We start from the raw sequence: 68112 nt of genomic DNA on the forward strand, positions 1-68112 counted from the left end.
GCCGAACCTGAAGGACATCATCGAGATGGAGGAGGCACTTGCGGCGTACCAGAAAGAAACTAACTCCTCCTGGCAGAAGGACGGTCCGCCCGATCTGGCCCAGCAGATGTCACAACAGAAGCTAAAGGAGATGTTCCCGCACGTGCCCGGGGAGGATTTGGTGCAGATCCTTGCGGCGCACAACAACCGGTTCGACGAGACAGTGCAGGTCGTGAACGCCTCCATTCCAGAGACCGTGCGTCGGCAGATGCTTGAGAAGGAAGAGCTGCTAAAGCAACGAGCCGAAAATGAAAAGCAAAAGTTGCTCGACCTCTTCAGCTCCCCCTCGTTTACGACCCCTTCACCTACCTCATCTAGCGAGGAAGCTATCAACTTCCACCTCGTGAAGGCCGAAGAATGCCGCAATTTGGCGCAACATCATTTGGACCTGAAGAATGAATGCCACGAAAAGGCGCGCCAGGCAATACAACGAAGCGTTCCGGGATTGGCCGACTACTACTCGCAGATCGCGCGGCTTCACCGAACGAAGATCGACATGTACAACAGTCGGGCATCGAACTGCATCATGGAGGTGCACAAGCTGAAGCTGAATAATGCAGAAGTGCTTGATCTGCATTATCTCCACTCGCAGGAAGCGCTTCGTTGTTTGGAAATGTTCCTTGCCGAACATGCCTCAAAGCTGCGCAGTTCCCAGCTGCGCTTTATGACTCTTTACATCATCACGGGCCGCGGTTTGCATTCGACCGACGGAAAACCAATCATCAAGCAACGGGTTAAGACAATGTTACGAATCAAGAACATAAGGTAATATGCTGAAAGAACGCTACGCTTATGAGCGGGTATTATAATCGTCTACATTTGTACTGTCCTTCCCCAGATACACTGAGCTGAATCCAGGATTTTTGAAGATAAAACTTTACAACCGGGACGATCTAGAGCAGCTGATGCTCATGTCCTAACCAAGCGCATTATAGATGCCGCCGACGGAATGCAAAAGTGAATCAAGTGTACTTAAATTCTTCTCATACCATCTGGCCATCTCGAATGATCTATCTTCTTCTGACGATGATCCTCTATTACAGAATACCTTATGCATACGTTGTGTAAGAAAGAGAAGCCCGATGTACCTGATTTTAAGTCTTATTTTTTTACGCGAATCAAAGCCATTTAGCTTATAAAGGACATCATAGCATAGCAACCAATAGGTACCGAATTGACGTAGTCATTCGGTACTTTTCGCATGTCTTGATGGGACGAGTTCCAATTTGAACGCACATTTTCAGTTTATCATTACGAAGTTGTTAGAAAAATAAATCTGTATTATTACAACATATTAGCTTAATATGAGTTTGAATTTACCACGAGTGTTTCACGCCACGCAGGAGCAGCATTTACCGAAGAGAACACAAATGAACTCAAGGAAGTAATGATATGTTGCTGCAAAGTTTGCTATTTTATTTGTGCTCTGTCTACTGGCGCAACATAACGGAATCACATTTTCTACCATTACTTTAATCAACATGATTAAATTAACGGGCTAAATTCTTAACTAAAGAAAAGTAACGCGAAAGGCACGACGTTCCTACCCTAGCCTAGTATTCGCGAATCGAAGAAAACTGCTCTGGTTTGAAATAAAATCGTTACCACAATGTGGTACGGGCATCGTAACTGCGAATAGTTTTAGTCAAAGAATTTCAACTATCTACCTTATTGCAATTTGTATACCACATTTGAAAAACATTGTACACTAGCTACACTTAAAAGCTATGAACAAATCCGGAATGGTCAGGGCATATTTTCTTTCTGCTCCGCTTTATCGCCTAACAACGCTCGATTACGTATGGAGCGCCGAAGTAGATTGCCCTTCGATTGGAACTCTTTCTTTGGTGGTGTATCCAGAAACACGCCCTCGTATATGGTTTCCAAGTTCAAACGGCAACGACTAACGTTCACATCCGGCGGGGTCAACCCGATGCGGGCATGTATTTCGTCCAGCGTAACATACCCCTCGGCAGGGTGACCGTCTGCTACGTCCTTCTCTTTAGCGATTGGCGGTGTGCTGTACACAGGCGTACTGCATCCGATGTAATCCTTGCCGGATCTTGGCGTCGAGCTGGCCGATTCGAAGGATTCCTGCTCGATCGGTGAGAGTGATCGCGCGGAAGGCGATAGCGAGTAGGCCGAGAATGGTGGCATTTCATCCACTAGACTTCCGTCCGGTCCTGTGAATGGGACATCTCCATTGTCTGATCCGTTGAATGGCGATATGTACCCATCTTCATCCGAAGACGATTCTAGGTCCGCCGCGTGTTGTTTGCAAGCAACGGTCTTTGGTGGCGTTGTGAACGTGTTACTCATGATCGCTTTTAAATCGGTAAGCATTGAGGTAACGAAGTTGTTGCTAATTATCCTAACTAGCTTTCTAACGCGCACAGGTAAGATTATAGCCTCGTTTAACCACTTCAAAGCACACGGTACAGGACAGACGGGTAAAAATTCGTACAGGTAAACGACGCGAAAAGGGCAGTTCACATTTTTGGCAGCCTTTGAATTTGTTGACGTTTCGCCACCTGCCTTCTCGCTCAGTGATTGTATGCGGTCCTTTTCCTGCAAAACAGCCCTCTGACAGTCTGACACTCTGACAGTTCTTTGCACAGCCGACACCCATAGCCTACGGACTCGGGACGATATACCCCTGCTAGTAGGCCTGAAAGAGATGTATCATAGCAAACATTGCTGCCAGAGCAAGCTGCTGCGCACCTCGCGGAGTGGGTTCGACTATGTGATTACCGTCGCCTGAGCTTCGTCGCTTGCCCGTGCGTACCGTTGCGTTGTTGAAAACATGAAAGCATAACCATCAACCATCATTGTCATCAGCATCGACGGGTCCCACGAAAGCCAGTGTATACTTTTCGCTGTACCTGCTGACCATCGTTTCGTGCGGGCAATCCCCTGTGCCACGCCATACTCCCCGGCCATTCCTCGACGGTAAGTTACTGCGTAGGTCCTCGATATCGTTAGGCCAAACAATCTAGGCTGCTGCCTGCTCGTCCTCTTGCTGCTGGCACTGGTCGAAAGTTTCCATCGACCGAGCAAACCCAGGCAGACAGCTATCCATGGATATCTTGGAAGATGCTGCAGCTGTGAAAAGAAACTAAAACAAAAACAAAAAGTAATACTTCATCTTCTCCGTCTTCGGCTGGAAATGAGATTTGTGAGCGGGTGGAATATTTTCATCATCGGATCAGAAAAAAAAACATTCGTCATTATTGATTTGCGTGGCAGAATCGATTTTGCTACGATTACATCGTGATAATATTCTGTTTCGTGTTTCTTTTTTCATGCTGTTCCTGCTTGCAATCAGCTGTCCAGCTGGTTCCGATTGCCTTAGTCCTGTTACCCAACGCACCAGACGTCTCTGGAGAAACGAAACACAGCTGCATTAGTAAAGACTGATCGATGCAGAGTTGCTGCGTGTTGACGAAGGAGATTTGTGAAACGGACTGACTGATCCCTTTTCCTTTTGGGCCAAGAAGAAGTTGATATGTAAATAGTGATTCACATCTCAGTCATTAGGAGTGGAACGATTGCCAAGAATTTGCTCCTCCGAGTTCTTCCGGAAGGTTCTACCATCGCCAGCGCGTCCCTTTCTGATATCGTCAAAGTCCGGGGTCCACAATTGACACAACACAAATGCCCAGAGGTAAACGTCGTCACGCCATCGACATGAGGCCCAGCGAAGAAGACCAACAGTCGACAAAACGACAGCGGAACAGTTATCAGAGGTATGGCATTTGGGTAATATTGCTTGACTTCCCTTTCAATCGCTAGCCACTCGAGTCGTGGGAAATAAGTTAGACCTCAGGTCTCCTGCGTGCTCGTCTCACATCGGTTCCAACCGATGGGGGAATGTTTCTGCGTCCAGCATCGAATCAACAGCGCTTTTATGCAAATGGATTCTTCGATCAATCTTGTTCTGCTACTTTCGCGGAGGATTTTCAAGTTTAATGTCTTGCTTGGATCCCTGCGAGACGTACCATCGCTTGGTCTCGCTTGCGCACCGTAAGCATCGCACCGGTGACAGAATAACTGTGGCTGCAAATCAACGTACGTACGTAGGATGCCAGTTTACGGTATGGCGCGTCTTTTAAAAAAAGAACAACATGATATTTTTAGCTCGGGCACGGTCCACCGTGAACAAATGCTTTCCTTCTTAATTTTCACTTTCCATTTGTCAGCGAAACACCGTCAACGAAGCAGCACATCACCGAAACGGTCGCTAACAAATTGATCCTACCGTATCTGTGCGCCCGCGCGTGTGCGTGTGTGTGTTGTGCATACAGCGGCTAGTGAAATAGAGGGCAAGCAACGATAAAAGTGATAAGCTTTTGAAAATTTCCTCGCTCACCCTAATGTGTAACGCGTATAAGGAAGCTAATGCTTAGTGCGTTTCGCGATTGATCTGTCAGCGTAACGAGATTAACGATGGGTGACGGAATGTACAACGGCTGATACTGGGCGTGAGATAAATGCTGCGACCGTAGTCACCAAAGACGCTTGTTTTGTTTCTCTCTTTTGCAGTTCACGGCGGTACAGCAAATCCGATGACATTTTCAGCCAGAAACGATGCCTCGCCTGGTTCCGGGAATATACCACACCGGACGATCCGGATACTTTAGGTGAGTAGACAAGAAGCAACCGAAGTAGGAAGTGCTTTTGCTCCTAGCGGAATGTTTGGCACCGACATGTTAAGTAATCGGCGCCTTCATTGTTTTTATCCGCTGGTCCGTACGGTAAACAATGGAGCTAATTTTAGACCTAACGGAACCAATAGTTACATATTTTCGGTGGCTTCAGGTGGTCTTGAAGGAGCATTTGCTGGTTATTTAATTTGTTTTTCGCCGTTCGTGTCCTACAGGTCCCGAAGGAATGGAAAAATTCTGCGAGGACATTGGAGTGGAACCAGAAAACGTGGCGATGCTTGTGCTGGCGTATAAGATGGGCGCCAAACAAATGGGCTTCTTCACGCAGTGCGAGTGGTTGAAGGGTTTAACAGACTTGCAGTGCGACACTGCCGCAAAGGTGCAGTGTAAACTGGAATTTCTCAGAAGTATGCTCAATGACTCGAACTCATTCAAAATTATCTATAGATATGCGTACGACTTTGCAAGGGTAAGCAGCGATGCTGGAGGGATGATTGTTATACAGAGTGGATGTTAACGGCTTTCTATTTTAATCACCAGGACAAAGACCAACGTAGCATGGATATTGAAACAGCGAAAGCCATGCTACAGCTGCTGCTCGGCAAGCACTGGCCACTATACGCACAATTTGCCCAATTCCTAGAGCAGTCCAAGTACAAAGTGATCAACAAGGATCAGTGGTGCAATATTCTAGAGTTTTCCCGCACCATCTCTAATGACCTAACGAACTACGACGTCGATGGAGCTTGTGAGTCTAATCGGTTGGGTGCATTTTTTTCAGTATTACTAATTGCATTCCTCTGTTGCTCCTTCCAGGGCCTGTCATGCTCGATGAGTTTGTGGAATGGTTAAGACAGTTACGAGCTCAGCCAACGATTAGCTGAGGCTTATTGCACTAGATGTAGGGTACAAACGGGAGATCAAAAACGAACCCTACCTATACCCACAACCGGTTGGTCATCCATCCCTCCCATTTCCACCAATTATGTATATCTCTCTTCAAGAACTCGGACAAAAACGCATTGAATCTCCGCCATAGGCCAACAGATGCAATGCCACAGAATGCAACGCACTAAGGCATACATGTAGGAGATGTAATGATGCACGTAAATTTGGTCAACACTTCCCAATTGCTTCCGGCAGCCAATCCGAAGCCGAATAAGTAATTTGCAGTAGTTTATAACATTATTTTTGATTAGAATTGTATTTTTTTAAACAGGTTGTATTGATCACAGCGCAATATCATAGAATTACAAAAAAGAATCCATTTGTGAATGAATTTATAATTTTCTATCCTCATTATCGTACTATTTTGTTTGCAAAAGTGTTGCTTCAATCCAAACCAAAAACACAGAAGAAAGTGCTCCCATTTTTTACAAAGCTTACTACCAATACAATTTTGCGCTATGTGAAGAATTCATGATAAGTTCAATGAAATGGTAAGCAGCCCGCACTGAGCTAGAACAATGAATGGTGAAATGGTGTACCCCAATGAAGTACACCTGCAAGTGCAAGTAAATAACAATAAACGGAATCGTTAATGATAGATAACGGAACCAGAGTTGGTTCTAGTTGAAAAACAGTAACATTGTGCTGTAATGTTTTCCATGATCTTGCGAAATCTGCTACAGACAGATAGAAAGGAGAAGACGACAGGAGCGAATGCGTTGAGCAAATTTATATTTATAGCAGCTATCCTCATTTGACTGGGTGTGAAGGTGGTCACACAAAAATGGACTGGGGTGTGGATGTAGGGCATCAGGATGAGAGCCTGCTACTAACGAACTGATATTCCGATAACGTAAAGGGACGGACCACGGCTTGGTGAGAACCGAAAGTTGAGCTGTCGACGAAACTTCAAATCTCTTGTAGATAACAATAAATAATTCAACAAGGGGGAACTGATTTACGGAGCAAAACACATTAAAATAGCACATTAGCAAAATCGGTCTGCCTAGGAACCGCATTTTGACATTCGGTATGCAACAAGAAAGACGAAAATACAGTAAAAACAATTCTATTGGCAAAACTCAATGCTATCGCTATCGAAAGCCAGCCACTATACTCACCAAAATAAAACTCGATAAATTGAATGACTAATAACATAGAAATGAAATCGAAAGCAAAGCCCCAAGGAAAACAGAGAAGCTCGAAGAAAAAACGCATAATAAAAATTAAAACATACTCTATCTTGAATATAAAAAAGTGTTAAATCATAAATTATGCCACCGCATTCGTTAAATATGCTTGCTAAATGATTTTATTTGCAGTATCGATCGGCTTTCATTTTACTACGTCGATCCAGCAGAGCCTCGTGGAGGGTTCCTTCGTCCTTGGCTTTCTTAAGCACCACCTTGTCCTCCTGATTGACACGGAGTTTCTTGTCTTGGAATTTTTGAAACTTTTTCCTAGAAAAAAAAATGGAGATGTACTTTTGTTGTTCCTGCTACAGCTGTGAGGATTCGGTGTCAATATACTTACACATAATTTATTTCCACCTGGTCGAGATCGCCCGATTCCTCAACCGGCAGCTCTTTACTTGAAATGTCCTCTCGACCGGCGCAGCTTCTAATCACACAGATTTCATCGCTGCCCACTTTTTTCTTGATGGCTACAAGCGCATCGTCCTCTGGATCCACCGAGACGAAACATCCGTTAGCGGCAAGCAGTGCCATCTTACCATGCTCAAACACGGGCTCGAATTGTTCCAGAGCTGAGACTGCGTCCGAACGGCCCGTTATCATTCCATCTTTTTCCACCTTGAGATACTTGCCGTAACCTGACTTGAATGCCACCTTCTGTTCATTGATTAGCACCGCGCTGAAGATCTCTTCCGGATCCGGAGGGTCACCCTCATTGTGAGGTGCTCCTAAGGCAAAAAGGCCGTTATCGAGTGCCTTCACGTAAGCCTGTTTGTCGAATTGAAGTGCAATAGAACCAGTTATGTCGCTAGTTTTGCCGACCATCCACCAACCACCGTGCTTCACCGCGTCCGTATCGACAACGAGAGCCTTTTTCGCTGCCTTATCCTTTTTGTCTTTTTTGTGTTTTCGCTTGGTGCCCCTGAAAAAAAAACATCAATATGCCAATCAAATATGTGTATTTTTGGGGAACACGCATCAATCGACTTACTTTGAACTTTCACCTTTCAAAACAAGCTTGCTGGTTTTTACCTTGCTGTATTCAGACATTTTACAGGATAATTCGTCGCGTATTTCGCGTATGCTAAGTAGATTGTATTCTGTTTAAATAAACAAAACAGTTGGTCCGACAGCGCTTGGTGTGTTTATTTACATCCGATCGATTGCGTTTATATCTAATGAGTAAGGTGTGCAATGATTATGACAGGCTATCTTATCACGTTGCTACCTTCAGTTACATTAAGTTAACCCTTATGTAATACTTGTCGATGGATGATGTCTATTACAAGTTACTAGTGCATAAAATTCTAGTCTATTACATGATACTAGTATACTTAGTATTACGAGAAGTGTATATTATTCTAAGAAAGTATTTAACATTTATATTCAATGAGTTGCTTGTATGGAATTTTGATCAATTTTAGCGCTCCTTTTGTTGCAAGCAAATTTTAGAGCATTTGCGGACGAAATATAAACTGTTCCGCTTTTCGTCTGTATCGTGAAGAGCTTTACCATGTTGCAATCAAGCATGAAGGATTGATGAGTTAAAGAATGTTAAAGAAACCAATGAAGCATTACTCGAACATTGCGCTGCCATGGCGCGACATACGCTTTCAAAAACGTTTGTACTGATTTTTCCTAGCTATTTTCGCTTTTCACTCGTTCTCAGAACAACAAAAATCTCGTAGACTTATGTCAAAGGCATCCTTTTTCCGTCTGCTAGCAGTTTCCGCGCTCCATAGGAGGTCCTCGTTTTCCACTGTTCGCTTCAGGGTGCTGCACCTAGAACAAAAAGGCGTGCTTTCACGTGCAAAGTACACCATACCCCCTCGCAGTTGCATGTTGTTTTGTCTAAGCCACCGTACCAAGCGCTCAGCCTATCTTCCGGAACGGGAAAACTGAAGGCAAAACCTAGGGGGAAAAAACGCAGCCCTTGCTACCGCGCTAATAACGGACAATGAACATCCTTCTGTTTGAAAGCAAAGCTGCGAGCAAAAACTCTCGGTCAGACTTTTAAGCTTCGTCTCGTCTCGCCCTTTCATCCCTGTTCCTGGTTTTCCCGCACCACCCACGCCCGCCTGTATTTCCCGGCTAGCCCGCGCGGCAGGCTCGGTGAAGCAGAATAACAAAACATCCGTAACGGGGCTCCCCGGTTCGGCGAGAGGACGCAGAAAAACGACTCGACTCCATTAATTTTATCCAGTTGGCCGCACAGTTTGAAGTGTGCCTGTTTCTGAGCCCAAACCAACCACGAGCGCCTGTCGCCCTGGTGCCTCGCTGAAACCAGGACACTTTGACTCCGGACTCCCTTCGACACCTTCCGCGGTCGGTTCGAAGGGGTTCCACACCGCGGGAACAACGACAAAGGCATTATGTGCTCTCCTCGCGCATTGTTTCCATCCTGACGTTAGATCTTCGAAGTTTCTCGCTCGGTGGCCAAAAAACCATTCATTACCGCCCGTTCCCGGCTCGTTACCAAGGATACTGGATTGCGGACAAGCAAGTAGATAAGACTCCTCGAAGATGTACTCCGTGGTTCGTGCACTTGAGAAGGATTTTATGACTGCTCGATTGCGGCAACCGACACCGCCGAGTGCCACCGGCAAGTGCTCTACGTTCTCCTCGAGACTTTGGCCGCACTTGTTGCTGGATGTCCTGCGAGCGATGGAGACAGGAGAGCAAAACAAAAAACGGACGATCCACGACAAGGGCAGCGCAATAAACGCGAGCACTTTCACGGACCGGCAGATTCGATACATTGGCGTGCGCGAAAGCAACCGAAGCGCGACGAAAGGCCCACCAAATGGAGCCTCGATAGACCGACGGGATTAATTTAACTTCAGTGCCAACAAGCACTTCAAAGCCCCAATGGTCGCGAGGAAAGCTTCTCGTCGTCCTTTTCAAACTGGAAAACTCACCCGCGGTTGCCTTTTTGGAGTTGATGAAAACGGGTGGGTTTTTGTGCCTTTGTGCCCTTTTCGGACCCATCCCCCTTCGTGTCCCTTCCGGTGACCACGCTGCCACGGAATCCTTTGCGCAAAACAATGCCGCACTGTCGGGTTGCATCGCGCCCTCATCGGGCCATTTGTCGCGCTTTTATTGCCACCCCTGGCTCGACGCGCGAACGATCCTGCACGCTTCCTTGCGGTGTTTTCAAAGCGACCCATTGAAGCGCAAAACGCGCTCTGGCCACACGCGTGCTTGCGTTCGCCAGCCCGTGTTGGCGTGCTTCCGCGCGAACCGAGGGGATTTTGTCGAGGTTCGGGCACATGCGCACGATAAACCCACGCGCACGCGAGCACGCCGCTGTTTTCCCGTTTTTTTCCCAACCCCACCGGACGTACGGCGCGGAGACGCTTTTCCCCCTCATTCATAAAAACACGAGGCGCTGGTGCCGAGTCCTGACGCACACATACTCACACGTACACACACGAAGCGTCTCGGAACCGAGGGGGCGAAGTGAGCGCGCGTGGACATCCGGTGCAACATTCCCACCCCATCGAGATCCTTGCCGGCTTGATTCGCGTGCGCTCGCTTTCTCTCTCTCTCTCTCTCACTCGCTCTTTCTCTCTCTCTCTCTTTCACACTTGCTGTCTCGGTCGCTGCCGGTGCCTGAAGGGACGCTACCAGCACGTACCGGAGCGACCACAGCCGCCAGTCTGCGCTTGGATTGCGTGGGATTGCGTTCGAAGGTTTTTGGTGCCGGGCAGGTCCTTTTTGTCAAAACTCCGTGGCTCCGTTCGGTATCGTCGGACTCGTGCGCGAATACCAGCCTGACGCGGAAAACGCTACATTCCAGCCGGTGGCCGGTGTGATGGGATCAGGTTGACGCCGCGCCATCAACGGTAGACGGTGAGACGCGATTTTCCGGCTTTTCGTGAGCGGTGGAGTGAGTTGCCTAGCGACCGTGGTCTTCTTTTGGTGCCGTTCTTTGCGTGGTGAAAAAGTGTAGCGTAAGCCCGTTGCCGGAACAAAGCGGAAAAACCACACACACAAGCGTCCGGTTGGTGAGGGGGGAAAACCGGCTTTTTCATTGGGTGCAGTGGTTGGAATTAGCCAAAAATTAGCCTAAACCGGAACCGTGGTACAGGTTGGGAGCTTTTCAGTGGTTTAAAGTTTGTTCAAAGTGAGCTAGGAAGCTTCGAAAAAAGGCCGCTAAGTAGTAACAGTTTTAGTTTTATTTTGCACGAAACGAATACACTTTTGATACGTGAAATAGTGGCAGTAACTATTCTCGTAACAAATTTTTAAATCGTGGCATGTGTGGTATTTGTGGGAATTATGCAAAGCACAGTGAAAACTAATGGGAAATGGTGCTCAAATTGTTGTAAACCCAGACAAGAGTGTGTGCACATGCGAGTGGTATATCGTGAAATTTTTAATTAAAATTTAATCCAAGCCGTTAAGCGTACGCCAAACTCAGATAACATGATTAAAGAAATAAAATGAAACACACTAAACCTGCATTAAATTTACATAACTCATCGAATTTCTGTTTCTATTCAGAAGCATTTAAAGCATTTCACCTAAAATCCATTCACCAACCATTACACCTCGGAAAATTCCTACTGCACGTATGCGAATGTTTATCATTAAGCGATTTGCATTTAAAGCACTCAAATTAGATACCCACACACGCCGTTTGCCTCGCCGGGAACACCTCCAGCATGGTGCGCCCGTGCGCTATTTACGTTTAAGCAAATCCAACAGACAAAGCCGACCCAGTACGGGAAGCTCTTTTGTGCGGTTTGTGACGGTATGGAAATGCTTTTTCCCAAACGCAGGCTAAGGACGGGTTACGCTTCGTGCAGACCCTGTGTGGGTTGGCTTTTCAAACGCCATCTCCCCGTGAGGCTGTAGTTTTGCAGATCTCTGTGTGTGTGTTTGTATGTGCGCGGGTTTTTTCCTACTCTCCCATTATCCCCCTCAATGTGCTAAGAACAGACGTCCAAGCCGAACCTCATTTGCAAACCGGGCCGGGCCGTGTAAACGATGTGCGCACTGATTTGAAAGACAAAAAAGCGAGCTCCGGCGAAGGGCACCAAACGGTAATGGAGAAGCCACTGCTGGCCGGGCTCGGGACTTCGGAACGTAACGCAACGTGATTTCGTTTAAACAATTGGAAATTCGACACCTAGTTCGCCACCACACACTGGCCGCGACAGAGAGCGAGAGAGAACGAGAAAAAGCGAGAGTCGTGTGATGGACAGATGGAGTTATTTCCACGCCATGGAATGCCGACTCGTTGTGTCCCGACCCCCAACCAGCTCACGTGATGAACGCGACACCATAAACACACACGCGAGGGCATTCATCAAAAGGCATCACAAAGCGCAGGCTGCTTTGATCCCGTGGTGAAGGGCTTTTCAGTTCGCTTTCAGCGTGCGATGCAGCTGCGCGGTTGTTTTTTTGGAAGAAAAATATCCAGTAGGCCAGTGTGTTTAGGCGACAGGCGCGAGATGAAAATTTGAGTGCCATAAATCCGGTCCCGTTTTTTTTCTTCTTTTGTTTTGCCACCACCTCACTCGAAGGAGCAGTTCCATTACATCATCTCGGTTGCAGGAAAAGCTTGTGATTTTGTTTTATCGGTTCAAGTGAATTTGCTTTGCGGATTGAAGCGCGTGAGGGCCAACAGGTTGCGCTCAAAGCTCAAGTGTTGCGTTGTGAAAGCGTCACCCTGGTGGCAAAGTGCGCGAGAGTAAAATTCCCCAAAAACGGCGTTGAACATCGTTGAATTAAAAAAAAGGCCACCCCCAAAGGGAAGGCGAAAATCAACCGAGAAATCTAATTTACAGCCGATTTGCGTTCCGCGAGGAACGACGCCTCACGGAAGGATAAAGACTGTGCTCTTCCCACGCGAGCCCTAGATGGATTAGCGAACGTGCCGAACGGCTGTAGGGTTGTGCGTGAGCGTGGCGAAGTAATTGCCCAAACCATCCGCAGAGACACCTTCAACCCGGCATCCCGGCGTAAACGTCCCGCGCCAGGTGGATCGGTGGTCGGAAAATTGAAAATCCACAGCTAGCGGCGCGAAGACACGCGAAGCCGCACGAAGCAGAAGGTAAATAAACGTGCTTTTCCAAGGAAAAAAAAAACACAAACCTCCCCGGCGGTGTCGCACTCGCGCGTTCATCCGGTTTTTATGGTTCTTTGTACGAATTTTCCTCCCATCACCCCAACGCCGGAACGCGGGGGTGTCCTTTTTTTCCGAGAAATTTGCGCCACACAAACGAACGCGCCGAAACCTGCAACAAATCAACCCAGGGGATCGGCACACGCGTGCCAATGGCACACGGTGGAATTATTTGACACTCACGCGTGCTCGCCTCGGAAAATGGACGCCTTCCAAGTGGACGGCAGACAGGGTGGGAAAAACTCGCAAGGATTAAATCATAAAACGTAACTACGTTTACCGAGCCGCCGCGTCCTGTGGCCCCGTTCCAGTTTGGCATACGTTTTCGCTTTGTTTTTTGTTTTTGTTCTTCTCAATCATGATGTGCCTTTTCGGGGAGAGGGTGCTGTTTTATGTGCGCTTTGCGTGAGCTCGCCGAAACGCAGGACCTCATGGGACAGGACGAGGCCGCTTGATTTTATCTCATTTCCGAAGCTTGGACACTAAAATTCAGCGCCCCGATGGGCCTCGTTTTTCGAGCGTTCTTACCTCGAGTACGTGCCCCCTGGGTTGGGGTTGTTTCCAGCTCAACTCCACCACGGCCATCAATTATGCAGACATCACTCAGCCGGGGACCGTAGGTTTTCGCTTGTGGGCATGAAATTACCAGGTGCAGATTAAAATTAGCACTTCCGAGAATGTACTTTTATTTTTTCTCTGTTTTGAATTCCTCACCACCGTGGATTTCGCGGAGTAACGCGGTTTCGTGCCGAAAGTATTTGCCAGGATTTGTGGCCGGTAATAATTGATTGGCCGCATCGCCCACACGGCAGCCCCAGCTCCGATCGGAAGGGCTGATTTTCCGAATGGAACCGTAAGTAGGTTTCCTAGTCAAAAAACCCGCTACGTCACTCATTTTCCGCCCCGACGGTTCTCTTAACTTGCCTTGCCTTGGGTAAATGAATCCCTTAAAATGAGCTCAAACGACGCCTCCCCCGATCCGTGGGTGCTTCTTGTAACACAAAAACGCCTCCGGAACCATGAATAAATAAACGAACGAACACGCGCCCGTGCCAAAATGGAAGAAATCGAATCCATCAAACGCAGCCGACCCGACCGGACGTCGGAATGGAGACCCCGTTCCCTTGCGCCATGAAGGGAAACCAACGTTGCGGCCATCGTCCCATCTCGTTCGCGCCCACGACTCGTTTGGCCGTCGTCGATAATTAAGCGAACTATCCCCTGCGACCGTGGCTGGATTCCGGGACCCTTCTCGAAAGCCAATAAAGCCGCTTATGTTGTTAGAAGCTCGCTAACTGTCACCATAATAAAAGCGCACCACCGGAATTGGAACTGCGAAGAGCCACACTAGTCCTAGCGAGCCCATTAATTCCTGCTAATGGCCATCGGAACCCGAGAAACGGAACCGAGCCGCGGTGCATTACGCGCTGGCGCAATTAGTCCATGTTCCTTCTGTTGCTTTTTTTTGTTACTGTGCATTTGTTCTTGTGCGGCTGGTTTGCTCGTCTACAGAATGCCCAAAAAAGGACCAAACCCGGCTCACCGTCGAAACAGGAAGTGCGTGGAATTAATGGTGAAAATTCGGATATGCACCGAGCGGAAGCAAACAGCCGCCGAATACGCAGTTTAATTTGATTGCTTTCATCGCTACCATCGCTTGGTGACTTATCATGGTTAAGCGTGAAAATTGTCGCATTGCCGCGAGCGAGCGATTGCCATCCTCGGTGATAGAACAAGCCTGCCGAGTTGGGTTTCGAGGGCTCTTCGATATGAAATGATTGCTTCGAGGGGCAGCTCGTGACCGTAATTGGTGCTTCACGGCGTTTCGGAAGCGTGGCATTTTCTACGAGTGTCGAAATCGATGACAAAAAGGCCACCCACTCGAAAGCTCTCGGGCTCACTCCATGCCTGTCTTTGTCTCATGGACGGAGTCGATAGCTTGCCGCCGATCGGTGGGACGCGCGAAACGGAAAAGTTAAAAGTTTAAATTAATGGTGTGGAAAACGCAAAAATTACATCCGCCCATCCGGCGGGCGGATTACATTACTACACCCGCACCGACCAGCGTGCAAAGCGTGCACTCGAGATCTCAACCGACCTTATCAGGGCGACCGATGTAACGACGATAATAGCACCGATTGTTCCAGCGCGCGATGAAGATTTATCCCTCATGGCACGTAATTTATTTCCTCCACCAGCAGCAGCAGCCTGGAAAGGGGAACCGGGTTTTGTAAAGTGCTTTTTACTAGAAATGGATTTATCTCCACGCGCCTGCTCGTCCAAGCGGGATGTCTTTTTTCCGCAGAGTTTCCCTTATTTTTTTTTGCTAGAGTGCGCATCTCCGGGGCGGGAAAACGGACAAACTAAAAACTTTCCTACTCACACTCACACACACACATACCCCTTTTTTCCGACCACAGGGAGAAAGGTGTTCCCCTGCTTCTTCTTCTTCTTCTTCTTCTGCTTCGTTTACTGTCCCTGAAGCAGAGCAGGCAAAAAAAGGCAACTAGTTAAACCGCTTACCCTCGCTTGATTTGATATTAAAATGCAAACTGCTCCGCAAAATCACATTTACCCCGGGTACCCGTGGATCCTCGGGGCCCAGTTTCCTGTCGAGTGGGTGGAGATGGGAGTCGACCGAAGCGAATAGAAACGCTTCTCCGTCTTCCTCCCTGGGAGTGCTATCCACGAGAGGATGCGCAACAAAAAAAAACAAGGATCGTTTGATCTACCGGCAGGATGATAACGTAATAATGGGCGGATGGGATGGAGTGTGGCAAAATAAAAAAGCAAACCCTCGAGCTGGGGGTGTAGAGACAAAAGTAACAACAACAACAACAACAAAAAACCTTCGCCCACCCACCCACGTACGTTACATCGAAAATTGCACCGGGAAAGGTACGCCCGCTGTACTCGGCCGTAGGAATCAGGCTTGCCACAGGACGTGACTAACGTGAGATTAACTTTCACCGTGCCTGCTGGCCGAGTTCCGCACGTCCCGGGGATAGTTTCCTCCCCGCACGCGGGAACAAATTGATACACTTTATCAATGATGAAATAGATACGGCACAAACGGGTTTTGCGTTACGTTTTTATGACCGCGAAAGGCCAACGAGCGCGCTCGGTGTGGCATGAAAACAAACACGCCTAAATTGAGCCGGAAAAATTCATCCCCCACGGGAAGGGGGTGCCCTTTTTTTTCGATGCCCAAAACGGGCCAGCGCTTGCCGAAACCGAATACTAGCCGGTAAACCGAGGATGGAACCCCCTTACAAAAGGGCAAAGAGTTTAACGGTAATATGATCGCGCCCGATCAGACACAGTTTAGGTTTGGTTGTCGTTTTTGGATGGGTGTTTTTTTTTTCGTTTCGCTTTGAACATAATTGTAGACGCACCCGCAAGGACGCAAGGTCCGTGGCAGGTTCGTAAACCTCACCGTCGTGGTGTTGAATATCGCGCGCGACGGTTGATCGGAATTTCGCGCACCAATCGCGCGCGCATCCTTTCGTTCGATTCGCGTGTCGCGTGTATTTGCGGCGCTTCCGGGAACCGAGCGACCGAAACGGATGGCATTACGGTGGGTGGATGGGCAGCCAGAAGAAGAAGAAGAAGCAGAAGCAAAAGAAGGAAAAAAAACGCTCGTCCAGCGATCCCCACAACTGCGAGCTGACCCATGGGAAGGCAAAAAGGACACCAATGGGTTTTGTGCCAGGACACACATGCTTGGGGTTGCAGCCTGCTCCAGGTCCACTAAAAAGGGGGGAAGAGCGTAAACGACGCATGCAAATAAGGGCCACACCACACCGCGTCTACATCAAGTGGGTGACCCCGCCATCCTCCCCCTTTCCCCCCCAACAAAGGGACGCCCTCCATTCGTTACGCCACGGTGCAAAATAACACATAATGGCGCAATGAACGAAGCGGGCGAAGAGGAAAGGGATGGCGTGGCGTGTGAGGCCGAGAATTCGAGCGAAAGGGCCGTAAAATGGGCTTTATGGGCTCGAACGGGTGGAGGGTTTTTTGATGGGGCAAAGGGCGCAGAAATGATGATCGCTCCTCGCTTCCCGTGTCCGGTGTGGCCTGTAGAAATTGCAAACCATCCTTCGCAGTGGCTTGGTGGTGCAAAAAGCGGACGAAAGGGGTTGGTCGGCCGGTTGGTCGTAATTTGCTGAAACAGACGACGTCTTCCGAGCCGCGCAGCCATCATTTCTCGAGCCCTTCGATGCGAAGCGCCCCGGTCTCGGGGCCTCGTTTTCCGCTTCCGCTTCCGAGTGACAAAATTGCTTCCGTGCTGGATCCTTGTTACGTCTGTGGGTGGAAGGAGTCACCCACACAAACGCAATGGCTGTGTGTGTGTGTGGATGTGTAGATTGAAAAGGACATGCCACAGGCACGCACCAGCCACCGGATGGGAAAGCCACCGAATTCGGTTTTCCGATAATCCACCGAAAATGGAAGGAATTTCATCGACCGAAATGCATCCTCCCCGGGGGCACCGTCCGGTGGCGTTAGTTGGTCCCTGGGTGGCGATTTTGGGTCGCAGAATAATCGCACACCCCCGTAGCGGTCGGCTGCCTGGCTCGAGCTTGTTTGACGAAAATCGCCAATGGTGTTTGGTCCGATTATCGCTGCTTGGAGCTGCCGTCACCCGGAGAAGCTTTACCATCCCGGGTTCCCCGTCAGCTGCAGCAAATCCTTCGACCGGTGTGGACATCGAGCGGGACATGTTTTTCTCCGGGGGTTTTTTTTTTCTCCGTATTTTCCCTAACCGCTTTTTTTTCTCTCTTCTGTTGTTATTGTTGTTCATGCTTCCTTCTGCTCCCCAATCGACGTGTAGCAAACGATCAATCGTCCCTGCTTGGGACCGGGAGGGTGGCTTCTTTTATGCTCCCTTCGTGCTGTTGTCAGACCACCGGAGGCACCGACCCTTCTAAGGAGCTCGAAGGATTTACCCAATTTTTGGTCACCTAGCCCGAGAAACGCAATAGTGTATAATGGAACGCCACAAGCAGCGTTGGCGAACGTGCAAACAGGCAAATCGTCGTACGTCGTCCTGCGAGCACAACCCAAGAATGCTTCCTTCCTTCGGTTCGGTGGTTGATGGAACCGCGCAAATGTGTGTATGTCCTTTTGAGGGACGTGCTGTGGGTCCTGTGGTCTAGAAGAATCTCTACAACCGGCACACGTGTAGCTTTTTAGGGGTTTCGTTTGGGTCCGTGGTCGAGTTAGTGGTGTTTTTAAGCCTTTAAGTGCACGGTAAACCCCTATCGACAACGCTGCCTTTCCCAAAAGCCCCACCCACTAATGGGCTCTTCGTCATCATCGAGCGCTGGTCCATCTTCCAAATTAAAGCTACACGGTTCGGGTGGCTTACGGCGCGCCTTAACGTGAGCCCATTTTAATATCGTTTTTGTCGGCGGGGGTTTTATTTACAACACACCCCCCCCACACACACCCACACACACGCCGTCGGGATGGTCACGAGGTGTCATCGATTGTTCCGGCCCTTCGGGGCCTGGCGGGACTGGCCACAAATTTTCATCGGTCACTTAATTGCAGCACGCCGCACCCGCACCGGCGTGGGTTTTGCTCCCGAAATCACCCCAATCCAAAAACCCGTCGTGACCCCGTGGGTGGAAGTGGAACAGGGCCGCAAAAACAACAACAAACAGTGTGAAATAAATAAATAAAACGAAACGGGCGATGAGCGCAGGGAGGGAGAGCAAAAAAAAAGGCAAAAGGCTAGCAAAATAAAAATGACTTCCCTGCTAGGACGACGCCGTCCGGTAGGAATTCGTAAAGGGACTCAATTTTGTGGCCGGCTCGGTCTTTTGGCTAGGCTTTGCCCGGGCTCGGCGTAAGCAAACGGGACCCAAAAATTGCAAAAGCCACTACACCACTATACTGGCCAGACCGAGAACCGGAAGGCGAAAGGACGAAGGGACACACGAGAAGCGCACGAAATCAAACCGACAACCCGGGGCACGGTCGATTGAGCGGCATAAAAGCGGTATCCCGAAAAATCTCATCCCTCAGCGGACGGTGGTGTGTGTGTGTGAGAGTGTTTGACTGGCTGGCGCCCGCGTCCCACATCGGGGGTGGAAAATGGGAAAAACCCACCCACTCACCCGTTTGGCATCGGAAAAATATCGATACGGAAAACCTCATCCTCATCACGTCAAGCCGGCCCGTGTCTCTATTTTTCGAATCCAACAACCAACACCCGGCAGTCCTACGCCGGTTCTTGGTTCCCCCTTTTGCTGGCATTCCCCTACGCTCGCGTCACAGGCGGAAGGACTCGCGCGCAAGGACTCACATGAGTCATCCGCCCGGGCGCTCGGGTCTCGGTGAGTTGGTGTTGTTTTACCCATTAAAAATATATCACTCCCGTGTCAGGAGAAGCCGGCGCCGAAATCGAGGTGCCCTACCCTTGACGTGGTTTGGAATTGCCCACACCCACCCACCCACCCACACACACACATGGCCATAATGGACACACAAAAAAAACCGACACAATAACTGAGGGTTGCGATCGAACGAGTCGGCACACAGCAGCAGTCGGGGGTTGTTGCGAACAAACAGGCGCAGGGTAAGCAGGGCAAGTTCGATGACTTCTGACGATGAGGACTCGTAAAGGCTCGAAGGGTGGTTCGGCAACTTGGAAGGGTGAGCTAGCGGATCGCGTGGAGGAAAAAGATAAGGAAATTCGGTCTAACCTTCCCTTCACAGCCCAAAAATATGCGGTGCGCGGGAAAAGGGACCAACATCTCGCCTCCCGTCCACCAACCGAGTGGGGTCGATTTGTTTCCATTTTCCTCACCCAACCAACGCCCACCCACTCGACCACCTTTTCACCCACCCGCCCACCAGCATCAGTGATAACAATCGGACCCAAAAACACACGGATCTGAACGCTTCACCGTATCAGGTGAGAATCTGCAACCGTGATGGCGAAAAACCGGAAGCCACACACGTACGGATTCCGGGTGGGGTTGGGAAGGTGGCAGGATTTGATTTCACTTCCTTCCCTTATTTGCCGTCGCGTCCCGGGCGCGATTAGTGGTGCCTTTTTGTAAGGGTAGTGAAATTTGACATTACCTTGCTGTTTTTCTTCGTGCGCTAGTGCCGCTTTTTAAAACGGAACACAAATATTCAATTTTGCGCCACTCCGTGTGGTGGGAAAAGCGGCCGATCCGGCAGATAAGGGAAAATCCCCCTGCCCGGGAAGGCAGCAACGGGAAAGCGAACGTTATCTCCCAAGTTCGGATGGGCATATCGGCTCAGTTTTTTTTTGCGCTCCTTTTTTTCGCTGTCAAAGTGATTTTAATCCAGTGTGATTTTTTCATTCTTTTTTTTGTGGGGAAGGATTTTCCCCGAGCCCGTTATCGAGCGGAAGTAACGCAAAACGCATATTCCCCTGCGTGTGCTGAGGGCAAAAACTTTCGTGCGAATTAGCGCTGTCTTGTGTGTAGGATTTGGACTTTTCCTCTTTTTTTCGCTCTCTCTCTCTCTCTCTCTCTAGTCCTTCAGTTGCGCTTCTTCACGTCCGTTGCATACCTTCAGGCGCACCCGAATCCCGTGTTGGCGTCCCGCGGGGTCGTAAGAAAATTGTTTTCTTATTGATAGCAGTAATTTTCCGGCTAATGATAGCTTCATTACCATTAGCGGGCGCAATTGTAGTGCGGTGTCTCGGACACGCGATGGGCGCGTCGGGACAAAGGCAACACGAGAAAAAAAAAGGAAGATTAAAATTCGGAATGAGGAAAGCAGCAACAAAGCCACTCGAACGTTCGACGAGGGGTTGCTTCCTATTTTTTACCGCTTCCTTCGTGACCGGGAAAGGACCAAAAACTCGCGCACAGCAGGATCAAATCCCGTCCCGGCGTCCCGGCACTAACACAACCACACCGGATTGCAACGCGGTGCAGGCAATGCATGCAAACTTTGGGACGCGGCAATCGAAGTGTCCCGCTGTCTCGTTTTACTCTCTATCTCTCTCTCTCTCTTCCTCACTCTGTGTCCTTAGCAGGGAAATTCCACCCACCCCCCCCCCCCCGAAGGTAGGGTGCAAAAGGCACACGCACACATCCACACGCGAACCGGGCCCTTTACCGGAAAATCCACCACCCGTCGATTGCCGGCGAGCGAATAAATCGGTCCTCTCGGCGCAACCGCCGGCCATTATTTTGCCGCGTTGTCTTCCCCGCGACCGTGCACCGGTCCTGAAGAGGGAAAAGTCCCCTTTCCGGAACCTGCAGGTTCCATGTGATGGCAGGAGTTCGGAGACGGTAGACGTATTTATAATTCCCAACCCCTCGGATTTCCACATCAACGGCGATGGACGCGAGTGCGCCCTCGGACGAGTCAGCGACGGCGATGGCGACGGCGGCGACGTCCAACACACACCCATACACACACACCCACACACACACACAACGAAGGGCCAAGGTTTGCTCCCTTTTACCGTGGTGAGTTATTGGCCAGCAGCAGAGACGCTGGCCACGCTGTCGGTGGATTTGCGAGGGATCCTTTCGCAAGGTCGAGACTCCTGGTGGTATCCTTCGCCGAAAGGTGAAGCTGCTTACCGTCGGCTCCGGGAAGCCATTTCATTTAATTTGCATCCCGTGTCTTATCGGTGGCGCTGTCACGCGGATCCTGGCCCACCCGTTCCAAAAAGGATGCCATCCCGCGCGCGTTGATTGTGCCCACGGGTTTGCTCCTTTGCTGGGCTGACTTGGCTCCACGCGCTCCGAAAAACATCAAGAAGGAGGCGTTGTGTTTTGTGTTATTGAAATCTCCCCACTCTCCCCTACAATTCACGCGTACATACTACCCCCGTGTGGGCGACCTTCTGACGCCACGCGCGACAAGCCCTATTACGGGGGTTTTGCGGGTGGAATCCCTTTCGTGCGTCCTGTGGCTCATGTTATTGCGCTCCCCGTGTCGTCGTCGTCGTCGTTATTGTCCCCTCGACATCATGAAGGAGAGAGAAAGATAGATGCCGGATTCCAAGGATTGAGGCTCCTTGATGGTCTTTTCCCCAGCCCGTTGCCATGGGATACGCTTCGCACGCTTTGACGAAGGGGACACCCTTGCTTTGACTGCTGCAACGGGCACACCGGGCGGAAATTGTAACGCAATACTTGTGTTAATTCTGCGTCCCAAAATTAATAATTTATCGCGCAAAGCGAACTGTATCGGTGCGCGCCCCTTTCTCGTCCTGCCGATCGTCCTGCCGATGGGTGGAACGAAATTTACGGCCCTACGGAAGGTACCGCTCGGTGTGCCGTGGAGTGGTTATCCTTCGCTTGTTTCAGGGCATCCTTGCGTGTTACCGGGTTTGTATGAGTGTGTGTGGGTGTGTGTGTGCTCCCTCGTACCGATGGAGGCGCATCGCTTCGTTCTTCGGGAAGCAAAGTAAACGAAAGGAGCACCACCAAACAAAAAAGGGGGCCAACATTCTCCATCACATTAAACCAACCTTCTCTTCCATCCACTCACCCACGCACCCGACACCCTCACCGGGCGCTGGTGGGATGTTTGCATGAAATTTATGGTTTCCAAAAACTTTTTCCCACCAAACGATTGCACTCACTTAGCACGGTGGTGGTGGTGCCGTGTTGTCATCGAACCACGCGCACTATCCTTTGCAGCCTGTTTTTTTTTTTTGGTAGGGGGGAAAGCCATCCACCCATTGGGTGGTGCGGGAGATAATATAAAACGAATTACTTCTGCAACGTCTTCCTCAGAAGACAAAGTGACTGTGGGAGTGAGCATTTTTTGTTTTGCTTCATCTTCTCTTCAGTCCTTTTTCGTCCTTTGGCATGCGTCGTGGCCCTCGCTCGAGGTCTCCTCTGTGATTAATGCCGCTGAAGGAAGCACCGAAACAGAGCGTCGCAAATTCGAAGCCCCTGCGAACAACACCCTGGGTGGTGGAAAGAAAAAATACTAACAAGAGATGCAAGCGGAACGAAACAGTGTCCTTTTTGTAGTGCAAGACACACACACACACACACACACGGGAACGTAAACGATTTGCTGCCGGAACCGATTGCGTTACAACCGTTTTTTCGCCTTTCTTCGAGGCTCTGTCGCACTGAAGGTTTTGGCGTTTCGAGCACTCCACGGTCGGTGGCTTCCTGCTTAGGGCCGGCGAAAGAACTGAAAGAAAAACCTACCGGTCGCTTGCCAGATCCGGCGGGTTGGCGATCGTAAACGAATTACGTCTCGGTTGGGGTCCCGGCAAAAATTGCTTCCCCGCGCGAAGTGTTGACGTAGAATAATTGAATCCCTCGCTTTTTCTTGCGCGAGAAAATCGCGCCCAAACTTTCCGAATGGCTTTGTTTTCGGCTGAGCTCGACGTGCGACCACCCACCCAGCCCCCGGTGAGCTTGTGGGTGGGAGGTACAATCTCCCACGCCACGAACCCACCGGTAGAGCCTTTTCTCGCATATATCAGATTGTGGGAAGATTCGCTGCGAGAGAATGGATACTTTCCGATTTGTTTGCTGCTTTGCTTTTGTCTTTTTGTGCCTTCTGCTCTCTCTCTGCTCGGGATGGCTGGATAAGACACTGCCCTGAGGGGGGGATTTTTCTGCAAACGTTTGCGAAAGTTCCCGATAAGTATAAGCTAAACGTTTGCGTTCCCCGGGAACAAGCTGGCAAGAGTTAAATGTTTGGACTGTCAGATTAAAATTTTAGAAATTATTTCCTGCTTTCTTTTCCCGCTCTCCAGCCATTGGTCGGTATAATAATCGCTAATCAGACGCATGCCAGCTTCAAACGGCTTATCATGCGGTATATTGCGGTCTTTGCCGATAACAACCTTCGTTTGCGTCGTAGAAATTTATTACCAGAACCATAACCAACCGAGATGAGACTTTTACAAGCAGCAGATCATTTATTTTACATTCAAATCACGATGCCAATTTTTCATCTTCTGCCATTTAAATTGCTTATCAAGCTTCCGAGCTGTTCGTTAAAAGAATTTATACTACGCGCAGTGGCTTTGTTCTGAAAGTGACTTTCATTCTTCGAATGTTGCATGCTTTCAGCGCTCCATTCTTCGTTCTCGAGCGCACGTCTCTAGCCGTCGAGATTTTCTCCGATCCAATCGTGCCCACCAACAGCGCAACCTCACGGTTCGCGATTCAAACAAATCCCTTTGCAAATTCCACCAGCATCCGTCGGCTGTCGACGCGATGCTTCCGAAAATTCCTAATCATATCAATCTCCGCCAGTATCCGCCCGTGGCGAGCTTTCCCGGTGCTGGCGCCATCACGCGAATGATCTTTTGAAATATGAAATCGATATCGAACCTTCACCCGCCTGGCGTTTGGGAATCCTTTTCCCGCTCGGCTCCACTCAAACTACCATAACCGTTTTACAAACGGCCATTCAACGGTTCGCCGTAGCCGTTTATGGTGTATTTGATTTTTACGTGATTCCAAGTTGATTAAATTCCCGCATCCGAGTGGGCCAAACGTTTTGCTGGCCGGAATTGAATTATTTCAATTCGTTCCGAGCCCGGCATTCCTGGAGGTGATGAAGATTTACTCAAGTCCTTGAGCCACCCACCCATCACCCCACAGGCGATGCAGTAAATCAATGAAACAAGGACGCAAAGGCCGCAATTTCCATATGATCACGCCAGCGACCCCACACGCCGGCCATAATTGCAAAAGATTAAATTAAACAACATAAATCATTCGGCCATTGGGAGTAAAACAAAACATTCCTTCTGCCGGCTGTCCTGGCGACGCCAAGCGGTCCTGTTTTTGCTGGACGGTGGTCGGGAAAATGCCCTCCACCCAAGGATAGCTCAAAAAAGGATAGCCTCTTCACTGTCTTCCAACTGCACCAGCCCCCGAGAGCCCCTACAACTGCGAGTTCGATTTGCCATCGACAGTGGAGCGTAACGACAGTCAAGCGGAACTTTCCTGGCGACAAACGAAATGAAAGCCCGACGCCTTACAGGCGTCGTCCAGAGCCAGGTGCTAAGGAGCCCGGAACCGGAGCCATTTCTCATAATTTTCTCACCGGCAGTGCGATGCGAACGAAACGGTCACGTTCACCGTACCGGTTGGTGGTGCTGAAACCTATGATTAATTAATTTTACACTTTGACCCCCGCCTCGATCGATCCCAGGAATCGCGGCCCCCAGGACGACGCCTCTTTGTGACGCCTCGGCGATGGCGTATCCGTTTGCAAATTGCAAATGAAAAGTATCAATTCTCGTTACACAAATTCCTGCGTCCGCACCCGGTGCCACCATGCGCTGCCAGGATGATGTTACACGACGAGGGAAGCATCCGTTGATACGGATTCCGCACGTAGGGCTCTCTATCTCTCGAGTTACAAGCCGGCCGAAGCCAAGCTTGGAAGTCGTACGAAGGTGAGCACACCGGAGCGCACCAAACGATCGTGCGCTTTTTGGACTGCCGGTTGGCTAAATGGTTGCCACGCCGATGGTACGTCTTCGGTTGCTAAATTAATTTTCTTTAACTTCCTCCCTTTTCATCGAGCTGCAAGCAATTGGCACGCGAGCCTGACAAAGCGCCTTGTTACCTACCCACGTTTGGTTGGGGGGTGGCTTTCGCCAGCTTCTTGGAATTATTCGGATCACAGAGAATGCATTCGAGTGCGAGTGGAGGCGAGCAACTACTGGTAACCGTGGGAAAATGGAAAATTAATTAACTAAATTAAACTAGACAACAACAGAGAAAAACGGACCTTTCTTGGGAAAAGGTTATGTTTTATGCTAATTATATTTCAAATGTCAAACGTCCCGTTTACTACACAAAAAGAGTACGTCGCTTTGTGTACCAAGAACATTGACTTAAGGGCAATTTTCCCTACGCTCGGCGGGCGGCATTTCAGGGTTTCCTGCTAATTACCCCGGTGACATCCCTTGACGGCTATTTGATGCAGTTCTCCTTTTTTTTCTCCCCCACGTTTTTTTTGCAGCTCACCCACAGAGACACGAAGGATTTGTCACCGGAATCTGTGCCTTATCGCTGCCGTGCGTACCACGGAAGGTGGCCCATCATTTGCAGCCCCATTTGCGAGCAGACTCCCACCGGAAAACCCGTCGAGCCGTCAACCGGGACGACGCAGCGGAACGCGTAACAACTCGTCCGGGAAAGCGCAGTACCCGGGGTTCGTCCGGAAGCGAACCAGCCAAAAGGCCACCATACGGCAACCCGGGCACGCGGTTGAAGGCGAGATCAGCGAGAGAATGTAGGATGAGCATTCCAGGATCTTTGCCCGAGAGCGCGCGCGTCCTGCCCTGATGCGGTCCGCATCCTGCCGGCCATCCTTAGTCCCGGGACGAACCGGTACAGCGTACCGTGGCCGTGCCGAGTATGCAGATCACCGTTGGCCGGCCAACCGGCTGCTCGACTGGGCGGTGGGCACATGCCACATCCGGAAAATTCCTCTACATAAATATCCTGCTCGTGTTGCTGCACAATGGTGAGTGTGTTGGGGGGGGGGGGGGGGTGAGAGTGGGAGTGGAGGTGGGGGCCCGAGGTCCGTGCCCGTTTCGTCTCCACCGGGGTGCTGGTCTCCATGTCGCATTGTTCTGGTCGTAATTTAAAACTATCTGGACAGCGGCACGGTGTAACAAGGGTGTGTGTGTGCGTGTGGGTGGGTATGTAAAGCACACCGTAAAAAAATGGCTGTACAACGGGCCGGGACTGAAGAAGGAGAACGAAAAATGGGGTCATATATAGTTTTGATTTATCACTCCCTTTGCGCCCTTCGCCCAACCACGATGGACGATGGTGTCAGTTTAAAATGTGTTCCCGTCCCTTCAAAAGCCCAACGCAAGTGCAGCAAGAAGCGAGAGCCCTTTAGTGGCCCTTCACTCTTCCGCCAGTTTACGCCCATCACCCGGTATTGGCGTTTTTGCCTTTTGTGTGCTTCCCCAAAAAATCCCCACGCTTTCAACCATTCCCAGTAGCGTGTCTCATTTTTTGGTGCTAATGCTTACTTTTGTGCGATTTATTTCACAGCCCTCACCGTGGGTGGACTGCGTAAGGGCCGGCTGGTGCTTCCGAGCTCCTACACCGCCCTCGGAGACGATCTGGACGTGCAGTTGCACGCGGATCCGCTCGAATTGGCCACGGTTGAACGGTTAAAGTTGCAGATCGCGCGCCATCTACCGGCCGGTGGTGGAACTGTCGCCACCACGCTGGACATCCGCGTGGACGTCAACCACAACGTGACGCAGATCAAGGTGCCGTGCCATCACTTCTTGCACGGTGGCCACTACGAGCTGGTTGTGCTGGAAGACAACGCTAGTCAGGCGCAGCTGGGCCAACAAATGGATGAACGACTGCGACAACCGCTGGAAGTGAGCTGGCCCTCGGTTCGGTTGGATATTACGCCGAATCGTACCGATACCTACCCTGAAGGGCTCGTCCAAGGTCTGCTGGAGTTCGCGGACGTACGCTGTCAACTGCCCACGCACGGTGTCGACTCACTCGACCTGCCCGAGCTCTGGTTGGAGTTGTTCTACTGTGGAAAATCGGTGGAATCCTGCAGTCACGGTAACACCTCGGAGCCGTTCTCGCGAGCGCAGGTCCTCTACACGGAGCAGGTGCGTGGACTGCCACGCAACCGCACGATCGCGTTCCGGTGCGATCTGTTCGGATTGGCTGGGTTTTACGGGTTACATCTGAAACCTGGAACCGGCCGACCTGTCGATCCTACCATGGCCGCTATATTGCAGGCTCGAGCGCTGCTACAAGCGGACTGGAGCAAGCAGTACGTCTTCACCGTGCACACGAGGAGCATCTTTCCGTGCGATCCACATGGACCAGGAATTCGAGTGTTGTTCCAGTACCCGGTGTGCATCCTGAACCAAGCCGATCGCGTGCGATTGTTCGCAAAGCTGCGCGCTGATGTCCTGTCACTGGCACCGCCTACTTCGCTGCACTACATCTCGGAACAGCGCGTCACCAAGGGTCAACATGCGGCCTACTTCGAGTGTGATCTGTTTTACGAGAAGTACGTCGAGTACTGCTTCGTGTACGTCAGCCAGGCGATATCCGGTGCCGTTGCGGACATCCGCATGGACTGCGTGCCGACGCTTCCGGTGTCAGGTGAGCGAATGAGTTTGAGTTGACAACAGGGGGAGGAAAGGGGGATTAATCATCCTTTCCGAGTCCGACGGAATGGGGTTTGAGTTGAAATTAAATTTTAATCACACACTTTCCGTACCTCCATCGATTACGGGCGATCACGCTGTCGAAAATGAGTGACGGGTGAATTAATCTAATTTTGATTGAACCGTTTCCCGCTCGGAAATGTGCTTCATTTATATTTTTCTTACGGTTTTTGGGAATTAATCGTTTTCCTTCTCTCTCTCTCACGCTTTCCTTTTGCATCTTACCCATGGTTAGCTTCCGATTCCGGTGGTTGGGGTCCTTGGAGCAACTGGACGCACTGTTCGACAACCTGCCGGGGTGGCATAAGGAATCGCTATCGATTTTGTGACTCGCCACCGCCCCGATACGGCGCCAAGTTCTGTGAGGTAAGTTTCCCATTTGACCAGTGCTGTCCGGCGACACTCTAGCGTGTTGGCGTGTGTACCAACCCTACTGGAACTTCGTCACTTCGTCCCCATCGCTCTCGCACTCGGTACACCAGCTGCAGGTATCGATTTTCCGGCTTGAGCGATTGCCTCCACCGGCCGGTTCCCGGCTTCGCAAGGAACATGCAACATGTTTCTAGAAGCTTTCAGTCCGTCCTTTTCCCAGAACCCGCCCGCGCCCTCGCACCGGGGTATTATAATTTCTGGTTATCCTCCGGGCTTCGGCCCACCGCTGCCTTGCAACACGTGTAACGATAATTCGAGGTGGTACCGAGCGTAGAGCGTACTCCCCGGTGTTGGAGCCATTTCATTTCCTGCGGCATTTTCCAAGCTCCTAACATCCCGGCTAATGGTCTACTCCACGGTTCGATACTCTCCGAGATGGAAGGGGGGAAACGCGTGGAGGTGGCCATAAAAATGGATTTCAGTAAAGTTGGAATTACTTCAACCATGCTCGCGAGTGCTCGGAAGGTGCACTCGCACGGTGTGGCGGTAAATTTAATGCGAGTGGAGAATTCGTTTTTCTTCTAGCATCATAAAAATAGCAAAAACTCTGTTAATTCCCTCAGCCGGCTTACGCCAGTCGGTGGGTGAATAAATACCCCGTGTGGTAGTTGAAATGTAAGCGAAATGTTCGGAGGACTATTTGAAACACCTCGTCGTCCTGCGTGTCGGTTGAACGTTGGCGTTGTTCTAAGCATTGCTAATGCGCCTGGTGAGGAAAATTTTTTGACTGCGGCCTCGTGAATGCCCGAGTTATAAGGTGTAAAAAACATCAGGTGTTGTCTGGGCGAAGAAATGGGTTTTCGCCACGCCGAGCGCACTCGTGCAGACAGCGTGTCTAGTTCTCGCGTGTTAGCACACGAGGAATGGAAACTCCCCGGTGAAAATTCCCCGACAGACAGCTCGGTTATCTAGCCGCGCGGTGGAAAACAGACCCGATGGAAATGCTACTTGGATACAAGCGAATTTAATCGATACTGCACCGACGCACCGTTACTATGGTTACTAACAAAACGTAGTACACGAGTGGCAGTTCGAACGGTCACACATTGATTACACCGCCGTGGTGGTGCATTGCTGTGGTCCAAATTTTCAGTCACTCGCACGATGCCGAAGGAAAAGAAACCCAAAAAGCCCAAAAAGGCCGTCCCCGAGATCCAGCCCGTGGATGGGCTGAGTGCGGTGGATCGCCAGTTCTACGAAATCACCATCAACGACCTGAACCAGAAGTTGGCCCGGTTGCGAACGCACAATGTGAAGATCGAGGAACGCAATGAAGAACTCGAGAGTCGGCTGAAACAGATCGAGGAAGACCGAGCTGACGTGACGGCGTACCTTGACCGGACGCTGCAGGAGAAGCTCGGCACCATCGTGGAGTTGGAGGATAAACTGAGCGAGTTGTCGAAGGTGCGCGATCAGGAAAACGAGGAATGCCGCAAGCAAATCAACACCCTCGATGGCAAGTACAAGGCAATGCACGAGCAGCTCACGTCCGAGATCAAACTGCTCACCGGGAAGCTCAATTCGATGGAGGAGTTCCGCTTGCAGCGAGATGAGCTGATGGCGAAGTTTGACGCCCAAGACACGGAGCTGAAAGAGCAGAACAAACGCCACAAATCGACGCTCTACGAGATGGAGCGAAAGGTCATCTTGGATAAGGACCGGCTGCGTAAGGACGTCGAGAATAAATTGCTGCAGTTATCCACCGAGTTCACCAAGTCATCGGAGATTCGTGTGGCGGCTCACACGCAGCGCTTGGTGCGTGAAAACATCGCGCTGAATAACGAGATGGACCGTATGATCTACACCCAGGAGCGTCTGCAGAAACAGTTCACGGAGCTACGCCGACAGAATGCGGAACTGCGAAACCAGGCCGAAATCGACATTGTCGAGAAGCAGCGACTGATGCAGACCTGCCAGGAGCGGTTGGACACGATCAAGCAGCTGACAGATCAGTTCGAGGCAGTGCTGCAAAAGAACGGTGAACTGAACGCGTTCCGATTGCGAGCTGGCGAGCTGGAGAGTGAGAACAAGTCCACCCGCAAGGACTACAACCAGCTGCGACAGAAGGTGCGCGTGCTCGAGCAGTACGTCCATTACATCAACTCTGACCGGCAGGGATTGCGTTCGGACTCTGAACACCACCGGCGGGAGTTTGAGCGCATCTCGGAGATCCTAAAGACGGTGCGGTACACTGTGCGATCTGCGTTTAAGGGTGAGGATGAGGACTCCGATCTGCCCTACCAGGAGATCAAGCGAAAACGGCTCATTGCGGACCTGTTGAATACGCTGAACGAACTCGAGATGCAGTCCAGGGTGGAGCAATCTGTCGAGACGATCGTCGCTTCGTTGACGGAGTTGTACGATCAGGGTGATCTTGGCGTTATTCCGCGTGAGTCCATGGACACGATCCTGCGTAAGACCCAGGGATGCGATGAAGCGAGTGAGTCCGCCATAATCAGCTCCAGCACGACGGCATCTCCCGTTGGTGGAGATGACAGGGCCGACGAGGCTAGCAAGACAACCCTGGGCGATGAGGATGCGGGCATCATCGATGTTGTCAGTGGATCGCGGCTTGTGTTCGTTGGTTCGAACGAATCACTGGAAGAAGTCGAAGAAGGTGGCGCGGCTGAAGATCAGGAGCATGCTGAAGGCGATGAGGACGAATCGGACGAGGGCGAGCGGAAGAAGCGACAGGCAGAAGGCGACGAAGAGGAACCGGAAGATGAAGCAGAGTTCGGAGATGATGAAGCCAGCCAGCAGCAGCAAGGATCAGTCGCGGACGGTGTCATCGTTGATGCACCCGAATCGATCGAGGACGAAACGATCGAGTTTGCTGGTTCGAAGAGTGAATCGGATTGAGAATAAACGGAAATGGCCATACTGGGGGTTGTTTTGGAAACATAAATTGGTTGTTTGTGTGTGATCTTTTATCCTTTTTTCGTAGAGTTTTTCCGCGGTTTTTTCTTCACTATTCCGCCCTGAATGTCCTGAACACGATCCATTCAAGTAACACGTCTACTTGCAGGGACCTTCGGTGCAGACGGAACGCTGCGGTCTGGACACTTCCGGTGACTCTTGGGAGTGCATGTTTAGTCCGGCGATCGGTGGCATCAACCTGCCACTAGAAATCGAAGACGTTAACACGGAAATCGGCCCCGGATGCCGTTGCGGGTGCGTCATTCACATGGGAATGGTCAAACCAAAGCGGCTGCTCGGTTCGTCCTCGTACAGCTGTCCCGATCGAAGCCTGTGGCTGATCAAGGGTGACGATGGCTGCCGTTTGCGGATGTCGATCGATTTCCACAAGTTTCCCTGCGACGGGCAGTGGCTTAAAATACGCGACGGTGATTCCGTGGCGGATGAACTACTGCTGCAGTTCGATCGTGCCACCGAGACCACTAACACTGTGGCAGAGGCGACCGGAAACATGCTGCTGGTGGAGTTCTTCTCGCGGAAAACCGACCAATACGACGAGGCGTGCAATGCGGGCTTCTTGGGTCAAGCGGAGCAAATCAGTGAGTGTGAGACGGTTTTCAGACACTCTTGTGTACTGTAGCTTAATTGAATGCATTTTTTACCCGAATTTAGAAGTAATTTCGCCCACCCTGCAACCCATCGGCAACAGCACGTCGATCGCGAGCAAAGTCATCATGCCGATCGTGCAAAGCCTGCAGAGCTACGCCAGCTTCACGATCGCGCACATTTGCGCGCTGGTGTTCATCTGCGTGATCGTGCTCGTTAGCTTTCTGCTCGTGGTGCAGTACATCTTCCGGTACCGGAAGTACGAGCTGGCCACGAGCCGGATGGAGGCAGCTGATTCACCCGCGCATACGCTTTTCGGGTCCAACCAATCGCTGGGACCGTCAGCACCCATTCAACCAAGATCCCGTGCTGTATCGACGACGACGCTCATCTCGGAGATAGTCTCGTACGTGAAGTTGCGACCACGAGCGACCACCTCCATCCGGCATGAGCGATTTCGTGAAAGCGTTGAGTACGCGCTTGAGTCAACCCATAGCCGATCTGATGCGGTGCCTTCTGATGGTAGCACTGAGGTCATCATGGAGCTGCAGGATCGCCCGACGGATACCGAGGACCGGCTCGAGGATGGCGAGGACGAAACGCCACTTCAGAGTCTGAACGATCTCAACAACCCGCGTGAGGATCGAACGCCACCGAAAGGCAAAAGGACGTCACCGGTGGAGGCGCACGATTCCGACGATGAACGGTCGACGACGGTGAGTTCGGCCTATTCGTCGTTGAACCGTGAAAAAACGCCCCTCGTGGCGGGCCAAGGCACAAAAGCCATCATTGACGTCCTGCGAGGTAAGGACACCACCCGAACAAGGGCTCGTTAGCTTTAAAGTTTTGCTTCGCATTTGCATAATTGGCGTGGCACGGTCGGTCGGTGTCGGTTGGTATAATTTTCCCTTGCTTTTTTTTTTCTTCATCCTCGCTCTCGCCATCCCCGTTCCGGGCAGGTGACCAACTCGTCAAAAGCGCCACTTGTTTGATGACGACGTCCAGCACCAGCACGGCCACGCTCACGAACGTGAGCCCCTCGGACGTGGTAAGGCAGGTTTTTGCACTTGAAGTTTGCGGGAAAATTAATTTTCTCCCCAACATCCGGCTACAGGAATGCTGCTCTCCACCGGAACCAGGCGTTAGGAGTCCGTTGGCACGGCGCAACACCGGCACCTCGGTTCGGGCTCGAAATGCGAAAGAAAGCAAGGAAAAGCGCAACCTACAGAAGCTGCTGGCCGGGTCGGATTACTCACTTGGTGCGCCCTCCGAGCAGGACATGGAGCTGGACTATTACGACTACAATGTGATCAATGCGGGTGCAGCTCCCGGCTCGTATCTCGGCATGGATCCGGCCTTTCTCGTGTGGATTCCCCCGCTTGATGATGGGCTGGAAGAGGAGCGAGAACGTGATGACTGCGGTGAGGAGGATGAGGACGACGAGCTGGCAGGGTTGGCGAATCGAGGTGCCCGGGAGGACCTTGGGCTTGAGACCCGCAGCGTCAGCGTGACACCGAGCGAGGAACTCATCCGGCAGCTGGCGGAACAGAAGCGCAACGATTACGTCATCGTTTCCAATAGCATCTCCAAGAGTGACGTCTGTTCGGAAAGCGACGGTCAATCGGTCGATGTGCGGATCCCGTCCGAGCGGCGGAGAAGAAAGCTTCACGAGTTGATACTGGTTCGACGAAACAGTGGGAGAGGTGAAGGTAGTGGTGGTGGTGGTAATGCGGGGGACTCCGGTTCCGCGTCGTCCGCGCGGAAAAGCTCCTCCGACGAATCGACGGAGGAACGCGAAAAGGAAACATCCTTCACGAAGTCACCGGTGGACAATAAGCAGATCAGTGACTTCTACGAGATGGCCGATATCGCCTTCGCGGACGATGAAGCCGACGAGGAAGATGAGGACGAGGTGGAGGAGGAGGCGGAGAAGGAGGCAGGTGAAGATCCGATCGGAGGTTTCTGTGACGATCGTCCTAAGGGTGGAACGATCCTTGCGGCAGGAATCGCGAAGCAAGATCCTCACAGTGACAGGAAGGAGGGAAACAAGTATCAAACCGTGATCGGAGACGCACTGAGAAGGGACGGCGAAAGGGTCTAACACCCTTAAAATGGCCACCGATTGAGGAGGAAAACGGTGAATGTGGATTCCCCCAACCCCCAGGATGTACTACTATAAACCTAGTCGCTAGATGGATTGATTTCAGTGCCCTGTACAGCACACCAAACCCAATTCAATTACATATTGACTCTCTGGAATTGCAACAGTACAACGCTATATCTCGAACCATATCGATCGGATTTGACGATAGAGAAAGGATACACACGGTTACAAAGGTTGACACACACACAAACTCATCCACATCCGCAAGCATTTCACGTATTCTAGTCAAAATACTATTTTCCGTGTCCTGCGAGTTCTCGCGAGCGAAATCTACCACATCTCCGGAAGCTCGCGAGGACGAAACTCCTGCCTTTCTTGACAGTCCCGTGTAGCAGGGTACGTAGGCGTACAAGAAATAGAATCAACGTAATTTAACTAACCATTTTAGAGCGGTAAGCTGATCGATCGGGATCGTTGTAGGACCGAGATAAAGAAGAAATTTTCTCTTATGGCCTTTTTTATACCAAACGAATATTTTAGCTTGCATGCAGGCGGCCTTCAAGAAGGGCTTTCACATTGGCAAAAGAGTCATAAGCCACAAAAGGTATATAGTTTTCTCCCCATGCCTGCTTTGATCCGTTGCGTTCTTGATTGCTAGCGGTAGTAGAACCGACTGTAGTCATGTAGGTACTCGGTGTACTGGAGAGACTGACCAAATGTACATACAATCACGTGTAGTGTTAGCGAAGATTGGTGATCCTGCTTCCCATGGTCGAAGGACGATCCCTTTAGAATTATCCCCTTGTGGCTATTTGGTTTTAGGTTGCAGCTGGGACAATGTGCGTTGTGTAAATGCTAGGCATCTGTGGATTAGTTTAGTGCGTTACCGTGGAAGATCTATACAAGGGTTAAGGATGGAACGGAATAAGAGTGAAGGTTATTTAATCTGCAATAGGCAGACCAAATTCTGCTCCCTGCCTGCTTACTTTCGATGCGCTTAACGACTATATACGCTCTAGGATTAAAATATACGTATATGTATGGATGAATGTATGTATGTATATTGCTATTTGAAAAAATCCGCTCTTTTTCGGTTGCTTTTCGGATCTAGTGCATTATTCGTAACCGATTTTAGACGATGGAACTGGTTTCGTTTGCGAAGAAAATTGTGAAAATCAACTACTATCTTTGGGAATCAATCAAAACAAAAATATGGCACCAACTTTTGGGGCAATACTAGGAAAAAAACGTTGCGTTATTCGTTATAAATGTAAAAAAGATTCCGTTTGGCATTTTTGTAACGATACAAATAAAGACATAAAACCAAAACTACAGTTTAAGGGTAGCGCGATGATGACATTGAACGACAAAACCAATAGAGGTAAATATGTTTTATACGGTCTGACGAAAAACTTCGCTTTTATTCGCTTAAAAAAAGATATTCGTATATGTAGACAATGTTGGTTTGTATGTTGTAGCAAATCACCGATTAAATCAAATTTATCGTCCATAGCTTTCTGGCTGCCCACGATGTAGGAAGCGAAGGCAGAGCGCCCCAAGGGATCATTTGCACTTTTTTGTTTGGGTGAAATGGTAATAAATTAAATGCAATTTCTTTGTTCGGCTACCAGTTCGGATCTCCCTGTACGAGCCTCTAATTCCCTGCACGTTTTTTTATATTGTAATTCGGTGTAAATTTCTTGAACTTAAAAAAGGAAAAATCTCAAACGACAGGAACGCAAGGCACAACAAAACTCATAGATGGGTAGGATCAGTCATAAAAGATAACACATAAAAACCTAAACATCACTCCACGCTAAAGCTGCGAACACACACGCGAACGCAGCTTATTTTCATTCCAAGCTCGCATAGATCCTTCTTTCTTCCTTCTCCTGTACTTCCGGGATTCCGGAGGAAAATCTTTCCGTAACGAACTCCTTGCTTTCGGTTGTACATTGCGCTCTCTTCGGCAATACTAGGTAGAAATATGTTAATTAAATCAACAACTATACTGCTTAAGGGAAGGGAATTGCAGAAACACAAACACATTCAAAACACTGCTCGATCTATCGTTGCATCGCTCAAAGTTAGTAGAAGTGTGGAGCACACAAATGTTTTGGGATCGGTTAGGGTAACGGATGGGACGAAATAAATACGATCCGTGGTGCATCGTCCTGCACCGCGTTGCAGGATGGTGGTGTTGGTGGGAGTACGGTATTCCTGCTCTTGCTCTATCGAGTCCTCGGCTCTTCCAGCCCATCCCATCTCATTATTAGCACACTAAAATAACCCCACCGGACGGTCGGTTGGGAGGCTTAGGCGACAGTCTCAATGTTCCAAACCTTCGTGTTGCAGTCTTGGCCGGTCGAGATGAGCGTCTCGTTGTCCAGCCAAACGAGCCCGGTAATTTGCGATTGCGGATGTGCATCTAATGGGACGGAGATAAGAAATTAGTAATTGTGAAATTCCAGAGCACCGGAAGAGGCTACAAATCACTTACTTTTAATGATCGTATGCTTGGCCGGACTGTTCACGAACCAAATGATGATGGTCGTATCCAACGATCCGCTGGCTACGAGCTCCGAATTTGGCGAAAAGGCTACACAGTTTACTCTGGCGTTATGGAAGCCCCATTCCTTGTTATGAGCGGGCTGTGAAGACAAACAAAACGAAGCAAAATTTAGACTATCTTCGGTGAAGCGAGAATCGGGTGAATCAGGTTGCGAGAGTCCTTTACCTTGTACTCAGCCACATTGTACAGAATCACCTTCCTGTTGGCATCGCAGGCCACCAGCAGCTTGTTATCGGACGAGTAGCGCACATCGGTCACCGGGCCCAAATGCTCTAGGTCGAGCTTGTGCGTTAGCTGGCCACCGCTGAGCGAGTAAATGTGCACTTTGCTGTCATCGCCTCCAACAGCCACGTCCATCGTTTCCGTGTTGATGCTAACGCTGCTCGACTCGTAGCTTATGGGCAGTGTCGATGCCTTCCGGTTGTCCTGCACTACCGTGAGATCCTTCACGCATCCGACCACGATCGTGTTGCTCTCCTTCAGGATGTCCATGCCGCGCGGCTGGCAAGCGAGCTTCGTATCCACCCCGGTGTACGTGTTGCCCTCAACGCTGATCTGCTTGATCGAGTCGTCGATACCGGCCGTGTAAACGAAATCGCCAGCCGCTCGGATATCATTGATCTGGTTACCGTGACCGACTCCCGCCACACGATCATTCGTACCGCTGCCCGAGTTCCAGTTCGTGACGGCCCCATCGTGGCTGCCGGTGTAGATCGTGCTACGATCGTCGCTAAGTGTAAGGACCGTGATCGGTTTGTTGTGACCCTTGACGACACGCAGCGGCTTCGAAGGGTTGTTCACATCGAGGTAGTTGATGAAGCCGGACAACGACACTGACAGAATGTGCTCGCCCTGCCAGAGACACGACACCTGCTGGTCATCGACCGTATTGCCCATGGGGAACTCGCTAATCAGGGTGCGCGTTTCGACATCCCACAGCTTGCACGACTTGTCACCGGAGCACGTCAGCAGTTGCGTGCCGTCCGGCTTCCAAGCAACCCCGTACACACCGCCACTGTGGGCTGGTGAGCCGACTTCGCCAACCAACTCCGAGGTCGTGCCATCGTAGATGAACACCTTTCCGTCGAATCCGGCCGACGCAAACAGGTGTCCACTCGGGGAGTACCGAACGGCCTGCACAAACCGGGTGTGGTCCTGTTTCGTCATCTTGAACTTGAACGGCGGTCCCTCGAAGACACCGATCGTGTTGTCCTCGCTGCCGGTGACGATGCGGAATGGACGCGTCGGCCGGAAGTCACACGAGTTGATCGGTTTCGATTGACCGGATATCTCACCCACGGACGTGCCCGTTTCCGCCATGAACACGTGACCGAAACGCTCCCGGCCCTCGCCTACGATCACGATCCGCTGGCTATCCGGTGACCAGGAGATGTCCTTGATCGGTCCACCGATCGGTTGGAACTCATTCTTCAGTATGTGCTCCTTGTTGACCGTGTCCCAGATGCGGATCTTACCGGACTGATCACCGGACGCAATGTAGAACCCGCTGGGCGAGTACTTGGCCACGTTCACCGCGCACGAGTGCTCCGTGTAGATATCCGCAATTTCGGGATTCTGAAACAAAACAAAACATTGTATTGACCAACCGCCCTTGGGATCGTGTGCCATCTTCGTCGCTTACATCGATGTTGCGAATAATCACCGAGTGTCCGTTGGTGTAGAGGAAGTTCTTGCCCTTCGGATCTCCTCCGAGCACGATCGGTTGGCCTCGCTGTGTTCGCGGTAACGTCGCGTAAATGAACTCTGTTGCAAAGTGAAGAAGAAACAACTAGCGGTGAATTAAATGGAATTAAATCACGCGCGGGATACAATCGCGTTAATACGATTTCATTCGCGATGCGCCTCGCTGCACATCTTGACTGTCTACGCTGCCTAACTACGAAGCATACTCCCTTTACTAGACAACCTCATCTGCTGGGGGTTTCAGCTGGCGATTATTCACGCGTTTCCATGGACACCACGGTATTCCGCTTACCTTTTTGGGTTAACGGAACGCGACAATCAAAACACACATTTTTCGACCATCTATTAGACAAGGGAAAGTTTGTTTTTTTTTTCTTTCATCAGCACAAATAGTAACAACAGTTCAACGCTAACATTTGTTGAACAACGTACTTTTGCTCTACTACCGCCGTAGATGCGATTAACCTTTTCATGGCCATGTTGGATTGCATCCCGAAACCATTCCGGTTGCATTCTCGCAACCACCGGCTCCGGCAAGAGCGTATTCGCTACGATGGGTGTTTTATTTATAAAACTAAAACTTCTCGATGTCACACGCTGATTTTGGTGTGCTTTTTTCATGTTTTTTTGCTCCCACACCCTAAACACGGTCTGATGAGGGTGTCTGGCCCGTTTTTCGGAAGGGAACAAGAAAATGGGGACGGAAAACAAATCGAAGCAAAAACGCCGAGTTCATTGCCGTCCCAATAAGCCAGATAAATGCCGCGATTACTCACTGCTTCCGGCGGGTGATAAGCAAGTGCTTAAAGGGACCGCGTAGGGACGGTGAAATGGGGTGTGACGAAATTTGCCATTTTGCAAACCAAACCCTCGCCTATTGGGGTGAAACGATCTTCGGCGAAATATTTCGCAAACACCACCGGCAGAGAGCGGATAAAGTTGTGCCACATTCCCGTAGAAGGCGAGGCTGTCATGTTCATCCAGCCGCCCTACGTCGGCACACCGAATGCACACAATTTCCTTATTTGGTAACATTGTTACCCCCGCCATTCTCCCCCCAATAGCACTGCTGTGCGCGATCCAAAACACCCGAACCCGGATGACTCACTCACTGCACACCGCCGCTCTCTCCGGTCTCGTTGAAATGGGATTTTAAATACTTCCACGAAAATACTTACTATTAGAGTAGGCCATAGTGTTTTAGTAGAAACTAGTAACCGTATTCCAGAGAGGTAGAACAGCACGCACTTTGCCGTTTGTTGGCACAATTTGGACACACACGCAAAAACAATAGGGTACTCGCAAAACCCGGTCTACTCTGGTCCGCTTCTTTTTATTCTGGCTACTCCGTTACCCACAGAGTGTCTCTTTCTCATGTTCCCGGTTTCTCTCTCTCTCTTGCTTAACATGTTCTCTTTTTTCTCTTTCTAGCAACAGCGGATGTTGCTCGGTGTTTATCACTTGCCGTCTCCTTTCGTCCTTGCGTCTCTTCGTTTACGACGTTTTGTGCGTTTATTTATGCTCTTTTATTTCTATGCGATTTCAATGAGAGAGCTCAAACATATGAGAGAAATTACCTTAGTAGTATAAACCGATTTCATTATTCAAATAACGTTTTGTGTAATCTAACCAACGATTAAATCGGTGCAAATAAAAATCCTTCCAATAACGTGATTTAATGATTTCCCACATCGAATAAGCAGTGAATTTGATTATGATACAGTTTGTTGTGTAGTCTATGTTTTGTTTCAAATAAGCATGCTGGTTTGCTACATATAATTGTAATCATACAAACGTTATCATTTGGTCCATATCAACGATGTCACAATAGATATGGCGGACCACCGTTATCAGGCTTAACCCGAATGTAAGTAAAGTATGGTAAACACTGCAGTCAGTTCCAGTTAAAAAGTAACGTATCCATCACATTTATTGAACAAAGCCTAATCCGACCAGCCCTGTCCTGCTCACAAAATAAAACCTAAGCTAAAGAATGTTTCCTGTTGGTGATGCACAGGGCCATGCTTAGACGTTACAGCCCCAAGAGCAGTCTATATTCACCAACCACTGTACTCCTATAAAACTAAACCTACTCCGCTAAAACGATGTAGAATGTTGGGTATTTCCTTTCGTCGTTTTCCCTTCTAATGACAGAACGTTTCGTATACATTCGCTCCGAGCGTTCGAAGTTTTTCCGACTGGAGAAAATGGACGACCATCGACGACATAAAATCGGCCTCTTCCGTGACCAACGGCATCATAGCATTATTCATGGTGCCTTCCACTTCCGAGAGTGTTTTCTTGGTCAACCCATTCACAATTGGTATCAGCTTGGCAAGGGAAATCTTAATGCCATTGATGTTGGTTATGCATTCAACGTTCAAGTCCGATTTAGTGTTTTTGTTCACACCATTCGAGCCCATGTAGTATTCCGCAATGTTATCCATAACCTTTGCAAAGCCAATGCTTACGTTTGACAAGCAAACTTCTGTCGATTCCACGCTCTCGAGCACATCCAACGTTTCCATAAACAGACGGTTGAATACACTGTCATCGCCTACAGCCGCGGGCGGATCTGGCAAGGTATACGAAGCGATTGAGCTTACAGGATTTCCATTCTCGTTGTTCAACGTCATCTCGATCGACCACAGGAGTGTTTCCGTGTCAGCCAGCGTTAGCTGCTGCTTTAGGCTGTACCGCTGCATCACGATGTTCACGTTCTTACTAACAACATCGATCAGACGGACGATGCCATTACTCATAAAGTGCTGAATCAGCGACAGATAAGCCGTCTGCACTTGTAATGATATAGAATGCCGATCAGGTTCCTCGCTTTTGCCATCGTCAGCCATGGTTTGGTACAGATACCCTCCGAGGATGTTAATCTGCACCCTTAATGTCACGGCTAGCATCGATGCAGCGTACACAATTGTAACGAGCCGAGTGAATGCCACACTCCTGAGCTCTTCCCACAGTTCCAGCTTGTTTGGTGGGTTGCTGCGAAGCTTCGTTAGGATGACGTTTGTGTCGAGCCTTTTTAATATGTTCTCCGATAGTGCCGGAATCAAGCCTTGAATCGTCTGGTTGCAGGTACGATCGGTGCATTCGTAGTGTTGCATTCGCTTCAACTTTTCATGAATTTCCCTGGCCTGCCGCTCTTGAAGTTCTCGCAGTTTGTACTGTAACCATTTCAGCAGGAACACGCTGCCTCCGATAACAACACCGGTGGCGACAAATTTTCTTCGATGCCGGTAAAAGAAATCTTTTATTCGCGAGAACATGATTCCTACGGTCATGATTAAACATAGAACGTAATTGAGTGACTAAACATATGCAAACCATGCCATGGATGGGTCTGCTACTTACCAAGTTTTGGCTACTGTCGGTAATGTGCTTTTCGTTTCAAAGGTCAAAAACGACTTCCTAAAGGTTCCTGAGGTAATCGCAAAATCGACTTTTTATTGGAAAACTGAGAAACACTTTGCTAGCTGCACATAAAAATACAACCGTCGATGCTCTCTTTCTCTCTTATGTCAACTTACTGTCAGTTTGGTGTTCTCTTTTACCTATGGCAACAGGACTAGAAAAATGGCAACGCCACTTTCGTAGAAGCTATTAAATTTGCGATAAAATTCAACATTAATTATTAGTTGGTTATCCTTTTTTCGAATAGTTTTTTACGAAACATTTTTAAATTTAAGTCCACACTCAGGTGTTGCACAATTTTCAGTGTGTGTAGGTTTTTTCGGCTCTCTAGCCCTGCAATAAAACTGTCACAGTTTGATGTAAGTAAACCGGTGCAATAACCGGTTCGTCTTACCGGTCTGAATTTGTGTTACAACGTTTTTCAAATATTTCGAAAATATATTTTAATTTTATGTATCATTAACCTGTAAGATAAATTGAAAATTATCAAAATTGAAGCTAACTATGAATATATGAAAATGAGAGAACAATCATTTGTGATAGATATAATTTATCATTTAACGCTTTGAGAGATATAAATCATAAAAATTTTTTATCAGCGTGAATCTACTATATCCTCAATAGCATATAAACGCCTGTTCATAACACAACAATGTTTAAACACTTGTTTGAAATATAGCATTGGATCAAATTTTCTCAAAGTTTGATTCCATACACATTTTTTTAATTCATTTATTATGTAAAGTTACAATAGAGTTAAAAAATTATATAAAATATTAATAATATAAAATTTTCAAAAAAATGCAATCTTTTAAATTCTTATTAGGGACACTATATCATTGTCGTGTTGTTCGTATACCTGTAACAACAGATTTCCGTTGTGCTATATTTGAATGTACATCATATACCTCGTCACAGCTCAGCTGATCAAAAAATGCAGCCGTGTTATACATTACCCATTATGATTTATGGTTGTCCGTTATGATTCAAATGCTTAACAAGTTGCAATTCATACTTACATATTTATTTAAAAAATTCATAGTTTTTTGTAGTCTTAGAACCAAGTTACTATTTTTGGATAATCGAAATAAGCAAACAAAAAAGAACGAATTCAGCTCGCAGTTTATTGAAATTTAACTACTTCTTACATTTTAATACAACCTTATCGATCAAACAATGAATGTGCCACATTGCTACACATAAATACACCAGAATTCAATCGCACTCCATCGCTGCATGTGCGAATTTATGAATGAAATGTTTACAATAAATATTAATTCAACGCTAGCAAATGAATTGGGATTTTTCAGTTTTCGGTTAGTTTGATTGTCGTACATGCATGTGCTAATATATCCAATCACAATATTGGCACATTTGTTTGGGCTAGACTTTTGCTGAACATATTACGTAAAGAGCTAAAGATAAAGGGGCTTAGAAAGATGCATAGACCACCGACGAACTTCTTGTTTGCCAATGGCTGTTTTTATTTACTAAACACACACATACTGCAGTATAGACACCGGTTAGATTCAATTATCAGTTCGTAATAAGCTAAGGAGCATTGGCTTCACGGCTGGTTTGCTTTAACACACTTACCGTAAACAATAACCAGTACGCCCGCCCATGTAATGACCCACCTTTGCCGTCTTGATTTAAAATTTGTAAATATAAATACACCGAGCACATGTTGCGATCCAACAGCTAACTACAACTACGTGAGATTTGAGTTGTGACATAATGGGCACTAATTAAAAAAAAGAAAACAAGGTACAGCATAAAAAAACGCAGTTAAATTAAATAATCGCACGAAAATGGCGCCCGCTGGCCTCAGTTTGAGACAAACATTTTTCTTTTCATTTCGTTAAGGCACTATCAAAACCATTCACAACTCAGCCGAACAGATTGCGCCAACCGGCAGGGAAATCCATCTCCCAAAACTCACCACAATCTGTCCAAAAATCCTGTCTTTCTCTCTCTCTTTGTTTGTCTCACTCCAAAAGTGTTGAAGATCCACACAATCGAACGGTTGGCATTTTCCACGCCCAAATCGAGTGCCAGGATCGCGATTGATGGGCGGCCATATTTTTTGTTTGTTGACCCACCCATCCACCCACCCAACGTCAAGGACATTCATAGCGAACCCACGCAGGATTGGCATGTCAATCCACGCCAACGAAACGATCAATACGGCCGCCACACGCTGCTCGGATCTCCGGTCACCGATTCCTCGCCCCGGCTGTCGTCCTGCTGTTGCTGCTGTTGTTGTTGTTGTTGTTGTTGGTCTTGAGCCGCCGAATGTTGCTGCTGCGGTTGCTGATGCGAATCCTCGTGGTGGGCGGATAGTAGCGCCGTCAGTGCCGTGTCCCCGGTGGCCACCCCGGGTCCCCCAGATCCGTCCGGATGTGTCGTTCCAAGACCGATGTCCACGGAGGAACCGGATAGCGAGGATGCTACCGGTGCGGCCACTGATCGAATGCTCGGCCCCGGGAAGGAATTAATCGTGAACCCGTTATCCGTGGAACCGAAGTAATGCTCGAACTTTTCGCTTCCCGACCCGTGCAGGTGCACGTGAATCTGGTTCTGGTTGACGGTGCTGAACATCTGCGGACACAGCACCATCGGCGGTGGGGGTGGAGCGGCAGCCGGTGTGTGATAGCTGGCCGGAGATTGAGTGGCCACGGCGAGCGAAGATCCACAACCGGGAGCTGGCGCCACAGGATGATTGTACTGATGCGCGTGATGATAGCCTCCATGATACCCGTTGGTCCACTGTGCGTGGTGTGGATACGAGTAACCGCTCGGTTCTACGAGATCTCCTGACTTACTGACGTACCCGGATCCGGTTCCGGTGCTCGCGAGTTGACCACCGAGCTGAGAACCAGCCTGAGAGCTAGCCGAGGGCGCCACAGCGGCCACCGGTGGTGGAGGTGGCCCCGAAAGCGCGTAATAGTCCTGGTACGGTTGTATGTTGTCTAGAAACACTGCGGAGTTAGTGAGGTGAACATGGGAATCGAAACTCCCCCACTGACGCGCTGGTGGCGCCATCTCGCGGACACTTACCTCCGGCGGACGTCGGTAGACTGTAATTGGGATGATCCACCATCGGGCAGGATTCGTACGCCACGTACGACGGAGGACTTGCCTGCAACACCGGCGAGAAGGTGCTCATGTAGGACGTGCTCGATGGTGCCCCCAACCCGTTCGTCCAGTCACCGGCACTGGTGTAGTCTGCAAGCGAAGTAAGAAGAACGTTCCCGTGTCAGCAACTCTATCACACGCACAAACCCAATGTCTATCATCAGCCCAGGGTGCGTTATTAGAACCACTCGTCTTCCCGGCATCGGTGAAGAAGCCCATCATCCCAGACCTAGGACGTAAACCTGGGACGATTGACACGTTGTAAGCCCAGCTCAGGGAGCCCTAATGCCGCTGCGAATGGGCTTCTTCGAAGGGCCACAACGGTCGCCCCCCCCAATCGATAATATCCGTCTAATCGTTTTCCATCATCGGGACGACCGAACCGGCTCCGACGGTCCGACGAGACCCCCGGTACCTCATTCGCACATTATCCGGTCGTGCACTTCCGCCCGACATGTGTGGACTTCCGGGGCAACTGCACTCCTAATCGATTTCGGCTTACTTATTCATCCCGGTTCATCCATTCGAAAAATGCATCCCTCGTCCACTGGGGAGTCCACTAGGGGGGGATTTGGAGCGGGTGTTTTAGAAAACTAATCGGAAACTACCGAACAGTCTTTATTGGGGGGCCATCCCCCTCGAACGGGCCATCGACTCCATGTCCTAGGATCAATCCCCACCGGGAAGAAGTATGGCCGCTCGGGTTTCTTTTTCCGGCGCCATCAGCCCGATCCACGCGCCAGAGTCACGTCCCTGGTGACGGGATTATTGAAAAGTTAATCACAAAATATGTGCGCACCCGTCGGAAACGTCTCCAGCACTCTGCGCTTTAAAAGCGCGTCTCCTTTGCCCACCCACCCACCCAGTAATTAATTAGTAATTTCGCCTTAAATTGATTGACAATGTTTTGACAATGTTTCTGCCAAAACACGACCCGTGTGCCGCACCGGGTGACATCCCGATCGTGACGCAAGCCCAATACACGTGCGTGCCGTGGGTTCGCAAACTCCCCTTTCCCGGGCCTGCCAGTCATTAATTAAGAAGATTAATTTACCCCGTTTGCTCTTACGCCAAGCGCAATGCCGCACGGTGCCGAAAGTTTTGTGCCCGCGTGTGCGAAACTATTCGCGGCGAATTTTCATGGCATGGTTCGGGTGGTTCATAATTTATCATACTCGCCCCCGGGAGTCCCGGGTGTGCGTGTCCTTTTTTTGTGTTTCGAAAAATCCCAAACACCGTCTCGACGTCTACGTGGCACACGAACTCAGACAACCGGTGGTTCGGTTTCTTAGCAGCGCCACACGACGAGCGAGGCGACACAGGGCAACAGGGAGTGGAATAATTTAGATTTTTGCATTTCCTTCCCCCCTCCCTCCACTCCCCCCCACCAGTTCCCGTTGATTGCCGGCGGCACCCTCCTTTTGTGCGGGAATGGAATCGAAATCAATTTCGCCCACCCGGCCGGCATCGATGCGGACGAATGGACGCATCGGCCGATGATTAGCTGCGAAAAGCGGTGTATGTGCGCTGCTGTGGTGCAATTTTCCCAGACCCAGACCCGCACAAAACGGGAGGAAATGAAAGCAATCCATCCGTAATCGGGAGCGAAGAGAAACCCCACTGAAACAGGCACATCACCTTTAGGCGATCATCAGCCCCGGCCGATCATCAGTCCCGGCCGATGATCGGTGTTGTACGAGCGATTATTTGCATTTTCGCTTTCCACATCCGCATGGCATCGCAGATCGCAGAGGCCAAGCATTTTCCAATCATCGTTTCTGTTGCACCGGTGCACCCGGCTGGCGGATGTTTTTGAAATAACTGCATTAGTTTTATTGCCCATGCCCATTGGTTGTGCTTTTTTTTATCTCCAACCACGCGCAATTTGACGTTAGATGCTGTTGGTAAATACTTCTCTGACAGCGCGTCAAAGTTGGCCTTTTTCTACCACCAAAGTATGCCTTGCTATTTTTCGGTGCACATGCGGCCAATTGCAGCCACGATGGGGCCATTTAGCAGCGCTCGTCACGACACGACCATGGGTGAAAAGAATTCCACCAACAACCGAGCGGAACGTAATCAATAAAACGTTATCGCTACTTAGCAGCATTCCTCGTCGGTTCGGCCTGGCCTGCCATTACATAACCATAATTCACCACAATTAAATCGCAACCCCTTGCCGCCGTGCTCTAAGCGAGGGGGGGTCAAGATACGCCGGTGGCCTAAAACAACCCCTCACTCCCACTCCCAAACACACACACACACGTGTCAATGCCGCCCGAAATGTCGGAAAATGTCAATGCCGCCCGAAAAGGACGAGGCACCCACCGGAAACCGGCCACAGTACACTTTCTAAACCCCCTTCTTTTAGGGCTCGCATGCAAAAGGGACGCTTGCAGGCAAACACACACACCCGTACACCCCCAACTACACCCTCCCACCCACGCTCTTACCTGAAAGCGCGAGATTAGGTTTGTAATCGCTGCTCGATTCGGCGCTGGTATTGATGGTCATATTGCCTCCTCCTGGCCCATTGCCGAGTCCTGTGCCACCAGTCGCGCCACCCCCACCACCACCACCACCAGTTCCGCCACCCCCGTGGCCCCCCTGGTGATGATGATGATGATGGTGGTGATGATGCGGATGAAGGCCCGTGCCGGTGCCGCTGTAGTTGACAGACGAGGATTTGCCGTTTCCGCTGGCAGGACCTCCGGCTCCACCGCCGCCCCCGTTGCTGCCGCCCCCACCACCCCCACCGCCAAGCCCACCGCTAAGCCCACCGCTCCCGGGGCTCGAGCCGATGCCGTTGCTCCCGTTCGTGCCACCGTACGCCGACCGGCCAGGATAGTGATGATGGTTGAACGCGGGCTGCTCCAGAAACCGATGCAACGGTGGTGGACGCATCTGTGGCATATCTGTTGAATGGAGGAAGCGAAAGAACGAGAGAGAGAACGTGAAAGCACGCGCGAATGAGTGAGTGAAAAAACACGACCTGGATTAGGATATGCACACTGTCCCCAGCGTTACGCCAGCTACGAAATAAAGAGAGCTCATGTTACGGCCAGGATTCGCCCGGACTCTGCTGCCCGGACTCCGGACGGTGTCCCAGGGTGTCTTGGTCCATCTCGCCGGCGCGGATGCACACATTGGGGTTCCGGTCCCGGTGTGGGTGCGGGTGGGGCAAACAGGGGAACACAAAATTGAGAATATAAAAGGGAATTCAGTTGCGGTTACGCTTGCGGGAACCGCAAGCGGGAGAAACAACAGACGACCACGACGACTCCCGGTCGGTCGAACGTCCGCGCGCGCTCTCACACACACACACCCTGGGGGTGGGGGAGGGGGAGGGGGAGGGGGGGAGGAACAAGAGGGACGCGTGAGTGAAGGGATCATTAGCTTCGAGACTGCGGGTGACCGTCCACTGTCTCCTTTTTGCCTTTTTGTCCACCCGAGTTTGGACTGTTTTCCCGGGCCGCCTGCCCTCGTTGGGCCACGTTGGGTTGCATTTGTTTTTCGCTTTTTCGCTGTTTTGTCACTTTTTCTCGCTCTTCGAAGGGCGCTGAGCCCAGGCCCTGAGGAATGTGCGCCCCCCTCCCCCCAGAGATGACGTTTCCGCCCCCAAGCGTGCATCTCTGGGTGTCCTGGGCGAAGGTCCAGGATATTGAATGGGTTCGCATTTATTTTTACGCTTCCTATACATCGTCACCGTGGATGGGACCTTTTTCCGAACCCATCGCAAAGCGAGGTCAGTCAGTGTGTGCTGGGCTCCTTGCGATGGGTGGCCATCCTGGCGGGCGACATGCGTGCAAACGGGCATTACGTAATTGTGTCTGGCTAATTGGTGTGCCTCTTGGGTCCGCTGGCAACCGTACACTTCTCGAACGCGCTCACCCGAGTTAGGGCTCACCCCCAAAAAGGGCCTCTCGTGTCGACACGCATCGTGTTGCAATTCCAGCCGCACATATGGGCCCCCGTTCGATGCAACCGATGCAACCGATGCAAGCGAAACAAGCGTGCCGACTTTTATGCGAGTGCGTTCGTTTGTTCGAAGCTAATAAATATTTTTACGACCTCCCCGGACATCCTCGTCCGATGTGGCCCTTTTACTAGGCTCACCCCCATCCGGGGCCGCCTGAATGCCGTCGATGGAAAATCGAAACAATCGTTTGAATTGGCCCCCATTCCGGGAGCCCATAGAAAGGACACACGCTGCCGTATAGCGCGCTTGCCGGGAACGGGTTACAAGCTAATTTCTTAGACATGAAACGTTTGCCAGTGGGTCTGCTGAGACGAATAAATTGCAAACCCCAGCAGCGCACAGGCTCGCACTAAAAACAACGTTCCGATGCACGCGTGTCGTACGCCCGGTAAAACCCTTAAAGCTCACATGTGCGCCAAATGCGCCACCACCCTGACAGCCCGTTGGGGGTGTGTGTGAGCTAAAACTCCCTTAAATTAAACGGCAGCTCGCATCGCAAACCCTCCTCGGAAGGCACTCTCGCAGCTCATCGCAGCAGGCGCTAATCATAGGGCTGTCAGGGCAAGGCCTTCTTGGATAATTAAACTCATTTCGCTGGGCGATGTTCACGATCACACCTCATGGTGGCGTTGCGTTGCTTAATCTTCCGGATGCCCGTTACTTTCCTCGACTCACGGGATTCATTTCAGCATCCTGCCGCATGGGGCAAAGGGGTGGAAAATATGATTTGATTTTCAATTACACAATCAATCCGTAAAGCAGACGTGTCGTCGGCGAAAGGCGCCTCCTTCACGTTCGCTGGATGGCGCCCCCTTTTTTGCTTAAACCGCCCGTTATCCAGAGCCGTGACACGAAAACGTACAAAAAACAACACCCTGCTGCATATCAGCACGGACCCGTCGGGGACGGTTGCCCTGCACCGTGAGAGTTTTCGTTCCCACCGATCGAGCAAACCGTCTCGATCCGCCGGAGACCGAGCCTGTCCGTACGCGAAACACGCCACGCCGGGAACTTTGGCTTCGTCTTATCCCACCCGTCGTCACGCTTAACTGATAAAACTACTGCTGCTGCTGCTGTTACTGCTGGTGCTGGCGCTTTACAGACCGGCGACGGACTCGCGCGATAAGCACACCCCCGGGGACGCCCTTAGAAAGTCCTTCGGCTCGGTTGAATTTCTGCGGTCAGCCTGGTCAGCGGTGTACGGAGATGTGATTCGTGCTGATAGCGTGAATCGCGACAATCGGGAGCGGGACTTCTGCTTCTGCAAGGGTAGCGCGTGTGTTTCATCTGCGCTGAAGATCGACATGGGGAGAGTTGAGCGTTACTTTTTTTTCCCACGCATCACGCCCAACTTCTAAACCTCCAGAGAAGCCTCTATTCCGGGTGTGAGTGATTTTGCCATTCACGAAAGCCTCACGGAGCCTCAAAGGACACATCCCGCGCCAAAGGGTAGGTGAGCTAAAGGGGTGTACCTAAAAGTGCACACACAAAAAATGACACACATGTCATACTTACTCGTCTTCGATCGTGGCTCCCGTGGACCATCCACCGTCACCTTAATCGCTTTGCAGTACGTCGTGACCTGTGGCAGTGTCGTGCAGATCGTGATGGTAAGCGTGAAACTTTTCCCTGCAAAAAAAGTGAGAGAGAGAGAGAAGAGAGAACCGAAGGGTGGTTAGTTTTCGTGGGGGTCGAGGAGGGGGGGAGAAGAGGACTTCAAAGCAAACAAACCCCCAAAAAGCGCCACGGTGCAGTTTTGCGGAAGGATCCCACCCAGGATCTTACCGCGGGTGGCTCGTAAGTTTCGCTGCCTGGGTTTTGCCTTTGTTTAGCTTTAAAAAACTTTGTTTTTGGTTAGAAGATTACGCAAAAACCAGCCAAACGGTTCGCCACCGGCCACGATTCCACACCACACACAGAGCCGGTGCACGGCGCAACATATTAAAAATGTAATCCGATTTACGACCTCGCTCCGTTATGCTAACCGTGACCGATGGGTTGATGGCACAACACAGAAGGGGGTGGAGGGAAAAAAGGGGCGCAAAAAGTCCGAAAAATCAAATGAGAGATAAGTATGTAAGATTATTATTATTTTGTCCGCGCTCCGTTTCACCCACCACCGGGCGTACCGTAGGTTTTCCGTTCGCTGGCGAAAGGGGGAAAATTTTGTGGAAAAGTTAAAGCAGCTTGACCGGGGAAATGCCCGCACGGCGAATGCTGGGAAGCTGTTAATGAACTTATTATGCTCTGCCCTTTTTGCCTTCCTTTTCACCGCACCCGAGTGCGTGTGCTCGGATCTCCGCGCCCGGATCGGATGTCCTGGCTAAATGTCACGTGCAGGTCGGCGTCCTTTAAGAGCCAAAACCGGTGGGTGGCCTTAATGGTTTGACGATACAATTAAAACAAGAGCCCGCACCCGGATCCCGGATGTTGATGTCCAGCCGCGGTACGCGCCCATTGAGCTGGTGGACAACGACAGGACTCGAGCCGTTTTGGAACCAGGGGGGCGGGTGGGGTGTGTAAAATTAAATTTTGTCCAGCTGCGTAAGTGATTGCGAACGAGTTTTGCGAAACATCGTTCAGCTTGTGCTCCAACGGTGGATGGTGCGTGCATTTTCGTGAACAGTCGCGTTTTGTTTACTGTAAAATGCTGTTTACTGTCAAGGCCTACTTGGTGTAAATAGCATTTTGCTTCCAGTGACAGCTAATCGGAAAATCAATCCGTGAAACTGTCCATTATAAACCATCGAAAAACACGCTAACGTGTTTGTATCAATTCGATCGGTGACCAACTCCTAAAAAAGTCCCACTTGCGCGTGGAACGGACGACGACGTATTAATTTGCATCCCCCACAATCCCCGTGAAAAGCTCATCCCCTTCCAGCTCCTGCCCGCCGTCCTTACCACCATTTCCCATCAGCCCAGTGCTCGGTGTGTTTGTGTGCGGCCTATGATGCATGCCGCCGTCATAAATATGATTTAACCGACAATTTAAATGTATTAAAGGCATATTAACACTTCGTTTTAACGATTCGCCCTAACCTTTCGGCGTTCGGCTGCCGCCTTTTGGAGCTTCAAATCGCGCCCCCGTGTGCCGCGCGGGATTGCTTTCGGGGGATTTCAGGCTCTGACTCACGAGGAAGCGAACCCCGCTTTGGAGCTTCGCCACCATCAAGCAAGGGGTGGCTTCATAATTTATGCTCACCGGTTCCAGCATCACGTGCGGCTTTGTGCGGAGCGATTCGGTTCCTTCGAAGACGGACGCATTTTGCTGCACTACAATGTTGTCCCTTTAATGCTTGCGGGGCGTGACGGTTGTGGCTGCCAAATGTGGGCGCAGAGGGCGAGGAGGTCTCTGTTTTGTGGCGCACTTTAGCGGTTACACCCTTCGCCCCACGTTTTGCCACTCCACCGCGTGTTTGGCTGGCTTTCACCCCGACCGAACCCATCCATCGTCCGACGGCTTTACGACCACGGTTTGTGTAATATACTCGTTTATAGCCATCGGTTCCAGGATCGCCACCATGACCAGCAGCACTCCCCGTGCGGGCGACGGATGGTGGTGGTTGGGGGCGAAGGAAAAGAATTGAAAAACAACCCCCAACGTTCACGGCACGTCGAATCTTGCGACGTGGCCATGATACATGAGCGCAGGGATCGCGCCCATGAACATACATCTTCCAGTCGCAGGTCGCGATCGACGCGATCGTCATGTAAAGCTCACCCGACGTGTTGCTCATTAATATTACTGGCTGCGAGTGCGCGGTCTTCCTTTTGGGGGCCCGCAACAGATGTCTGCAGGTTGAGGCGTACTCCGCCACGCCACGCGCCTTCCGAACACGGGTCGCCCTAATCGGCTCAAGGACTCCAACAAAACGGACACCGCGGATGCGCGATTTATGCAGATAAAAGTGACCAGACCATCGGGCTCGCGGTGAAACCTAAATCGCCGGCGGAGATGCCTTTTGGAAAGATCAAAAGAAAGAACGGCAGGTACACGGCGTGCGCGGGAGCGCGGTAATGAGCTCACCGACGGCTCGTGACCCTTTTTTCTCTACCGAGACGCTGAAGGGCCCCGGCGAGGCGGACTATTTTATTAATGACGCGTGTCGGAAGTATTTGTTGAGATACGGGAAATCATCGAGCGCGTCCCGAAATCGCCTCCGGGGCAGCTTTCCGCCCGGAGCCAAACCGAGCCACGAGTCCCAAAAGGGACGGCACAAATTGGCCCACTCCCGGTTCCCTCCTAGTCCGGGTCCCCTCGGAGTGTGCAGCGATTTATCACCGCGCGAATGAAATGAACGGCTTCATCTGGCCACGACCGAGCAATGGCACGGATTGGAACTGATCTGTTTGTTTCTGGGTTCTGGGCTGATAAATTGAGACACCGGCACCGCTCATTCCTGAAGGCGCGCACGTCCGTAAAGGGCTGGATGGATTGGGATTTTTTTCCACACCAGCCGCGTGCGTGTGTGTGTGTGATGCTTGCTAGAAGAAAAGCTTCAACCATCGAGGCAGGCGATGCTGCCTTTTTTCCGCCCGAGTAACGTGATCGCACAGCTCGGTGAAGTGAACGGACTGGCTCGGGACTCTCGAAACCATAGAAACGAGACCCAGTAGACCTGGACCATGATGGGGCCCTTTGGGTGTACTTGTTGCTTTCTTGAAGGCGAATGGCTGCCGGGAATGCCACGCAAGCGAATGAAGCGTGCGTCGTCCTTCCGGTGCGCGAATCGCTGCTGCTGTGCTGTGACGACATGTGTTTGAGGCCCACCGAACAATGCCCGCCGCGTGCCTTTTACAGGCTAATCGCCCCAGCGAACAATGGAACCGAATTGCATGATCCAGGCACGATCGTACGGATAACAGATGCAACTCGGTGCATTATATCCACACCACACTAAACCAGTAGCAGCAGCAGCAGCAGCAGCCGGTTTCGCCAAAAAGGCGCTCAGAATTCGTTAGGAAAATATAATTGCAATGCCGACATAATTATCATGTCCCACACCATATGTTGCTGCAGTTTGCCAAAGGCAAAGGGAGCGAATGTCCTTCGGTAGAGCGTCGTGTCTTTCTGCCCTCGAGAAAATGGCTTACCTCGTCCGGAGCGGCCCACGAAGCGGAGATCGTTGAATTTGGCCACCTGATTGCGCATCACGGCCGTGCAGTTCCGCAGCTCGGCACAGAAGTTCTCGTCGTTGCCAGCCCGGATGGTGACCATCGTTCCGTCGCTGACATCACCGAGCGAGATCACTTTGAAGGCGCTTGGGAGCGTTTTGTTCGAGCGCCAGTGGTTCGGCAGGGCGGAACAGAGAAAGTATGGGCTGTCGGTGCGTACTGGTGATCGAAAGAAAGAAGAAAAACATTCAATAATTAATTGGCGTGGGCTGGATGATGCCCAGGAACCGGAAGGAACCGGAACACTAAGGGGAGTAATTGTGGGCTAGCTAGCAGAGCGAATGAGTGACAACTTTAACCGCACGGCACACATTTGAGGGTGTATTTTGGCCCTTCCGTAATCGGTCGGATAAGTGTGCCGATAAATGGAGTAACATTTGGGTTCGTTAAATGTGCGGAAGCCTGTGTTTAGAGGGGTTGATTAGGGGTCACTAAATGAGGGGTTTTGAGCTTTCATTCTCCTTTTTTTTATAAAATTCACTTGACTACTGTGCTAACCATTTAAATTTCCAAATAAACTAAAAAAGTGGCTCTTTAAACAGTGGCTTACAAGCCTCAGTTGGTTGAGCTTTAAACACTAAAATAGACATTTGAGCATGAATCTTAAATAGAATTGCAATAGCTCGTTAATGTAATAGCCTTCTCCATGTGATCTAACATCCTTTCACTGTCATGAGTGTTGCGTACTGATATTTAAACGCATTAATTACTAATTTAACTTCATTTCCCCAAAATTAGCAGGATATGAGAATTAATTTCAATGCCTTTTGCTTGCCTTCTGCAATGATTAGAAACATGCGAGTGGGATCATTCGATAGTCAATGAATAATCGCCTTTTTAGTGATGAGGCTCCTTTTAGTGGGATTTTCATTCGGCAGTCAATCGATACCTTGACGCTTTGTATCTCACCCAGAAGCCCCCAGAATGTCGAAAAATTCAATCATCGATAAGCGATCCCAGATTGATTGGGACCCTTTGGGCACATTCGATCAAGGAAGAGAAGAAAAAAATCATCCCTCCCGTTCCCATCATGCACATTCCCATCACGGAGCACATTTCCACGGCACAAGCACCGATACGGGGGTATAAATTACACCTGAGCTGATCCATCCTGGATCTGCTTCCCTTTAGAATGCATCTCCTGGGACTCGTCGGCTACCGCCAAAAATCCGTCCATGTTCTATGGGTAGAATCGATCCGCACACAAAAAAAAACGCTCCTAAAGGAGGAAAAGTGCTCTCGAATGTACAATCGCAGCAAACAACAAAAAAATCCCCCCCAAACACATACGCACACACACAAACCAGAGACGGTGATGTCAATCGGTGAAACCCTATCTCAGGCCCTCGATCGACCCGATCGGTGGGGTAGTCGTTGGAAGCGGCAGCAGCAGCAGCAGCAGCAGAACAATATTTAAGGCTTCTATCTCGCACCAATACGTGAGCCGTCGGTACCGACTTGTAGTGATCGGTGGCTCGCCGCCGGCGTATCTAATGATACGAGAAAACGGCTCGAGCGATCGAGTGAAGGCAGATGAAAATCTAACCCGAAAGGGTGGGATCGAGTTGCGCGTGAGTGTGGCTGCGACTCCTCACCTAGCTCGCCAGGGTACTGCTGTTCGGCTTCCATCACCATCCGCTCGATCCAGCGCAGATCGGCCGGGATGGGGCTGTCGTCGACGTCGAGGTTAGGGTTGGTGCGGTTCCCGGTGGAGGCGCTGCTACCTCGGCAGCTTCCGGTCGTGTCGCTAGCCTCCAGCATGTTGCCCGTCCCGGCTCCACTGGTACGCTTTCGTTGGCCCACCGACCGGACCAGGCTCGCAGATCGCACCGCACACGTCACCAGACTCATCGGGTGTACCCGGCCGTATCCGCATCCGGTGTACCGGATCGGCCGGTACACCTTCCGGAGGGTTTGGAACACTCACTCACAGGGCCTCAAAGGATGCTGGGCTCTAAGGGCACGTCCACGTGGGAAAGCGGGCTTTTCTTTTTTCAGGGCTCGATCGCGATCACTCGAATTTTTGCTCGATCAATCCCACAAACCGATAAGCCTCTTCGTAGGGCTTCTACTCGCACTGCATGACGATTCCGGGCAGTACACAACTACTGCTTTTGGGGTCGTTTCAACACAGGCCTCTTGGCCACACAGCCACAGCCGTTGGGCTTTCGCACAAACGATCCACAGTCACTTGAAGGTGCCGAGACACGGGTGTTCTAACTTCGAACTCGTTCGCTCTGGCACTGGGACACATACACTCACACACACACGTACGTTTCATTCACCAAGTCGGCCGTCGCCGATGACGAATTTAATACCCTTTCCACAGCGGAATGTCCGTCCCGCGGGGCTCGTCCGTTCCGCCCGATTGTGCCTTTCGATCGCGAACGCGCGCGCGATCATGCGTGAAATCAGGCGAAGGAACCGCGCTAAATTACCACGCGGCCGGGTGTATTATATTTACGCGATTAGTTTTATTCGTGCCGACTCCTCTCTCTCTCTCTCTACCTATTTCTTTCTTTCGTGTGCACTCGCGCACGTGAATGTGTGCGTTGATTTATTTGATTCGCCTTTGCCGCCGCACGTCACATTTTCAGCTGGTTGCACTTTTTCGCTCGATTTCCTGCCGTTTCCACACCGTAACGCACCGCGAGCCGCGCGAATCCGTGCTGGAAGACGAGATATTAGATCGAGGTCGACTGACTGATCGCTTAAAAGGCGAGCGCGCGCGCGTTTTGGAGTCGGAATACACGGGGCACGAGTAACCGAGAACGCCACGCTGGTGGCTCCGATGTTGTTGCTGCCACGCGGGGCGAATGAAGAATTCCCGGCAAAATCAAACGCGAGTCAGCGCAAACCGTGCCGGGGCTGTGAGCAGCAAGAGAATTCCTAGTGATGCTGCTGAGCTCTGGCCGCCGGGCACGGTGGGATCGAGGGCGAGATGGAAGGTCAAAATCCGGGTGATGTAACCACATGTTGTTGTGGGTGGCAAGACATTGCAAGAGACTATAAGGAAAGGAACATATTATTGCTCTATGGGATTTGGTTTGTGCTGTGAAAATTCCTGCTTTACATATTTAAGTAAACTTCAAATACTAGACGAAGCTGAAAAGATTATTCAACATATGGCTAATGCCAACATGCTGGTTAATAATAAGGGATCATTGGGTGTATAGATAGCTGCAAAACTGCAGCATTACAAGCACATGAACCAAATAACAGAATCTGATCATAATTATCATACATTTTATGGCCGCTGTTGCCCACTGTGCGATGCTTTGAGTTCTAGCGTTCATCAGGCACTCATGCCGTGTTGCAAGGCGCGTTACATCGTGAGTTTCGGTGATGTTAACGGGTGGAATGAAGCGTAATTAAATTTAAATTAGCCTTTTGAGTATGCATAATAACATCAGTTGAGTTTTGGCCTACTTTCAGAATGGAAATTTTCTTCTTACGTGATCAGTAAATATTTTTTTTTCCTATAGAAGAGCAACAAACCCACCGATCAATGATAAATAATTCAAAACAACATTTCAGTTAGAAATAGTTCACTTGCATCGCATGCAAATCTCATGCTTAGATGAACACATGCATTCTGCATTTTGAGTTCATTTTGCTGCATTTGATGGGTGTTGTTATGCTGAAGTGAATAGCAGAAAATAGGCGTGGTTACGAGTGTTTTATGTTGAGTACCGTTTCAGATTGGCTGTGGTGTTGCGTGCCGAAATGAACTCTCTCGTCTTGTAAGGGGATAATCTACTAAATACGAAAACAAGAGGAATTTACAGTTATATATGTTGCCTAATATTTATGTTTTTTAAGGGGGAAACATAAAAGTGAATTTATAGTGTTATTATAAGTACAGGTTAAGTAAAATGGACGCGACAATCATCACAAAGGAAAAAATACCGCGTTACCGGTTTATGTACGCCCCATTATTTCAAAGATGCTTTATTCTAAACGTTTGTCAAAATCTCTGTGCATCTAAGGTAGATTGCATATTGATTTATCGATAGGCCATGTGAGAAATTGTAAGCCAATCTTGGTTTGCATTTTTTTCTTCTATAAAATGCTTTTTAATGTAAAATTCTTTAGCATACAATCTAAAAGCAAAAATTGCTTTGAAATGCCATTTAAAAATTCTCTTTTTCCTGTTTCTCCATCAAATGTTCTTGGCCGTTTTGTTTTTATCGCTTGTAGTTGTGCTGAAACTATATCATACAGTATGTTACAATTAAAATTCTTCAAAAACGACCACAAAGTGAAAAACAGCCTAAGCCTTGTCAAAGCTTTATATTGTGTTAGTCTATTGTTCATGTTGCTTAATTCCGGTGCATTATTAAATGCATTTCCAAAACATTAAAAACTCAAACACACACACCCACTAAAAAACAAACAACCACGTGCTGATGACGGTTCAACAACAGCGCAAACAAAACAGAGCAAAACCTGCTGCCTGCCACATAATTTAATTGTTCCTGCCACAGCGCAGCGTAACCGCAGGATGGCCGCACCTGAACGCGGAAAACCACAGCACCGAGTTTTTGGGTGGCCACGTGCGTTTGCACACCCTGTGCGAGCCACCCTGTGTGTGTGTGTGTGGCACTTCACTTCATCTGTTGCGCCGCCGACACCGTGTTCGTTTGTTTACAATTTTCCCTCAGTTTTGCCGCTCGCTTCACGCGCATGCTCGGTCCCGCTGGCTCTCGGATATTTTCAGCTTCCGGAGCAGACTGGCAGCTCGAGCGGCCACACGGATCTCACAGTGTGTTTGGCGTTTGACACGGACGGGAAAACTCTCCACCGCTGCTGGTGCTGGTGCTGCTGCTGACCTGCTGCCCAGCAGCGCTCTCTGCTGGAAGGAACGCGAAGGGAGTGAAAATCTGCACCCCAAAGAAAAGCGAGCGCCAGGGGGGACGCCGAACCTGAACCCGTAAAACCCATCGGCCATCCGTGGCCAGCAATCCGCGGATCGGTGAAAAACCCGGCCAAAACAGGCAACCGTGACAACCAGCAGTGTGTGTGTGTGCAAGGCTGCAAATTTCGCAAAAGGCAATTTCGTTAGTGCACGGGGGTGCGTTTTCGTTGGCGTTTTTTTTCCTTCTCCCTTCTCCCGTGTGTGCCTCGCGCCTCCGCTGCGGATTCCACCGTTTCGGTTTCGGGGAAGGCCATGTTGGTTTTTTCACCAGAGTATTGATTGGGTCGAAACCCGTGTACGAGCCAGCACACCGTGGCTGGGAAGAGAAGAAGAAGCGCAAGAAGGCCACAGGCAAATCGGCAAGTGAATCGGCGAAACATCATCATCATCATCATCTGGGGTTGTAATTGAGATGGTATCGGGTCCGCGCGGTGACCAAGTGAGCAAGAAGAAAAAGCAAAGCAATCGTTGTTTAATTTAACCACGCTGGTGGTAGTGGTGCTCGGCGCTAGTGCTAGTGGTGGTGGGTGGTTTCACGGGGGTGGTGGGTGGCTTGTTTTTCCGATAGTGGTACCAGTGCTGGTGTTAGTGGTAGTGGTGGTGAAAATAGCTACTCGCGAGGGTGTTCGATTTTCGGAAACGCAATCGGAAGCGCAGCACCCTCGGCCTTGGCGTGGTATCGTATCGCGCGTCCTTCATGAAACGTCCGTCGTGGAACGCTGCGTAGCGTCCCGATCCTTCCCGGCCGTTTTCCTTCTTCTCGCTGCACGCCTCCCATCCCCGGGCCAACCATTGCCCGCCGTGCAGCGGGTCCTGCCGCTGGCGCCATGAGAAACGCGGCGAAGGATGCGACCGTCGCGTATCAGTCGAACCGCGAACAGCAGCAGCCCACATCGCAGCAGGCCACATTCACCGACAGGGCCAACTATGGTGGTGTGATTGAGTCGCTAAATTTGCGTGGCGAAAAGGGTGGCTCAACGGTAACGGCCCCACGGAGACAGCGGCCTCCCACCGGTGGGCCGAAAGGTCCCAGCCCAGGGACACGGGTTTCATCGTCCAGTGATGGCACCGACACGTCCGGAAGCAGCTGTAGCGAGGGCGATACGACTTCGTCCTCGTATGATGAACCGAATCTGCCCTATCCGGGCTTCACCGAGTTCTCGCTGAAGTACCTCACACAGGAGTCGAAACCGCGCATCTGGTGCCTGCAGCTCATCACTAATCCATATCCTTTTCAAAAAAAAAAAGTCAACGGACAACAGCGCTTACTTTCACTTGTGCTTTTTTATTGCTCCATTTCCTTCTCAAACGATGCAGATGTGTTTTCCCACAACGCGCGCTCTCTCTCACACACTCTTGCTCTCTTTATAACTCTCTCTCTCTCTCTCACACACTCTGACTGTCTTTCATAGCTTCCTTTGCTCACTCTCAGGCTTTCTCGCTCTCATGCGCCCCGTTTTTTTTTATTACACCAGCCCTTTTATTGCCCAGTAGTCTCGTAGTAGCAATAGCATATTGCAATGTCATTCGGGTAGTTTCCTTAACGACCCCTTTCGCACGTGGTTCGAGCGTATTTCGATGATTGTCATTCTGCTGAACTGCGTGACGCTTGGCATGTACCAACCGTGCGTGGACGATGCCTGCGTCACGAACCGATGCAAGATCCTGCAGGTACGTTCCGTTTCCGGCAATGTCGTCCTTCGTTCCATTTTCACTCACACACGCACACTCGGGGTGTTTTCCCTGCAGATCTTCGACGACATCATCTTCGCCTTCTTTTCGCTCGAGATGACGATCAAGATCGTGGCGATGGGCGCGTGGGGCAAGGGCACATACCTGGCCGACTCGTGGAATCGGCTCGACTTCTTCATCGTCCTGGCCGGTGCGCTCGAGTACTGTCTGCAGGTGGAAAACCTCAACCTAACCGCCATCCGGACGATACGCGTTCTGCGGCCACTTCGCGCCATCAACCGCATACCGAGTACGTTTTGCAACCAGGATCTCTCTCTCTCTCTTTCTCTCTCTCTCTCTCTCACACACACACCCTCCCGATCGTGATCTCATCCGCAGGCATGCGAATCCTGGTGATGCTCCTGCTGGACACGCTGCCCATGCTCGGTAACGTCCTGCTGCTGTGCTTTTTCGTGTTCTTCATCTTCGGCATCGTTGGGGTGCAGCTGTGGGAGGGTATCCTGCGGCAGCGGTGTGTCATCAAGCTGCCGGATAATGTGTCCCCGCCGGCGTACCTGTAAGTAGGGCCCACCCATCCACCCACCCACAACCGCCAACCCACCTGCCCCGTCGGCCGATCAGTCTGGATCGCGCGGTTGGATGTTCTCTTGCTCCCGGTTTTCTTTGTTTTTCTTCTTTCCATTTTCTCTCTTTCTCTCTTGCTCTTTTATCTCTCTCTCTCTATCTCTCTTTCTCTTTCTCTCTCTCTCATATCTCTTTGATAGTGACATTGTAGTTAGTGAACTTTTTCTTCCCAACTAGCGTTACTTCCGATCGAGCCCTTGTTTCCTTTTTTTCCACCCCAATTCCGACCAATCTTGCCTATTTCGTGCTCTCTGTCTATCTTTCTCTTTCTTTGTTTCTCTTTCGATTTGTTTCGACAGTTGTACAGTTTCTGAATTTGTTTCTTTCCCCCGCCGTTTTCCCTTGTACATTGTAAATTTGATTACTTTACTCCAACCCTCACTACTGCCTTAAGCTTGCCTCCAGAAGCCGGAAGGATGCGTCCCGAATGTAGTTGCCATCTCTCTGCCCGGTAGTAGAGCCCCCGGGCTAGCCCGATCGATCTGTGTGGTACTACTGCAAAGAACCCAAAACCCCAAATATGCCACCCTCCCATCCATCCACCATCCCCATGATTTCCATTACCACTCTTAGGGGCCTCTCGCTTTGTAGCATTCGGCCTAGAGTCCTTGTAAATGTCCTTGCCGGTAGCTCCGCGTGCCAGATCCGACGCATCCCGTTTCCGGGAAGAAGGGATAAAGTGGAACATAAAACGCAAAGCAAGAGCCCACCTCGTAGCCTTAAGATAGCCGATAGATCTCACCAACCAATTTTGTTTCCCCTGTACTCATGATCGTTTGTATATACTTTATACATTTTCTTTTTTTAGCACGTCGTCCCCGCGTAACATTTACTACCGAATCGTTAACCAGAAAAAGATAAAAACAGAGTAATTGTGTTATACTTCGTACTGTTTGAATGGAGTTTCTTCTCGAACATGCATCCAACCCGCTCGCAGCTCGGTTTTTTTTGCAAGCGATCGAGCGCGGGCACGATTTTCGCGCCCGCCCTTTTTTTTCTGGTCGAGGGCCAACCCTAACCCAAAGGACGCTAATCCACCAGCTGCGCAAGGCTCTCGTTCCTTTGTTACTCGCGATGGAGGCTTAACTTACGAACCCTTCGCGCCGCAGGCTAAATGTTCGCCTTCGCCTTTTCGCGGCTGCACTAAGATTTTCCTCGCACGCTTGCGCTCTGTGTTACTCCATTTTTGCTAACCACTCTGCAACGGACGTTTTTGTTTTCTCGTTTGAGGATGAAGCTGTACCGCGTTCGTTTCATTCTGTTCGGCTCTGTGCACCGCAAGCCCTATCTGTTTCCCAATGGCAATGGCCTCCCACCACCCTCAACACACTCTCGAGCCCTTTTGTTTTTGCACTCGATCGACCGTTCAGTGTTTCATCGTGAACGAAAATACCTATTTTTATGTTTCAAACTAACCCCACTACTCCACTTGAACTTTTCGTGTTTGGTTCTTCTTCTTGTTTTTTGTTTGTTCTTTCGTTCGTACGCTCTCTAAACCTTGTCCCCACCCCCCCAACCTCCCCCAGAAAACTAACCGAGCAATCCAAATGCACCGCTTCACACTCGACAGTACAATGCCCCTCATGTACGTTCAGACAGCTCGATTCTCCAAATGCCAACTCACCGTTCACATCACAATCATTCACCTCACTCGCGCACATGGCAGGGCCAACGTTGGCGCGATCACCACCCTGTTCTTATTCGCCCTGTCGACCACCATCACCACCCCCACCACCCCTGCCACCCACCCAAACACCCTACAGAGTACGATCAGCAATGTAATCCAAACCTAACACACTTCATTACAGGCCCCTTCCAGATGAGTACAGAGTTCGCGTACGCTTGAATTCGTAAGAACCGCTCACTTTTGAACCTCAATTCAGTGCCTACAAGTTATCCATTTTGTCATTCATCTTCTACGTTCGTCTCCTAGATATCTTTGACTGTCACATTTCTGTGCTAACCACATGCGTTTCTAATCGGATCCTTAGTTCGGTTTTGTTGAGTTATGATTGCGCAATTCCTTTTTGGTTTCGTTTCCGTTTTTCGTACATTTTCATGCGTCGTGTCACACAGCAGATGTCGCTCAAAGTGGCCACCCATCCCGGAAAACCCCTCGGGAAGAGTTGGGTGGCCCTGAGCAGTAGCAACTTTTTGTCGTTTTTGTTTTCTGTTTTTTCGCAATGTACTGCATCGTTATGATTTCGGAGACTCATTTTGTGCCCTTTTTTGTTTCATTCTTTATGTCTAACGAAATGAATAAACCCAACTCTACCGCTCCGAAACATGTGCATCCACCTTCTCTGTACACACTGTCTCCGTTAGAGGACTGTCTCTCTCTCTCTCTCTGCCCTTTTCTTTCTCTTTTTTTCTGTCTTTCTCTGTCTGGCATTTTCCTTTTGTCCGTCTCTCACTAGCCCGGTAGCTAGTAATTTTCTTTTAAATTTCCCCCTTCGTCCCCGGATGACGTGGAAAAAGTCACAGAAGATGAGTTTTTTTGCCCTTTTGCCCGAACGAATCGTTCCAAAACATGCCCGGTCGAATATCGAGCTCGTATAGCTCCTCGTGGAAGTTTTCCTTCCGCTGACACACACTTACACAGCCTTCGCAAAAGGGATGTATATATATATTCGTCCGATCCCATCCGGCTAATTGATCGAAAACTCTGCTCAACAAATAATGGCCAGCAAAGCCTGAAAAACTTAAACCACCAGAACAACTACTCGCTCGCTTGGAGCCCTCAGAACTCGCACCCTTCAGCTGACCATTCAATCACCTGAATTTACTCCGCAACACATGTCGCCACAAACATGTTCACTTAACAACAAGATATTCAACTACTCTCTATTAACAAAACCCCGCTATCCTCTCCGCTTTGATGTTATGAGCAAGCTTTGTTGCATCCACTGTAAAAATAGGTATTTTCGACGCAGTAATACAAGCATCAGAATGCCACCTCTGGCAGCAAATGAATAGATCAATCTTGGAGGAATCGTCCGGAACTCCACTTTCTGGTGCTTCAATTCCTTGCTTCATTATGAGCCCAAATGGAAGCTGTAATACTTAAATTCTCTTCATCGATATTCAGGCTTTGTGGCCGTCTATGCTTTTTTCCGTTGGCCACTTTCGTCCTAGAACGGCACCCGTGGGGTCTCTGTGACAGTTTTTACCGCAAATTCGTTTTTTTGTGTACTTTCTCCGCAATCTTTTAGTTCGATTTCGATGTCCTTAGAGTAGCGTAGCGTGTATGTGTGCGTGTGCAAGGATGCAAAGCCGAGCTAGTAGGGTCGCGCACGGTGGAACAATGCGGAAAGAAACCGCTCAACTCCCACCGTGGGCCACCTGCAAACGGCTGTACTCCGAACGGCTGCTAAACCTCCTCTGTGTGTACTAAGTGGAACCTAAGTGTGCGGAGGCTCTCTGTAGTCGATGTGCGCTTTGCTACCCTCTAGTATTTAGTACGCTGCCTTTAGTCTAGCTCCCGGTGTATCCCAAACGAAAAAAAAAGTACCCAAGCGATCGAAAAGTCGTGGCCTACTTGACCTCTGTAGCCAGTAATATCTTGATCCTAGTAAGCCATTGAGCGCCTCCGAGTGTAGACGCAAGCCGTTTGTGGTAGTTGTGTAGTAGCTGTACGTGTGCGTATCTGTTTTTTTTTTTTTCATTTTCATTTTCATTATCGGTGTGCGTGTGAGTAAGGACTCGGCTGCAAGTCTAGATAGTCTGAATCCACCATAGATAGATTCTAATCGTAATCGTAAATGTATTTCTTTCTCTGTTATCCTTACCATCCCGCCACACTGGTTATTCCTCGCGATTAATACTCGTATACCCTTCTACCTTCCTGCCTTCACCTCCTCGTGTGCCGCCGCCACTGCTACTGCCGCTCACACCTGTGTGTTTCTAGTGTCTCATTTTACTACGAGTTCTCGAAGGAGCAGGACTACATCTGCTCCAAGCCGGACGACTCCGGGATGCACCTGTGCCAGAATTTGCCCCCGTACCGGATCGGACCGCTCGTATGCAATGGTAATGCGTCCTTCTGCAGTCTGCCAGCCTGAAGCATACAACCCAGCCTTTCCAACCGCCTTTTTTTCTGCCTTCCTACAGACAGCGCACTGCCATACTCGGAAAACGTGCCCACGACGAAGGCTTGCGTGAACTGGAACCAGTACTACACGAACTGCACGCAGCTGGGCAACAACCCGTTCCAGGGGACGATATCCTTCGACAATATTGGGCTTGCTTGGGTCGCGATATTTCTCGTAAGTGTGGAGGCACTCGTGCAAGAACCTGTCTTTCTCTTTTATGTTAACATTCTGTTCGTCTGTTGCAGGTCATCTCGCTGGAAGGCTGGACCGACATCATGTACTACGTGCAGGATGCGCACAGCTTTTGGGATTGGATATATTTTGTGCTTCTGATAGTGGTAAGCTCGCGGACAACCCGTGTCCCCTGGTGGGGCGAGAATGATACCTACTGACGTGTTCGTTTCTATGCCATACAGATCGGTTCATTCTTCATGATCAACCTCTGCCTGGTCGTCATCGCGACGCAATTTTCCGAAACGAAAAAACGCGAAATGGAACGGATGCGGCAGGAACGGGCCCGATTCACGTCCTCATCAACGCTGGCCTCCAGCACCAACAACTCCGAACCGACGACGTGCTACGCCGAGATCGTGAAGTACATCGGACACCTGTATCGCCGCCTCAAGCGCCGCATCATTAAGAAGTTACGATTGTATAAGTATGAATGAGCTGTTTTTCGACTAACTACGCACCTCATAGAGCAGTAGAACGAACAATGGGGTTTGGGATGCCAGCAAGATCCAAAGCGGGGAGCCGACACTTTACGAGCTAGGGTCAGAGTGGATCGTTTCCGGCCACCCCGGGGAGTGTAGTGTCTACTCGTCCCTTCAACACCAGCACGTCCCTTCGCCGCATGCCAACCGACCCGCGTGCATCCGGTGGCGATCCTCCGCCCACGCCCTACACACTCTTATCTGCCGAGCACCGTACACCTTTAACCCGCACGAAAACCGCATCCCTGCGCTACTACACAAAACCGAACAATCGGTTCTCTGCTTCCCGTCTCCGTCCACAGGTACCACATGCAACGGCGCAAGGAGGGCCTAATACCGTGCACCCCGGAAACGATAACGCTGTCACCGAACAAAATCAAAGCGCACCACCCCAAGTGCCCGAGGATGAGTGCCCTATTAGCGCACGCCTCGATCACCAACCTGCAGCCCACCTGCAAGACCAAACACGACCATCTGCAATCGAACCTGTCGATCAACCGGACCGGGACGACAGGACATGCGCATCCCGACGCAGGCAACCAAGCAGGAACCGACAACCAGCCATCGTCGCCGGAAGTCTCCGAGATCGTGTCCCTGGAGAACATCAAGAACAACGCGCTCAACAACTCCACCAGCTACCTGAACGAGGACCGGCAGAAGGTGCTGCTGCTGAAGATCAACAACGAGGATCAATCGAACGGACAAGTGAGTGTAGTGGTACCGACGAGCGGTTCACGCTGGTACGGCTTCCACCGAGCAACACCGGATGGTGGGCCGAGAGTCACCGGGGAGTTCCGCGCGTGGGGCGAGGGTTCGGAGAGTAATGGTCATTTCCGTGTTTCCCAGGATCACCACTGTATGCCAAGTTTGCTAAGCCCCCCGTCAGCAGGTAGACGCAGATCATCGGTTATGTTTAACGAATATGTCGTGCTTCATACGCCTCCAACCATTACAGAACCACCGCAAGATAAGAATGTGTACTGTGTGGAGAAAATGACCCAAGCGGGTGACGGGAGTATCTGGCAGGTACTGGATCGTGGGCCGAAGGGGGAGAAGCTCGTGGGGGGTGGGGGGGAGTTCCGGGTCACCGGATGGGGAGGGGACCGAACTCGCTGTCATTCCTGCGCTACCTTCTCGCATCTCACTTTCACCGCCAGGTCAATCTGCCCCACTCGCTGCAGACGGTGAGCACGGTGTTCAACGAGTACTCCGATCTGTGCCTGACAGACGCCATGACGTGTCAGGAGTTGCTCGCATTCTCGGTAGCATTCTCGGCCGCTCTACCGACGGGTCAGACGACGCTGGAGTCGTTCTACACGTCGCTGAAGCGTGCCAAGGGTCCAGAAACGGCACGCCTTCAGCAGCAACAGCAGCAGTTGGCGGTTCCAACCAACGCAAACCCGGCCCTGACGGAAGTCGAACGGCTGAGCAGTAAGTCCAGCAATGACCCGTCCCGGGCCGGGTTCGAATCACTGACGACGGGGGCCATCAACAACATCAGCGTGGAGGAGTTCGCCTGCTGCTACGAGTACTACCAAAATCAGGGTCTTGCCGAGGAGAAACCACCGAAGCGATCGAGGTGCGTGCGTGTTCTTGCGACCGTTTGGCGCTGCTTCCGGCGTAGCTGCCATCTGGCGCGGTTCGTCGTGAAGAAGCTGGTCGATCACAAGTACTTCCAGCAGGGTATCCTGCTCGCGATCCTCATCAACACGCTCTCGATGGGTATCGAGTACCACGATCAACCGGCCGAGCTGACGGCGATCGTTGAGACGAGCAACATCGTCTTCTCGGGCATCTTTGCCGTGGAGATGGTGCTGAAGGTGATCGCCGAAGGTCCGTTCCGGTACGTCGCGAACGGGTTTAACGTCTT

At 50.3% G+C, this 68112-nt stretch overlaps 10 protein-coding genes across 10 annotated transcripts in view; 5 read left to right on the top strand and 5 right to left on the bottom strand.

Annotated features, from left to right (window-relative positions):
* Positions 1 to 1292, top strand: part of LOC128720245 (NEDD4-binding protein 2) — a 3861-nt gene extending 2569 nt beyond the window's left edge. The window contains exons 2-3 of the mRNA XM_053813904.1: positions 1 to 804; positions 878 to 1292. The exon at positions 1 to 804 is cut by the window's left edge and continues 2401 nt beyond it. Coding sequence (XP_053669879.1) covers positions 1 to 804; positions 878 to 959 — 886 coding nt within the window. The 3' untranslated portion in view covers positions 960 to 1292. The remainder of the gene's footprint in view (positions 805 to 877) is intronic.
* Positions 1293 to 1785: 493 nt separating this feature from the next.
* On the bottom strand, positions 1786 to 2382 carry LOC128731367 (uncharacterized). The gene has a single exon (XM_053824485.1). It carries the CDS (start codon positions 2380 to 2382, stop codon positions 1786 to 1788), a length of 597 nt encoding a protein of 198 aa, XP_053680460.1.
* A 1311-nt stretch (positions 2383 to 3693) lies between these two features.
* LOC128722234 (DCN1-like protein 4) lies at positions 3694 to 6712 on the top strand. The gene is made up of 5 exons (XM_053816089.1): positions 3694 to 3785; positions 4582 to 4679; positions 4919 to 5172; positions 5244 to 5451; positions 5520 to 6712. Exons 1-5 carry the CDS (start codon positions 3694 to 3696, stop codon positions 5585 to 5587), a joined length of 720 nt encoding a protein of 239 aa, XP_053672064.1. The 3' UTR covers positions 5588 to 6712.
* A 169-nt stretch (positions 6713 to 6881) lies between these two features.
* LOC128722232 (protein FRG1 homolog) lies at positions 6882 to 7894 on the bottom strand. The gene is made up of 3 exons (XM_053816088.1): positions 7836 to 7894; positions 7185 to 7766; positions 6882 to 7111 (listed from the first exon to the last, which is right to left on the bottom strand). The coding sequence occupies exons 1-3, from the start codon at positions 7892 to 7894 to the stop codon at positions 6964 to 6966; spliced, it is 789 nt and encodes a 262-aa protein (XP_053672063.1). The 3' UTR covers positions 6882 to 6963.
* An 18447-nt stretch (positions 7895 to 26341) lies between these two features.
* On the top strand, positions 26342 to 34204 carry LOC128732063 (uncharacterized). The gene is made up of 7 exons (XM_053825225.1): positions 26342 to 26450; positions 26993 to 28084; positions 28385 to 28515; positions 31607 to 32096; positions 32170 to 32907; positions 33063 to 33151; positions 33218 to 34204. Exons 1-7 carry the CDS (start codon positions 26342 to 26344, stop codon positions 34202 to 34204), a joined length of 3636 nt encoding a protein of 1211 aa, XP_053681200.1.
* LOC128732065 (cilia- and flagella-associated protein 157) lies at positions 29686 to 31470 on the top strand. The gene has a single exon (XM_053825226.1). It carries the CDS (start codon positions 29686 to 29688, stop codon positions 31438 to 31440), a length of 1755 nt encoding a protein of 584 aa, XP_053681201.1. The 3' UTR covers positions 31441 to 31470.
* A 1397-nt stretch (positions 34205 to 35601) lies between the features above and the next one.
* LOC128730496 (actin-interacting protein 1) lies at positions 35602 to 39806 on the bottom strand. Its single transcript, XM_053823545.1, has 5 exons — positions 39662 to 39806; positions 38422 to 38543; positions 36945 to 38354; positions 36708 to 36858; positions 35602 to 36635 (listed from the first exon to the last, which is right to left on the bottom strand). Exons 1-5 carry the CDS (start codon positions 39675 to 39677, stop codon positions 36523 to 36525), a joined length of 1812 nt encoding a protein of 603 aa, XP_053679520.1. The 5' UTR covers positions 39678 to 39806; the 3' UTR covers positions 35602 to 36522.
* Positions 39807 to 40381: 575 nt separating this feature from the next.
* LOC128732067 (peroxisomal biogenesis factor 3) lies at positions 40382 to 41779 on the bottom strand. The gene has a single exon (XM_053825228.1). It carries the CDS (start codon positions 41777 to 41779, stop codon positions 40628 to 40630), a length of 1152 nt encoding a protein of 383 aa, XP_053681203.1. The 3' UTR covers positions 40382 to 40627.
* A 2311-nt stretch (positions 41780 to 44090) lies between these two features.
* LOC128732125 (protein lozenge-like) lies at positions 44091 to 56055 on the bottom strand. The gene is made up of 7 exons (XM_053825292.1): positions 55800 to 56055; positions 54124 to 54363; positions 50542 to 50655; positions 47612 to 47962; positions 47501 to 47572; positions 44970 to 45137; positions 44091 to 44890 (listed from the first exon to the last, which is right to left on the bottom strand). Exons 1-7 carry the CDS (start codon positions 56053 to 56055, stop codon positions 44091 to 44093), a joined length of 2001 nt encoding a protein of 666 aa, XP_053681267.1.
* Positions 56056 to 59949: 3894 nt separating this feature from the next.
* LOC128731378 (voltage-dependent T-type calcium channel subunit alpha-1G) overlaps positions 59950 to 68112 on the top strand; it is a 20955-nt gene continuing 12792 nt past the window's right edge. Inside the window, exons 1-12 of the mRNA XM_053824496.1 lie at positions 59950 to 60347; positions 60682 to 60793; positions 60872 to 61103; positions 61193 to 61370; positions 62247 to 62306; positions 65346 to 65467; positions 65549 to 65703; positions 65775 to 65867; positions 65946 to 66187; positions 66545 to 66947; positions 67089 to 67268; positions 67400 to 68112. The exon at positions 67400 to 68112 is cut by the window's right edge and continues 24 nt beyond it. Coding sequence (XP_053680471.1) covers positions 59950 to 60347; positions 60682 to 60793; positions 60872 to 61103; positions 61193 to 61370; positions 62247 to 62306; positions 65346 to 65467; positions 65549 to 65703; positions 65775 to 65867; positions 65946 to 66187; positions 66545 to 66947; positions 67089 to 67268; positions 67400 to 68112 — 2888 coding nt within the window. The remainder of the gene's footprint in view (positions 60348 to 60681; positions 60794 to 60871; positions 61104 to 61192; positions 61371 to 62246; positions 62307 to 65345; positions 65468 to 65548; positions 65704 to 65774; positions 65868 to 65945; positions 66188 to 66544; positions 66948 to 67088; positions 67269 to 67399) is intronic.

Source organism: Anopheles nili, chromosome 2 (genome assembly GCF_943737925.1).
Source record: "Anopheles nili chromosome 2, idAnoNiliSN_F5_01, whole genome shotgun sequence".
Taxonomy (NCBI): Eukaryota; Metazoa; Arthropoda; class Insecta; order Diptera; family Culicidae; genus Anopheles; species Anopheles nili.

What these genes read in the sequence shown, in the direction of transcription:
- LOC128731367 (XM_053824485.1), bottom strand. Translation starts at nt 2,382, where the DNA reads ATGCTTACCGATTTAAAAGCGATCATGAGTAACACGTTCACAACGCCA.
- LOC128722234 (XM_053816089.1), top strand. Translation starts at nt 3,694, where the DNA reads ATGCCCAGAGGTAAACGTCGTCACGCCATCGACATGAGGCCCAGCGAA. An exon ending in CAGCGGAACAGTTATCAGAG is followed by an intron (nt 3,786 to 4,581) that starts GTATGGCATTTG and finishes TCTCTTTTGCAG; the next exon opens with TTCACGGCGGTACAGCAAAT. An exon ending in GGACGATCCGGATACTTTAG is followed by an intron (nt 4,680 to 4,918) that starts GTGAGTAGACAA and finishes CGTGTCCTACAG; the next exon opens with GTCCCGAAGGAATGGAAAAA.
- LOC128722232 (XM_053816088.1), bottom strand. Translation starts at nt 7,894, where the DNA reads ATGTCTGAATACAGCAAGGTAAAAACCAGCAAGCTTGTTTTGAAAGGT. An exon ending in TTGAAAGGTGAAAGTTCAAA is followed by an intron (nt 7,767 to 7,835) that starts GTAAGTCGATTG and finishes TTTTTTTTTCAG; the next exon opens with GGGCACCAAGCGAAAACACA. An exon ending in CAGGTGGAAATAAATTATGT is followed by an intron (nt 7,112 to 7,184) that starts GTAAGTATATTG and finishes TTTTTTTTCTAG; the next exon opens with GAAAAAGTTTCAAAAATTCC.
- LOC128732063 (XM_053825225.1), top strand. Translation starts at nt 26,342, where the DNA reads ATGCAGATCACCGTTGGCCGGCCAACCGGCTGCTCGACTGGGCGGTGG. An exon ending in GCCGACGCTTCCGGTGTCAG is followed by an intron (nt 28,085 to 28,384) that starts GTGAGCGAATGA and finishes ACCCATGGTTAG; the next exon opens with CTTCCGATTCCGGTGGTTGG. An exon ending in CATCATTGACGTCCTGCGAG is followed by an intron (nt 32,908 to 33,062) that starts GTAAGGACACCA and finishes CGTTCCGGGCAG; the next exon opens with GTGACCAACTCGTCAAAAGC.
- LOC128732065 (XM_053825226.1), top strand. Translation starts at nt 29,686, where the DNA reads ATGCCGAAGGAAAAGAAACCCAAAAAGCCCAAAAAGGCCGTCCCCGAG.
- LOC128730496 (XM_053823545.1), bottom strand. An exon ending in TGATTATTCGCAACATCGAT is followed by an intron (nt 38,355 to 38,421) that starts GTAAGCGACGAA and finishes GTTTTGTTTCAG; the next exon opens with AATCCCGAAATTGCGGATAT. An exon ending in ACAATGTGGCTGAGTACAAG is followed by an intron (nt 36,859 to 36,944) that starts GTAAAGGACTCT and finishes TTGTCTTCACAG; the next exon opens with CCCGCTCATAACAAGGAATG.
- LOC128732067 (XM_053825228.1), bottom strand. Translation starts at nt 41,779, where the DNA reads ATGACCGTAGGAATCATGTTCTCGCGAATAAAAGATTTCTTTTACCGG.
- LOC128732125 (XM_053825292.1), bottom strand. Translation starts at nt 56,055, where the DNA reads ATGAGTCTGGTGACGTGTGCGGTGCGATCTGCGAGCCTGGTCCGGTCG. An exon ending in CGTGGGCCGCTCCGGACGAG is followed by an intron (nt 50,656 to 54,123) that starts GTAAGCCATTTT and finishes CTTTTTTTGCAG; the next exon opens with GGAAAAGTTTCACGCTTACC. An exon ending in TCTACCGACGTCCGCCGGAG is followed by an intron (nt 44,891 to 44,969) that starts GTAAGTGTCCGC and finishes CTAACTCCGCAG; the next exon opens with TGTTTCTAGACAACATACAA.